Genomic DNA, 72089 nt, shown 5'->3' with positions numbered 1-72089 from the left:
TAGAGGCGGATAGTGGATGGACAACAAAAACATGGAGAGTCTTGATAGAAGGAGGTTTCGGCAGAGGCCGGACTCCCGGGAGGAGGATACTAAACAGAGTCCAGGGTGGTGATGACGGAGGTAGGAGCCAAGGAGGAGACAGGAAGGATCCAGAGCAGGATGAGCCAGGCGAGACCAGGCCGCAGCCATAATGGTAGCCCCAACGGAGCTGACATAGGGAAGTGCCATGGTGGAGGAAAGGCTGATGACTCCTGGGGACCGGCCGACAGAGTCAGAGAAGATGGAGGTGGATGTGAGGCAAGATGGTTCTGTCCATTCAGAGGGGCTGATGAAAGAACTGGATTCTTTAGAACATGGAACAGCATTCCTGGCTGACTAGGGAACTGGATTCTTTAGTTCATGGAATGGCGCTCCCTGCTGTGACGAGGGAACTGGACTTTTTAGGATATGGAACGCCGCTCCCAGCTGTGACGAGGGAACTGGACTTTTCAGGACATGGAACGGCGCTTCTGGCTGTGATTTGGGAATTGGATTCTTTCAGACATGGAACAGTGTTCCCGGCCATGACAAGGGAACTGGATTCTTTAGCACATGCAACAGCGCTCCGTCCGTGATGAAGGAACTAGATTCTTTCTGACATGGAATCGCTTTTCAGGACATGGAACTGCACTCTTGGCTATGACTAGGGAACTGGACTTTTCAGGACATGGAACTGCGCTCTTGGCTATGACTAGGGAACTGGACTTTTCAGGACATGGAACGGCGCTCCTGGCTATGACTAGGGAACTGGACTTTTCAGGACATGGAACTGCGCTCTTGGCTATGACTAGGGAACTGGACTTTTCAGGACATGGAACTGCGCTCTTGGCTATGACTAGGGAACTGGACTTTTCAGGACATGGAACGGCGCTCTTGGCTATGACTAGGGAACTGGACTTTTCAGGACATGGAACGGCGCTCCTGGCTATGACTAGGGAACTGGACTTTTCAGGACATGGAACTGCGCTCTTGGCTATGACTAGGGAACTGGACTTTTCAGGACATGGAACTGCGCTCTTGGCTATGACTAGGGAACTGGACTTTTCAGGACATGGAACGGCGCTCCTGGCTATGACTAGGGAACTGGACTTTTCAGGACATGGAACTGCGCTCTTGGCTATGACTAGGGAACTGGACTTTTCAGGACATGGAACTGCGCTCTTGGCTATGACTAGTGTTACGACCCGCTCGTTTGAAGTCGAAACATAAAAGAGGGATGCAACAACAAAATATAATCAATATAGATTTATTGATTATAACTAATACAACAGTGAATAATAATAATAAACATACGTCTAGGGATAATAACGAAAATAATTAGATAACCACAAAAAAAACTACATGTTATAAGAAATGCAAGAGAAAGAAAACAAATGTTAGAGAATTAACAAAACCCGGCCACTCTCTCCCACAGAGCGCCCCCTCCACTTAGCAAACACACACTTATATATGCTTTCAATTAACAATTAACATAGGATGGGGCCAATCAGGAACTGCCACACTCCGCCCATTAGGTTCTCAAGAAAACTCAGAGTCGTCACACTAGGGAACTGGACTTTTCAGGACATGGAACGGCGCTCCTGGCTATGACTAGGGAACTGGACTTTTCAGGACATGGAACGGCGCTCTTGGCTATGACTAGGGAACTGGACTTTCCAGGACATGGAACTGCGCTCTTGGCTATGACTAGGGAACTGGACTTTCCAGGACATGGAACTGCGCTCTTGGCTATGACTAGGGAACTGGACTTTCCAGGACATGGAACTGCGCTCTTGGCTATGACTAGGGAACTGGACTTTCCAGGACATGGAACGGCGCTCTTGGCTATGACTAGGGAACTGGACTTTTCAGGACATGGAACTGCGCTCCTGGCTATGACTAGGGAACTGGACTTTCCAGGACATGGAACGGCGCTCTTGGCTATGACTAGGGAACTGGACTTTTCAGGACATGGAACTGCGCTCCTGGCTATGACTAGGGAACTGGACTTTCCAGGACATGGAACTGCGCTCCTGGCTATGACTAGGGAACTGGACTTTCCAGGACATGGAACTGCGCTCTTGGCTATGACTAGGGAACTGGACTTTCCAGGACATGGAACTGCGCTCTTGGCTATGACTAGGGAACTGGACTTTTCAGGACATGGAACGGCGCTCTTGGCTATGACTAGGGAACTGGACTTTTCAGGACATGGAACTGCGCTCTTGGCTATGACTAGGGAACTGGACTTTTCAGGACATGGAACTGGGCTCTTGGCTATGACTAGGGAACTGGACTTTTCAGGACATGGAACTGCGCTCTTGGCTATGACTAGGGAACTGGACTTTTCAGGACATGGAACTGCGCTCCTGGCTATGACTAGGGAACTGGACTTTTCAGGACATGGAACGGCGCTCTTGGCTATGACTAGGGAACTGGACTTTTCAGGACATGGAACTGCGCTCTTGGCTATGACTAGGGAACTGGACTTTTCAGGACATGGAACTGGGCTCTTGGCTATGACTAGGGAACTGGACTTTTCAGGACATGGAACTGCGCTCTTGGCTATGACTAGGGAACTGGACTTTTCAGGACATGGAACTGCGCTCCTGGCTATGACTAGGGAACTGGACTTTTCAGGACATGGAACGGCGCTCTTGGCTATGACTAGGGAACTGGACTTTTCAGGACATGGAACTGCGCTCTTGGCTATGACTAGGGAACTGGACTTTTCAGGACATGGAACTGCGCTCCTGGCTATGACTAGGGAACTGGACTTTTCAGGACATGGAACTGCGCTCTTGGCTATGACTAGGGAACTGGACTTTTCAGGACATGGAACTGCGCTCCTGGCTATGACTAGGGAACTGGACTTTTTAGGACATGGAACGGCGCTCTTGGCTATGACTAGGGAACTGGACTTTTCAGGACATGGAACTGCGCTCCTGGCTATGACTAGGGAACTGGACTTTTCAGGACATGGAACTGCGCTCTTGGCTATGACTAGGGAACTGGACTTTTCAGGACATGGAACGGCGCTCCTGGCTGTGACAGGGGAACTGGATTCTTTCTGACATGTCAGTTTCTGCGTCAGAGGCAGTGGAGATCTCTGGCTATTCCACCAGGAGTTGCTTGACATAGTAAATTTATTAAAACATGGAGATACTCTTGAATCTCAGAGTGTGAAAACTTTATTGATAAAGTTGGACAAACAGAAAAAAGACACATTAAGTAATCCTGTGTGAGCAAAGCAATCTTGGTTAATCTGCAGTTGCCTATTTATCATTTATAATCACAAACTTATCAAAAATCATTTTAAAATCCACTGACAAAACAACACATACAATTATATTTGAAACAGTAATAGAGTCTAAAAGCCAAATGCAGTTATTGTGATTATCAGTACATGATTTGTGAAAATCACAGAGAGTTTGATCATTGTTCTGTGGTGAAACACGTGTAAATCACCTCCGTCAATTCAGATTCCTGTAACACAAATAAATACAATTGTTCATATTAAATAAATTACAGAAATGTGCTGCAAATTGATCATAAGGATTGATAATGCACTGGACCGCAGCAGTATTATGGGATGGAATGAGTGAATATTATGGATATGAGTCAGTGTGTTTTGAACTGAATTACCAATTTGTATTTTTGAAGGACTTATGATAGAAAAAAAAAACCAAGCAACATGATGAACTGTTGAAACTACAAAGCACATTCAACACATAATATACCACTCGCTGCCATAAATGTGCAATGTGTTTGTGAAGTAGTTTGCAGTATGCAGTGGTAGACATTTTAAACTGGAATATACTATTGCTATGTGCCATGCAATTATTTTAAACGGTAACAATAAATGTAAATATCATTGAAATGACACAGGGACTCTTACCGTCATTAGTCCAGTGTGTTTGTATAGTCTTGCAGCAGCTTGTGTCTCGTCTTTATAAACTGTAATGACAGAGATATTCAATCAAAACATGGAGAATAGTGTTGATTCACAAATAAGACTCATTGTTTTTATTGATGAGTGAGCTGTAGATTCACTTGACCTGCGTTTCTGTGTTTCCTGCAGATACAAATAATCACAATTCCAGCCACAATCACTAGAAATCCAGCAGCAGCAGCAGCATAAATCAGCACTATTAGAGATTCTAAGCCTGAAGAACCTGAAGGAGAAAAGGATGGAGACTGTGATGGAGGATGTGGAGGAGTCTGTGGTTCTGGTGTTGTAGTGGCTGAAAAATAAACACATATCTCAGTGTTGTTTTATCTGAACATGTCTGACAGAGTTGATGGTTAATGCTGGTACTGTTAGTCCACATCTTCATTTGTTTCTCAAGCTTTAGAACAGATTCATTTAAAAAGATTTATCTCTGACTGTAAATAAAAGTCATAAAAATGACCAAATGAAGGAACAAGGTCAAATAAAATGCCTTAATAATAATGTGTGTGGTTTGCTTGTTTTATAAATAGTTATCAAGTAATTATTTGTGCAAAAATACAATTATTCATAAATCATATGAAGACTGGCAGCACAAATGAAACCCTAATGGTGACTCACCATAGCCATAGATAGTAACATTAAATCTGTGTCTATCCTCTGAGCTGCTGCGACTGATACCAACTTCATAAAGTCCAGAGTCTGTGGTCTTGGTGTTCATGATGGTCAGAGATCCAGTCTGATGATCTAGCTTCAGTCGGTCTCTAAATCTCCCATCAGGACCATCAAGGATCTTACTGGTCTTTCCATCAATTTTAGCTATAAGAGGCCCGTTAGTTCCGAATTTCCACTTTATCACATCATCTGTCTGTATTTCAGTATCATTAATATGCAGAGTGACCGAATCTTCCTCCATCACTGACACTGACTTCATATCAACACCAAACGCACCTAAAGAACAAAGAACAATGTTGAGTTTTATTTGTGTGTCAAACCTGCCTACAAATGTTTTCACAAACATATCAGAATTCAGTCTTTCGGAAAAACACACATTTACTAACATTGGCCTGTCCAAAATAGCACACTTGTCATTTTGGCTACTTGAGAGTGCGTGCAACAGGAAGTGCATGCTCAAGATTGTGCTAGGTCTAAAAAAAAGGCCAAAGTGCAGTGCTTAGCGCAAACTAAATCCACACCAAGTGTATCCCATCATGCATCATGTTCTTGAAATAAACTGTGGGTTTTTTTGGCAGATATCTTGCCAAATTTTGTGGGAACCTTTACACTGGAAGATAATATGAAGAATAATTACATATTTCATCTAATTTGTTTATAAAATACAAAGAGTTGCACATTTTATTGGTGCCAAGATGTGTATGTTTACTGTGTACTGACTTATATTACTTAAGTAAAAGTACAATTACTGTTATAGTCATCTGTTAAATAGACTACTAAACAGACATTAAAAAGTTTATTTTAAAATGCAAAGTATTAAAAATCAAAATAAACCCTTTTGCAGTTTTTACAACACTTTAAGTGTTTCCCATTGGGTAATAAATGGCTTCACACACACACACTAAAACACTTGATGCAAATACAGGAAACATGTCACATAAGAAGACAAGTGGTCAAGTGCAATGACCTTTCGAACAAGCCCATTAGAACAAGGTTAAGAACAATTTCATGTGCATACTCTCGAGTTGTGAATTAGACAGAGGTTTTTCATGAACACAACTAACTCACTCCCTTTTTCCCGTTTGTCAGGACAGTAAACTTTCAGTGTGATGTGCTGAATGACGATCGCATGCAAGAATCGAAGTAAAAATGCGTTTGAAACTCACCAACCAGATACCAAAAAAGCAAACAAAACTGAAATCTGTGACACATTTTCAGTGCTGTCAGTCCACAAATATCAAAAGACTAACTCTCCAAAACTGGTTCAGTGATAAAATGACAGACGAGCTGATCTAAAGCTGCTCTGTAGTCATATGAAAAATCTATGTGAACATCTATGTCTTTTTTTTGCTCATTTCACACGATGCTAGTTTGACTGCTTTTAGTGCTAGTTAGCCACAGCTTCCTCTTTTGTTCAGTGATGTCGTTTTCAACAGAAATAATAAAACTGTTTGTACATGTAAGTAGCTTACGACACACACACACTTTGTCCAAATAGCCAGATTTGCGGTCTTGGCCACTTGAGAGCGCAATAGGAAGTAATTGCGCAAGACGTGCCTTAAACATCCCAGTGCAGTGCTCTTAATGCACACTAAATCCACACCATCTTGAATAGCGCTCTGGAGCGGTACAGGAATAAATCTGTCACGTTTGAGTAAGGAGATCTGGGTCCAAATGCAGGTAAGTATTTTTTAATTAAATAAACACAAATAAACAGAACAGAACAAAACAAAACCAAAAGGCCAACACGGCACAACACGACATAAACTGAAATACTAAATAAACAAAACCAAGAACACGATCAAAGGCCATACTTCAGAAACACAGAAATACACACAAGACATAAGACAATGCAGCCAGAAGGAGTAGTGGGAAATGAGTGTTCTTATAGACCAGATGTGATTGTGAACAGGTGTGCGTGTAATCAGTGATAACGACAAGACAAGAGTGTACAATTAGGGATGTGTGTGCAGGGAAGGGAAAACAGCGACCTCAGGTGGCTGAGGGGAGCCCCACAGCCCAGATCATGACAGTACCCCCTCCCCACGGAACGGCTCCCAGACGTTCCCTAAGTCTGGAGGGAGGAGGCACGGAGGAAGGCAAGTCAGGGGGAGGGATGGCGGGCCAGGCCCGTGTAACGGCGCGTCAGGCCCAATAGCGGACACCGCCGCGTCAGGCACGGAGATAGCGGACGTCGCCGCGTTGGGCAGGGAGATAGCGGACGACGCCGCGTCAGGCACGGAGATAGCGGTCACAGCCGCGTCCGTACCAGAGAGAGCGGTCACCGCCGCGTCCGTACCAGAGAGAGCGGTCACAGCCGCGTCCGTGCCAGAGAGAGCGGTCACCGCCGCGTCCGGAAAAGAGAGAGCGGTCACCACCGCGTCCGGAACAGAGAGAGCGGTCATCGCTGCGTCCGAAACAGAGAGCGCGGTCACCGCCGCGTCCGAAACAGAGAGAGCGGTCACCGCCGCGTCCGGAAAAGAGAGAGCGGTCACCGCCGCGTCCGGAAAAGAGAGAGCGGTCACCGCCGCGTCCGGAGCAGAGAGAGCGGTCACCGCCGCGTCCGAAACAGAGAGAGCGGTCACCGCCGCGTCCGGAGCAGAGAGAGCGGTCACCGCCGCGTCAGGAGCAGAGAGAGCGGTCACCGCCGCGTCAGGAGCAGAGAGAGCGGTCACCGCCGCGTCCGGAACAGAGAGAGCGGTCACCGCCGCGTCCGGAACAGAGAGAGCGGTCACCGCCGCGTCCGGAAAAGAGAGAGCGGTCACCGCCGCGTCCGGAAAAGAGAGAGCGGTCACCGCCGCGTCCGGAGCAGAGAGAGCGGTCACCGCCGCGTCAGGAGCAGAGAGAGCGGTCACCGCCGCGTCAGGAGCAGAGAGAGCGGTCACCGCCGCGTCAGGAGCAGAGAGAGCGGTCACCGCCGCGTCAGGAGCAGAGAGAGCGGTCACCGCCGCGTCAGGAGCAGAGAGAGCGGTCACCGCCGCGTCCGAAACAGAGAGAGCGGTCACCGCCGCGTCCGGAGCAGAGAGAGCGGTCACCGCCGCGTCCGGAGCAGAGAGAGCGGTCACCGCCGCATCCAGAGCAGAGAGAGCGGTCACCGCCGCGTCCGGAGGAGAGAGAGCGGTCACTGCCGCGTCAGGAGCAGAGAGAGCGGTCACCGCCGCGTCCGGAGCAGAGAGAGCGGTCACCGCCGCGTCAGGAGCAGAGAGAGCGGTCACCGCCGCGTCCGGAGCAGAGAGAGCGGTCACCGCCGCGTCCGGAACAGAGAGAGCGGTCACCGCCGCGTCCGGAGGAGAGAGAGCGGTCACTGCCGCGTCAGGAGCAGAGAGAGCGGTCACCGCCGCGTCCGGAGCAGAGAGAGCGGTCACCGCCGCGTCAGGAGCAGAGAGAGCGGTCACCGCCGCGTCCGAAACAGAGAGCGTGGTCACCGCCGCGTCCGAAACAGAGAGAGCGGCCACCGCCGCGTCAGGAGCAGAGAGAGCGGTCACCGCCGCGTCCGAAACAGAGAGCGCGGTCACCGCCGCGTCAGGAGCAGAGAGAGCGGTCACCGCCGCGTCAGGAGCAGAGAGAGCGGTCACCGCCGCGTCCGAAACAGAGAGCGCGGTCACCGCCGCGTCCGAAACAGAGAGAGCGGCCACCGCCGCGTCCGGAGCAGAGAGAGCGGTCACCGCCGCGTCCGGAACAGAGAGAGCGGCCACCGCCGCGTCCGGAACAGAGAGAGTGGTCACTTCCGCCTTCCCACGGAAGAGCCACTCCACCCCCACTGCAAATCGGGAACGCCGACTCGGCCCTACAGGCCTCCATCTCGGCCAGTTGGAGGTAAATGACCTCCTCGAACCGAGCGGCCGACGCCGCCTCAAAAGATGCCGCCTCCTCCGAAAGAGAAAAAAAAAAATTACTCCCCGCTGGACCCATCGTTGCTGGCTGCATTCTGTCACGTTTGAGTAAGGAGATCTGGGTCCAAATGCAGGTAAGTATTTTTTAATTAAATAAACACAAATAAACAGAACAGAACAAAACAAAACCAAAAGGCCAACACGGCACAACACGACATAAACTGAAATACTAAATAAACAAAACCAAGAACACGATCAAAGGCCAGGCTTCAGAAACACAGAAATACACACAAGACATAAGACAATGCAGCCAGAAGGAGTAGTGGGAAATGAGTGTTCTTATAGACCAGATGTGATTGTGAACAGGTGTGCGTGTAATCAGTGATAACGACAAGACAAGAGTGTACAATTAGGGATGTGTGTGCAGGGAAGGGAAAACAGCGACCTCAGGTGGCTGAGGGGAGCCCCACAGCCCAGATCATGACAAAAACAGGCAATTTGTTATAAAAGTCAAATAATATCAAGTGGTCAAGTGCAAAGACTCTTTGGTTTTTCGTAACGTGTTTTATATTAAAAGAAAAAGAAAACATCAAACAAATGTTTTATAACACTTTCTCTGTTTGTGTCAATACATTTCAGTTACAATACATATTTTTAAAGGCCGTTTTCTCAAAATTATTATTATTATTATTTTTTTTAAACGAGCCATAGCGATTACACACACACACACACACCAAACATTACAGTTGTATTCTTGTCTATATCCTGAAGGTTTTTACAGGGGGTTTGTTCATATATAACTTGCTTGATTTTATACAACATATTACTCCCCCCAAAATGGTTAAAAAGTTATTTTCTGTCTGTTCAAAGTTTTTTTTTCTGAATTATGTTGGGATGAAATGAAATACCCAAAATTCTACATAAACATAAGGAAAACTCATAAAAGTCATAAATCATATGCCTTTCCAAAAAAATCCCTAATATGGATAAAGGCATGCACTATCGCTACAGATGATAACCAGATAAAACATTAAGACAATAAACACACGACTTCAACTAAATGATTTATCTCAGTTCAAGCCATGTTGGGTATTTTTATGTTGATAAACTATATTTGTAATAAAATATCAATATACCCTATATTACTGTATAGAATACTATATGACATAACGATTTTGCCATGTCAGACCACAAAAGGAAGTTGTTTCAAATACTCGAGTGCTGTTTGAATCTGGAGCAAAACCAAGTTTTCTTTGTTTGACAACAGGTTTGTAAACAGGTTCAAGCCTATGCAAAACCCCTGCACGCATGCTACAGTGGCAAATTTATTCATCGCACAGACCATTCTTTTTCCATGTGATTGTGATTGAGTGATTTGAAAGCACAAAGGGTCGTCTGCTCTCTATAGCTCTTGCTGTCCTTTGAATTCATACACCAATCTGTCTGATCGGCTTTGAGTCAAACATACTTAGAAATTCAATTGACAAGCTCGCCGCCACAGGATCCTAGGAGACCGTTTGTACCGCCTGTTTGACGGGCAGGCTCTGAGTCGAACACACCTCTTGTTCAGCTCTTCTGGATCTGATATCATAAACCAAAACAATGACAGTAGCCACGCCCACCAGAGCAGAGAGGACCAATCGGATGACAGCTTCAGTAGGACCACAACAGAGGACGGAGTCTGAGGAATAAGAACATCAAACTGAGATCAGATCCGTCATTAAACATTAATATAAGTGCTGACATCCACTGATATCAACCTGAACATGTGTGACAGAGTTTGCTGATGTCCAGAGTCTGGTTGTTGATGGGATTGAGAAGAGATCCTGATGATGGACAGTTTGTGCTGATGACAGAAACAGGCAGACGAGCTGAAAACATGAGAAAATAAATATAAAAGAGGATTATATTTAAAGCTGGAATAAATATAACAGGTAAAACGGAAATTTAACTCACCGTAGATAGTGAAAATATAACTTGCTCTCACGTTTTTGGTCCGTAGCTCAAAAACTCCAGTGTGATCAGTTCTCATGTTGGTGATGGTCAGAGATCCAGTTTGATTGTCCAGCTTCAGTCTGTCTCTGAATCTCCCATCAAGAACACCATCATATACAGTGACGCTGTTGGTCTGTTTATTGATTTCAGCTAGTAAAGCGTTTGAAGGTACAAACCTCCACTGAATCACATTATTACCCATCATTTCAGTTTGAGCAAGGTTAAAAATGAACTGATATCCCTCCATCAGTGATATTTCATTTACATCACTAATCATGCATGAAGAACAATCTGAAACAGGTCACAAATGAAAACTTGGTTGAATGGTTCACTACGGCAAATAGCTTGACATTTACATTTAAAGAGTTACATCAAAAGTAGTGTGGATTAAGAATTTGATCTTTGTTTTGAATAAAATATGTTGGGAAGAAATAAAGAGTTAACTCACATTGTACAGTGAGACTGAAACTCTTTCTCAAACAGTAGGTCTGTAGTTCATAAACTCCAGCGTGTTCAGGTCTGCTGTTTGTGATGGTCAGAGATCCGGTTTGATTGTCCAGTTTCAGTTGGCCGCTGAATCTCCCATTAGGAACAAAATTGACAGTGATTCTTCCATCTGTTGCACAAACTTTAGCTATGGTTTTATATCCGAACATCCACTGAATCACATCATCATCCATCATTTTATGAAGACCAGCGTGTAGAGTGACTGAATCTCCCTCTATCACTGAGATTGACTCACCAAACACCCCTGAAGAACACACAGAAAAAGTTTAAGACAAAACTCGGTTTGCTAGAGAAAATAGTTTGGAATTTAAATTTGTAAATGAATGATATTCCAAATCACAAGTTGATTTGAGCTCTTTGAGAAAACCCGTTTACTTCAGATGAGAATCACGTCGTGACTGAAACTAAAGCTGCTGCTGTTTGAGCTTCAGTGTTTTTAGGACATTCAGAAAATAAATAAATCAAATAAAAAATATGTTTCAAGCTCACCAGTCAGATGCCACAAACACAAACAGAAGCAAAATATGTGAAACATCTTGAACGGTTTCAGTCCACAAATGTGAAAAGACAAACTCTTCAAAACTGGTTCAGTAATAAAATGACCGATGCATTGATGTGAAGCTGATCTGCAGTAAAGTCAGTCAGAATAATTGCCTATTTATTGTGTGTTGATGTGCATGACCATCAGCACGTTAGAGCTCCTGTTGGACACAACTTCCTGTTATTGTTCACTTTTAAAATTTTGTTTTCTGTGACATATAGTCACGAAATTCAATCTATAGATTCATGTTCATGGAAACAAATTTCCCTTTTTTGTGTCACTCAGCACGACATTCAAACTAATATATTTTAATAATAGGAAGTATCTTTTGTGCCTGAAGCATGCTTTTCTTCTGGCACTCGGGAGCACAAACGCTGTATTGTTTATTATTCTCATTTGTAATTCATGTTTTTTAAACGCACATTACTCAACTTGAAATCTGGAGATTCAATACTTGTTTTTATTGCTTTATGTTCTGTAGGCTACTCACTTACCATTTCAAACCATCATCAGTTGTTCCTTTTAGTCTATACATAGTAAATATTTGTTTAATTAACAAGACCAGCCATTGTTTCAAGTGTGCTATTAGTATACTTCTTTTAAACTAAAACTAGGGAAGTGTACGTTCAGTCTACTTTTTATGTACTTCTCAGAAATATACTTTAAATGACATTTAGGTCCATGTATGTGCCAAAAAATTTGAATATCGAGGGAAAGTCCATTTATTTCAATAAGTAGTTTCAAACAGTGTTATATTAGTATATTATGTTATACTAGTTCACTACACACAAAGTGAAATATTTCAAGTCTTTATTTGTTTAAATGTTGATGATTATGGATTAAAGATAAAAAAAAACAAATCCAGTATTTCACAAAATTAGAATATTTCATGCGACCAATAAAAAAAGGATCTTAAACACATGTTGGTCTTCTGAAAAGTGTTAATATACTGTATTATGTCCTCAGTACTTTGTTGGGCCTCCTTTTGCACTAATTACAGCATAAAGGCGGCGTGGCACGGAGGCAGTCAGCCTTTGTCACAGTTGCTGGCTGCATTCGAAATCGCATACTTCCATACTATTGAGTAGGCAAAAAGCAGTAGGCGAAGAAAAAGTATGCATGAAATCTCAAAATCCACAAAAGAGCACTATTTCTCGTGAGATTCGGGCGTACGTGTACCTAAGTATTGTTCAAATATGCCTACTTACACTGTAAAAAAAAAAACCCTGGCAGCTGTGGTTACCAGAGTTTTACTGTAAAAAATACGGTAGCAATGTTTTACATTTTACAGTTTTCACTTAGATATACAGGTAAATACCGTAATTTCTGATTTTTTTTTTTTTACTGATATAATGGTTATGTACCAACCTTTTGAAATACTGAAATCTGTTTTGTACCTTTGCAATACACTGATAACCACCAAAAGCAGGTGGTGATGACAACATCACATGATCAACCAAAGCCCATTACAAGAATATTTTAAATAATAGCATATATAATAATAATTCGTTACATTTATATAGCGCTTTTCTAGACACTCAAAGCGCTTTACAATGTCAGGGGTATCTCCTCATCCACCACCAGTGTGCAGCATCCACCTGGATGATGCGACGGCAGCCATAGTGCGCCAGAATGCCCACCACACACCAGCTTACTGGTGGAGAGGAGACAGAGTGATGAAGCCAATTGGAATATGGGGATGATTCAGAGGCCATGATGGTCAGAGGCCAATGGGCAAATTTGGCCAGGATGCCGAGGTCACACCTCTACTCTTTTCGAAAGACATCCTGGGATTTTTTATGACCACAGAGAGTCAGGACCTCGGTTTAACGTCTCATCCGAAGGACGGTGCTTTTTGGCAGTATAGTGTCCCCGTCACTATACTGGGGTGCTAGGACCCACACAGACCTCAGGGTGAGCACCCCCTGCTGGCCTCACTAGCACCTCTTCCAGCAGCAACCTAGTTTTCCCCAGGAGGTCTCCCATCCAGGTACTGACCAAGCTCAACCCTGCTTAGCTTCAGTGGGCGACCAGTCTTGGGCTACAGGGTGATATGGCTCCTAGAAGGTGCACAGTGTAATTCACACAAACACTAAACACCATCATGGTTACACACATAAAACTGATTTAATGCAAAAAACATTAATTTAACAGCATTATAACATATAACCCTAATGTACAAAACTGCTAATGAAAAATCTAAGAAGAAAAAGTTATTTCCACAAAAAACATCGAATAAAAAAAATGAAACGCAGGGAATTCTGGGAATGTCAGTTTACGGTTATTCACTGTAAATTTTACCTTCTTTTTCACTTCAAAAAACGGTATACTGCCGTAAAATTACATGCAATGTCCAACACAGTTTTTCACCGTATATAGAAGGGGAACTTACCGTTAACCATATCACAGGTTTTTACCGTAGCATTTTTACAGCTTTTTTTACCGTTAAATTCACGGTAATTTTTTACAGTGTACCTACTATATAGTAGGCGAAATGGGTACGTGAGAAGAGTAACCACAAAAGAGTAAGGGAGAGATCCCCGGATGCCTACTGCGTCCCGCCCAGATTTCGAAGTACCGATCGAGGGATGCTTTTCTACTTTTCTATCCCAGAAGCCCACGGGAGATCAATACATCATCATCGAACGTGATGGAGAACAACAATGAGAGTGTTTCCAAATGCGAGTAACGTTACACTGTTCCTAGTGTTACAATCGCGTAGAGCGAACTGTTAAATCGTTTCAGGTGTAACACAGTATAGTATATTTGTGATTGTTCTGTAAAAACATGTTTTATTATGTATAGCAAACATGGGAGATCTAGTAAACACATGTATATCTCCAAAGTGAATGTACATAAACCATATGCATCTTAAAGATGATTGTTAAATGTCTATTTAATATGTGACAGGAAAAGGTTTGCAAAGAATTGCAGATGAGCACATAATAGACATCTGTGTGATGTGTGCTGTTACAGTAGAATTCACTGTTGTCAACACCGTTTACTTTATATGAATGGAATGTAAATAAACGCATGTACAGAAAGTAACTAAACATAAGATGTCTTTTTTATTTGTCCATTCATATTGTTGATAAATTGAGGAGTTGGATAAAATGCGAATGTAAATGCAATATTGAGCACATGAATCACAGAGGTGACTTGAATCTTTTCTGGAGGTTACAGGGACGTGATGGACGGCAGAGAACAATTACTTTGAATAAAGCTTTGTTTTATGTATCTTTGACTTGTATTTATTTAACGTCAAGGTTACTTTTATTTATTCTTTTACCGATTTATTCATGTTTCCTGTTGTTGTCAGTTAATAAAATATAGCATTAATTCATTACTTGACTGAGAATTGAGATGTATTCACATTGACCGCATAGTCATGAATATGTCATGCATACAGGGCCAGATTAACACTTTGTTGTACCCTGGGCAACAATATTCAAGGGCCCCATCATCACGATCCCAGGATCACCATAATATGGTCATATATAGAATATATTACTGTAATATACTGTACAGTAAATATACTCAATACTTCAAATCCTAACTGTCATCATATTTTGATTTACAAATATTTAAATGCTCATAGAACTACAAATGCACTACTATGTCCCCTATTAAAGACATTCACTCACAAATGGTGCTTTGAAAAAAAAAAAACACATCAGCATCTGTATAATCTGGTAAAATTGACCCACTACATTGAGAGGCAGGGAAGTGTCCTCCATTTTCATAAAAAAAAATAAAATAAAACAAATGAAGAGATAAGCAACCACTTTCAAACCATCGTTTATTTAACAACACTTATTCCCAATAGAAATGTATAGAATTGATAGAGCTATCACAGAAGACAAGGCAATCAAGTTATTAGTCCAACACAAACAATCTGAAGAAGTCCCGAAATGAATCAAATGATTTGCATAGTGAATCGAAATGATTCGCGAAGTGAATCAAATGATTCGAATGATTCGCGACATGAATCAAATGATTGGAATGATTCGCGAAGTGAATCAAATGATTTGCGAATTGCACAGAATGTCCCGATACTTCGCGAATTATTTTAATCACTTCGCATATCATTTGATTCATTTCGGCCTTTTGTGCAATTCACGAATCATTTGATTCACTTCGCAAATCATTCGAATCACTTCGCGAATCATTATATTCATTTCGGGACCTTCTGTGCAATCATTTGATTCACTTTGCGAATCATTCGAATCATTTGATTCACTTCGCAAATCATTTCATTCATTTCGGGACCTTCTGTGCAATTTGTGAATCATTTGATTCACTTCGCATATCATTTGATTCATTTCGGGCCTTTTGTACAATTAACGAATCATTTGATTCACTTCGCAAATCATTGGAATCACTTCGCGAATCATTATATTCATTTCGGGACCTTCTGTGCAATTAGCGAATCATTTGATTCACTTCGCGAATCATTTAATCACTTTGCAAAGTTTTTGATTAATTTCGGGACCTTCTGTGCAATTTGCGAATCATTTGATTCACTTTGCGAATCATTCGAATCGTTTGATTCACTTCGCAAATCATTTCATTCATTTCGGGACCTTCTGCGCAATTCGCGAATCATTTGATTCACTTCGGGGATCATTCGAACCATTTGATTCACTTCGCGAATCATTACTTACTCATTAAGTATGCCATTTCGAATGCAGCCAAGGTGTTATGGTAGCCCAAGTCGCTTTGATATTGGCCTTCAGCTCATCTGCATTTCGGGGTCTCTGTTCCCTCATCTTCCTTTTGACAATACCCCATAGATTTTCAATGGGGTTTAAGTCAGGTGAGTTTGCTGGCAAATCAAGTACAGTTCTTCCATGGCTATTACTGGTAGTTTTGGTTTTGTGGGCAGGTTCCAAATCCTGCTGGAAAATAAAATCATCATCTCCAAAAAGCTTGTAGGCAGCAGGAAGCATGAAGTGCTCTAAAATTTCCTGGTAGACAGTTGCGTTGACTGTGGACTTGATAAAAGACAATGGAGCCACACCAGCAGATGACATGGCTCCCCAAACCACCACTGACTGTGGAAACGTCACACTGGACTTTAAGCAGCTTGACTTTTGTGCCTCTCCGGTCTTCCTCCAGACTCTGGGAACTTGATTTCCAAATGAAATGCAAAATTTGCTTTCATCGGAAAACAGGACTTGGGACCACTGGGCAACAGACCAGTACTTTTTCTCCTTAGCCCAGCACAGGACAACTCACGTTGTTTTTGGTTCAGGAGTGGCTTGATGTGGTATGTGGTGGTTCTTGATGCACTGACACCAGCCTCAGTCCACTCCTTATGAAGGTCCCCCAGATTTCTGAACCGCCCTTGCTTGACAATCCTCTCAAGGCTATGGTCATCCCTGTCACTTGTGCACCTTTTTCCAGCCACATTTTTCCCTTCCTCTTAACACTCTAGTAATACACTTCGATACTGCGCACTGTGAGCATCCAGCTTCTTTTGCAATTGCCTTTTGAGACTTTTCCTCCTTATTGAGGGTGTCAATGATGGTCCACAACCGTCAAGTCAGCAGTCTTCCCCATGATTCCGAAGCCCACTAAGCCAGACTGAGACAACTTAAAGGATTAGGAAATCTTTTTTTGGCACATACCTGTATACTTGACTTATATTTAGAAAAAGTCTTATTTGAGCTATACTTACTCTGAGAGTGAGAATCCGTGTTTTCATTGTTATACTCTAGGGGAGCTATTGGACATTGTCTGTGCAGAACTTCCAAAACACAAGTAAAGAAGAAACTGACACAACAAATGCTTCCACGTGTAATCTAACAGCATCAAAACCATAGATGTGTAAAACTGGGTAACATTATGGAATAAAATGTCTACACATAAAGAGGTAATAATGACTGTCAAGCTTTAGGGTTATTCTTTAGCTTTTTGTTCTAAATGTTATTTATTTATATTTATGAAACTTACCGACAAGTGTTTATAAAAAAGAATGCATGGAGTAAGAATAAAATGTTTTTGTTTTGTTATTTCTTTTGATGTTTCGTGTTCAGATATTGTGTAAACTAGTTGAGTACTCACAGTTTACTAGTGTTACTTAAAAGTATACTTTTATATATTAGAATTTGGCAGTGGTGGACAGTAACGAAGTATAGTTGTACTTTGTTACTGTACTTAAGGACATTTTTCAAGTATCTGTACTTTACTGGAGTAGTTTTATTTTGAGTAACTTTTACTTTTACTTCACTACATTCCAAAGCACTACATTTCATAAAACATGTCATTACTCTTTATAATATATCACATGCTGCGAGACGCAGTAACAGTGTCTGAATCATGAACAAACTGATTCTTTTCAATGAACTTCGCAAATCACACCAAATGATGTATTTACCATTGGACTGATCCGATTGCAGTTGTTCTCGAGTCGACAACACACTGATTCAAATGAGCTGCTTAAAGCGAGTCTCCAGTGAACTAAATTCACAAGTAAGAACCGGGAGATCTTATGAGCGCGCACGCGGCTGATGCAGCGAAAAGGAAGTTACTATGTCAAATTGTTGTATTAATTATTGTAACTGTCTTTAGAGTAGTTGCTCTAAAGGGTGATCTTTTTTAAGATAACAGGCTTGAATGCAGACAGATCACCATCAGTGTCTCTATGTTTTAGGTAAAAAAAAAAAAAAAAAAAAACACGTCGAAATAACAAAGATTAAATAAAATAACTCATGCATGTTCATATTCTCCGCTGTTGTAACCTTAGCAGTTTTACTAAAATGCTACGCATTTGGCCCTATTTTTCTATTGTTTATCAACTGTATAAATTTTTATATTGTTTGGATCAATTAGCTGAGTAGACAGATATGAATGTTTATTCGAAACCATACTGAAAATATGTACATATTGTTAGCTGACACTCACGGTCTAGCTAACAAGCTTGCTGGTGCAAGTTGAGGTAATTTTTAGAAATAAAGTCCAAATATTTTTATTCAACCACCTAGACAGATTACATCTGATGGAAAAAGGAAGGATGTGATGTTTAGAACATGGTAATTACAGTAATTATCAAAGTGGGAAGTGATGCACTCTGGGGGCATTTGAACCTGGCCCTTTATCATTGCCTGTCGGAGGAAATTGAACGCTGATATGTTGTGTTCACATATGTCACGGTCTTCTCAAAGGATATTATAATGTCTCACAGATCAGCATTTTATCAGGTTAAAAGAAATTCTGGGGAAATTGTTATTGCAGGTAGAAAAAACGGAAATAAAAACTAATGAGCTAATAGTGATATAAACAAGCTTTCTGTGGCACACTGCTGAACTCTTTAAAATGTACATGTAGTTTGTATTCCTCCGGGAGGTGCTCAACATAATAAATGTAATGAAACGTGTAGAGACTTAGTGATGTGACATTTGACACCGAAGCTTCGAAGCTTGTATCAAAAAAGCGAAACATCTCACAGTGAAGCACTGTACCGGAGCTTGATTCGTTTTGTCCATAACCACGTGACCTGTGACGTCCGAAGCTTCGTTTTCGCGCACAACCACGTGACTGCTTCATATTCTGATTCAAATAACGTGAACCCCTTGTGCAAGTATCAAGTGTCATACACTTTTTGTCAAGAATAAATCATAATACGAATAAATGTGTACATGTGTAGTTTTGTGCATATCCATGTTGTAGTTATCCTTGCTTCACAAGCACTTCTAATTAATACTAATATTAGTCAAAATTATTCTTAATTTACTTTGGACATACATGCCTACATGAGCCATGCTTATACTTGTATAATTTTATTAAAATGTTTATTTACAGATCAATTCGAGTAAAATTACTGTTTTTCTGACACAGCACAAATTGATGCGTTTGATGAAACTGTTAAAAATCGCTTTAAGATCTGTGACGCGAAAGCAACTTTTTCCACCTTTGTCCACAAGATGTCATTAGTGTGCAACATGTTGAAAAGCTTCGAGCAACGAACCTTTTTATGATACAGTTGATGGGAAAGCCTCGGTGCTTCGAAAAGCTTCATTTTCCCATCACTATAGAGACTTATGAAGCTCAGACTGAGAATTCAAGACACAAACACTGAACTATAAACAAGACTTAAACTACACTAAGGAAATACTTGGCTATGGCTCCAGTTCCGTATAACACTTTAGAAGCGTTAAACGCAAAGCAGTCTGAAAGAGGAAGTGCCTCCTGTTTATACCGAGTCTGATCGGATACACCTGTGAAAGTAATAAGTGAGGAGGAGCATAGGAAATGTGGTCCAGGGTGTAGTGTAACAGTCTGTGTAGTGTGAATGTCAATATAATAGAAGAGCGACATCTGGTGGCGAGCCAACGGAAGGCTATGGACCAGATTCGTGACATTAGTAAAGTGATATCGGTCTTTATACTATTTTTTTTTTTTGTATCTGAGAAATATAAACAAAACATTACAAATATTGTAAAAGTCAGACACTGAAATAGAGATTGCAAACTCAAATAATCATCAGTATTTATTATGAGAACTAGAAGAAAAAAAAATGATTCCTGAGAAACATTTCTCACGAATTTCAATATAAACAGCTCAGATTGATGTGTGAATGTGTGCTTGATCTCGTTCAGCTCTTCTGGATCTGATGTCATAAACCAGAAGAATGACAGTAGCCACGCCCACCAGAGCAGAGAGGACCAATCGGATCACAGCTTCAGTAGGACCACAACAGTGGACAGAGTCTGAGAAACAAAATCATCAAACTGAGATCAGCTCAGTCAATAAACATTAATATCAGCACCAACATCAATATCAGCAGTGCTGCCGTACCTGAACATGTGTGACAGAGTTTGCTGATGTCCAGATGTTGAGTCTGGTTGCTGATGGGATTGTTGAGCACACAGCTGTAGGTGTTTTTATCCTGATATTCCACCTCCAGAGGTAGAGAGAGACTGATGCTGAGATCAGACGCACTGATGCTGGACAATAAAATGCTTTCGTTGTACCAGGAGAGAGTCACATGACTCACATTCACCACTGAACACACCAATGAACAATTCTGCTGTGATGATGATGAAGAACAATCTCTGCTGATGACAGGAACAGACGGATGAGCTGCAAAACATGAGAGAATATACGGAATATACAGGGAGTTTAAACGTTTTGTCATTTCAAACTAGGAAATGATTCAACAATTCAATATGGAATAAGTTAATAAAGATGATTAGAAAAAGGGTATTTGATGAACAGGACAAACGATCTCTACTCACCGTAGACCGAGACTCTGAATACCTTATATGACTCAAGTCTATTAATTATATGTCGTTTATAACGTCCAGCATGTTTCAGTGTGATGTTTGTGATGGTCAGAGATCCAGTTCGATTGTCCAGCTTCAGTCTGTCTCTGAATCTCTCATCGGGAACTTGATCATATACAGTCATGCTGTCAACTTGTTGAATTTTAGCTATTAAAGTGCTTTGATTTCCATACCAACTAACCTCATCATCATCCATCATTTCAATGTCAGAGTTTAGAGTGACTGAATCTCCCTCCATCACTGATATTTCAACTGCATCACCAAACACACAGAGAACACACAGAGCACTGTTTGTGACAGATTTAGACTTTAAAATAACTTTATAATGATTTACAAAATTAAATAGTTTACATTTTTGAAGTATGCAATATCATGCAACAACAAAAATAAGTTTTGCTCAGTTGTAATTTCTTAACTCACCATACACAAGAAGTCTGAAACGAATTAACACACTGTTGTTCAGTAGTACATAATATCCATTAAGTTCAATTGAGAAATTTGCGATGGTCAGAGATCCAGTTTGATTGTCCAGCTTCAGTCTGTCTCTGAATCTCCCATCAAGAACATCATCATTTACAGTCATTCTGTCAGCCTGTTTATTGATTTCAGCTATTAAATCATTTTTAAACCACCACTGAATTTTATAATCATCCATTATTTCAGTAAGACCAGACGGTACAGTGACTGAATCTCCCTCCTTCACTGGCAAATAATACCAATTATAACCAAAGACATCTGAAAAACATTTTTTTTTTCATAGATTAAAGGTTTAAAGTCACTCGCTGTTGGTTTGATGAAGCTTCACTAAAATACTTATCAACTCGTTTAATAAATGAAAAGAGGAATAGATTTTTATATGAAAAAGAAAAAGCAAGAAAATGCAAATGAGCTGCTTCCACCATTTATAATTTGCATGTGTTTTAAAGCTGTATCAGTTTAAACTTTGATATTTTCTGAGCGCACACATCTGAAACTAAGGCACAGGAACATTGCTGTCAGATTGCGTGTCACATAAGCATTTACTTTTACGTGGCATTTGAACATATATGTGACCCTGGACCTCAAAACCAGTCTTAAGTCGCTGGGGTATATTTGTAGCAATAGCCAAAAATACATTGCATGGGTCAAAATTTCAGATTTTTCTTTTATACCAAAAATCATTAGGAAATTAAGTAAAGATCATGTCTATGAAGATTTTTTTGTAAAATTCCTACTGTAAATATATCAAAATGTCATTTTTGATTAGTAATATGCATTGTTAAGAACTTAATTTGGACAACTTTAAAGGTGATTTTCTCAGTATTTTGATTTTTTTTGCACCCTCAGATTCCTAATTTTCAAATAAATGTATCTCAGCCAAATATTGTCCTATCCTAACAAACCATACATCAATAGAAAGCTTATTGATTGAGCTTTCAAATGATGCATGCATCTCAGTTTAAAATTTTTTTAAATTTAACCTTATAACTGGTTTTGTGGCCAAGGGTCACAAATGTGTTGGTAGTGTGTGTACACAATCATCCTATAAGGACAAAAATCCACCCAAGAATGTACAGTCTGCCATAATTTGTAGCGACAAGCATGTTTTGCAGTGGGATATAAGTGTGAGGAAACCGTATTTTCTAATGAGCAAATGTAATCCTCTCTGACTAATTTAACTAGTAATTTATAACATGGGATAAAAACAAAACTGAAGTAATAAACTCACCAACCAGACGGCAGAAGCACAAACACAACCAAAATCTGTCAAACATCTTTAACAGTTTCAGACGAACTCTTCAAAAGTGGTTCAGTAATGAAATGACGGATGCTCTGAAGTGAGGCTGATCTCTAAAGTCATGAGAAACTCTACTGTCAGCTAAAATACACATCTTTAACAGTGCTGATGTGTGTGACCAACGGCTGTTTGTTTGTTTGTTTTTGCTGATTATTTTACACTCTAAAGTGTCACTTTCCACTCCAGACTGTAGCTTTCTGAAGATCTTGTTATTCTCTAAAGTTCTCATATTTTAGAGATGCTTAAAAATGTTTCTTTATTGAGTCTTAAACTAACAGTTCAATCTTGTCATGAGATCCTGTGAGATTCAAACCAGTGTTCATATAATAGAGATGCTATTCTAAGTACTAGACTATTTCTATTAATATTTTGAAACACTTTTTGTTTTTATATTCTTCTTCATTTTAGTTTACGTTGTTGTAGTTTGGTTGTTTTTGTGATGTTCAGCAGTTTAACTTAGGACCTGTGTCATTTTTATTTATTTTCAGTTTTAGTTCATCAACTTAAACTAAAATAAATGAGAAGTGTTCCCTTGTCAACATTTAAATTTCATTCTCAGTTCAAACTGACTCTATTCAGCGCTGATGGCGTTTCAGAATTCAGTCGTTAAGGAAGAGGAATACAGAAAGATATTAAAAAAATAAGTCATTAAAAATCTTGTTCAGCTCTTCTGGATCTGATGTCATAAACCAGAAGAATGACAGTAGCCACGCCCACCAGAGCAGAGAGGACCAATCGGATCACAGCTTCAGTAGGACCACAACAGTGGACAGAGTCTGAGGAATAACAACATCAAACTGAGATCAGCTCAGTCAATAAATAATAATATCAGTGCCGACATCAACTAATATCAGCAGTGCTGCCGTACCTGAACATGTGTGACAGAGTTCACTGATGTCCAGATGTTGAGTCTGGTTGCTGATGGGATTGTTGATCACACAGCTGTAGGTGTTTTTATCCTGATATTCCACCTCCAGAGGTAGAGAGAGACTGATGTTGAGATCAGACACACTGATGCTGGACAATACACTGTTTCCTTTGTACCAGGAGAGAGTCACATGACTCACATTCACCACTGAACACAACAATGAACAATTTTGTTGTGATGATGATGATGATGATGAAGAACATTGTGAAGAGTTACTGCTGATGACAGGAACAGGCAGATGAGCTGGAAGCATAAGAGAATAAAGCGAAAATGAGGATGAATGAACAAAATCTAAGCAGACAAGAAAAGCCAAGACTGATCCAAAGTAGAGCTTTTAAAATTAATCTAATAAGTAGAATATTAATATAAATCTGGATTCTATGAAGAATTGTTTGGTCATTTTAAGAATTAAACCGATTAAATGATTATATACTTCTTCAGATCGACTTTGATGCTCTAATAAGGAAAAATGAAATAAATAATATCATTAAACAACAGGTGAAGTCAATATTTAACTTACCATAGACAGTGAGCATGTAATCAATCCTTATATAGTAGATCTGTAGTATATAATCTCCAGCATGTTCAGTTGTGATGTTTGTGATGGTCAGAGATCCAGTCTGATTGTCCAGCTTCAGTCTGTGTCTGAATCTCCCATCAAGAACATCATCATATACAGTCATGCTGTTGTTCTGTTTATTGATTTCAGCTATTAAAGCGTTGAAAACACTCCACTGAATCCGATCATCATCAAGGATTTTAATAAAATTTGCATTTAGAGTGACTGAATCTCCAGCCGTCGCTGACACTGCCTTTCTTGCTTGTCTAAAAGCAAACCATGCTGAAGGACAAACAGAAAAATAAGTTAATCGCAGAAAGATTTTAAGAAAAAGTAAAATGTTAAAAACATCAATTCCACACGAGTAACATCATAAAACAACAAAATAAACACGAAAAAAAAGAATAGTTGAAACTAAAATGAACTCACAATGGACAGTGAGATTGAAACTCTTCCTCACACCGTTGATCTGTAGTTCATATCGTCCGGCGAGTGCAGTTATGGTGTTTGTGATGATCAGAGATCCAGTTTGATTGTCCAGCTTCAGTCTGTTCCAAAATCTCCCATCAAGAACATCATACAATACTGTGATTCTCTCACCCTGTTTATTGATTTCAGCTATTAAACTGTTAAAAAACCTCCACTGAATCAGATCGCCATCCATTATTTCAGTGAGACCAGAGTTTAGAGTGACTGAACGCCCCTCCCGCACTTCGTCGCCAAACACACCTGAAGAACAGAGTTTCAACTTTCAAATCGCTTGATGTTGTTTGATGAATCTTCACCTAAATGCTTTTATTCTTTTGAATGTGAAAACATTCAGAAGCAGCACAAAGACAAAAGCCATAAATACTCACCAACCAGACGCCACAGACAGAACAAAACTAATCTGAGAAACATTTTCCTCATCGCTTCACTAAAAAGCCCAAGACAGCTTAAAATGTCTGAAAACACTTACATTTATCTGGCTGTGATAATTATCTGGTCGTGACCGCATTCACAGTTTCCGCTCACACGTCCATCTCCTTTAACATCGTGAGAATCAACGAGCTTTTGCTGATCTTACATTTTCAAATGAAAACTAGTGGCACAAGAGTAAAATATAGGACTAGATGTCCGTATCTAGTGGTCTTTTGTGTTGTTTAGTGTTGTGAACTCTGTCTATGCTGTGCAATATTTTAAAAATATAATATCTCAACATTTGTTTGGATCTTGCATTGACAAAATCCTTCTTTGCACATCAGAAGTGGCAGAAGGCATTTAGATGTGTTTATACAGACGGATGTAACTCAGTGTTAACTTGTTTGATGAACTGTGTAAAACAATTGCTATTTGGGAAAAACGGCAGTCTTGCTCAAGTGTTCTTGCTTAACTCAGTCATATGATACAAGTACAATTTTCCCCAACTGTCAAAGACATCCATCGAATGCATATTTACTAAAAAAGTGTGGAGTAATCGCGTCATCTCCATTAGAACTTTATGATTTTATGAAAGCTGGAAAGCGTTCGGACTTCTTAATTTCTTTGTTCACACAGTATCATACCGCTAACTTAACCCTTATGCAGTCTTCATTTTGGAATCACACTCATGGTCTTTGGGGTCTCTAGAGACCCCAGGCAACAAAACTTAAATTTTGTAACAAAATAATAGTTTAAAAAAATATATAATAATTTTTTCCTGTTTATTAATGTTTTTGCTCCACATTTGTGCAGTTTTCGTAGGATTTATGCTATTTTTTAAATATATATAAATTATTAAATAAATATTTATTTTTAATAGTTTTATATGCAAAAACAGCTTTTTATGTAAAATTCACTTTACAAAATACCCACATTTTAAACTTTCATTCGTGGGGATAACATGGATAATTTGATATGGTTTAGTGTAAGATTTTTGCCCATTTTTCGGAAAATGCCGTTTTAAAAGTAAAAAAATACAAGTTTTACCACTAGATGGCTGCAGAGCACTACTATTGACTAATTGCTATTTGACCAACAATAAGATATTTTTTCACAAGTTTTTTTCAGTTGAGTACATATCTACATATTATGAAATCACAATTATAACAATAAAAAATGCTTTTTGTCAAAGTTAAGCATTTTTTGTACTGAAACAAAACCAGTTCTGTTACATATTGAGTAGCAGTACACAACATGATTATAAGAATGCAACAACAACATCTTTTTTTTTTTTTTTGACAAATTATAAGAGAGCAGTTTTTATGGTCACCAAATGTAGTCCTGTGTGTTTCATGATATATAGATATGAACTCAACTGAAAAAAACTTGTCAAAATATATCTTTCAGGTGGTCAAATAGCAAAAAGCATATAGTGGAGCTCTGCAGCCACCTACTGGTAAAAGTATTTTTTTTTTTTTACATTTAAAACTGGATTTTCCAAAAGATGGGCAAAAATCTTACACTAAACCATGTGAAATTATCCATTTTTATCCCCATGAATGAAATTTAGACATGTGGGTTTTTTATGAAAGGGAATTTTACAAAAAAAGCTGTTTTTGTATAAAAACCTATAAAAAATATTAATTTATTAATTTATATATATTTAAAAAATATCCTTAATCCTCCAAAAACTGCACACTTGAGGAGTAAAAACATTAATAAACAGGAAAATAACATTGTTTTGTTTTTTTAACTATTATTTTATACGTAAATTGCATTTTGTTGCCTAAGACCACGAACGAGAGTATTTTTTTCACACTAACATAAAATCAAGCTATCATTCCAATTTAATTTTTTATTTGTAGATCAAGATAGTGTTGACTGATTTACAAAGTCTCATACCATTTGGACAAAGGGGACATTTTTTTAAATTTTAGCGAACGCCATTCGGGGTCCAGAAATCCCCCGAAGACCGCATAAGGGTTAAACCAATTTACCAATATTTGTGAAAAGGTCCTGTTCACACATGATCTCCAAACAGCAATTTACCAGACTGAATGTGTGAAAAGGGCTTACGCAATGTCTAAAACATAACTCAATGTAAACTTCTTGTTTGATGAGCTGTTGCATAAAATCAGTATCACATTTGCAATCATACTGATGTTCAGTAAAACAGCATTCCTGCTCTTGAGATGTTGCATTACACAGTCATACCACGTAAGTAGCGTACAGAATTTACACTCATATCTTGACTTTTGTTGACATTCTATCTGCATTAGTAAAAGCAAGTGAAAGCATGCACACCAGGGGGGTGTTCCATAAAACAAGTTTACCAAATAAGTCAGGCTTATTTCAGTTAGTCTGACTTATTTTAAGACAAATCAAGTGACAATAAGTCAGACTAACTAAAATAAGCCTGGCTTATTTGGTAAATTTGTTTTATGGAACACCCCCCAGGAGTTTATCGCCCACCAAATATTGACACACACAGCGACCACAAACATCAAGCAGAAGCTGTTTATCCCCTGACAGATCAAACCATATTTCTGGACAGCTTCTGTACAAAACAAATGAGAAAAAATATTGCAGGGTCCATTCACCCTCCAGAATTATTCATAATGTTTGCAACAAAATGTATCAATCGAAAATGTATGAGATAGCACAGCAACCTGTATCCTAAATGTATTTATTCATTTGCAGATTTTGGTATTTTGGCAAATCTGATCAAAATCATTAAACTCTTTAGTTGAAATACGTGAGCTTACCTTGCTCTTTTCTTCTGGAGAAAGTAAAAACCGCTAGGTCAGAGTTTCCAGAGCCCACACAGTAATCCCCATATACTCTATGTATATAGCAATGTTTAGAAAAAGAAAACTTTCAATGTTAACTCAAAAAATTCAACGTTTTAGTGAATCAACGTCTCCAAAACAAAACAAGTCTGTGAAGCTCTTATTATTTATTTTCAAATGTAGGCTACATAACAATATGCATTCTGTTATAGTACCTTTTTGGGGTTACATTACAAAATAAAAATTTTAAACACTGCTGTGAAGGTGTTTGAGGGAGTGACGCTCAATTCTTTCCTCTGACTGCTGTAACAGATCGCAATTATGTTTTTCCACTTTTGAGAAGTCGTGGAAACGATATCGTGAGTTTTTGCGTTTTGCTGTTTAAGAAAATGAAAACACGAAAAATGATACCTGTAGCCTCCCGTTCATCGCTGTAGAAGTTTACCGATCTATGCCGACGGAGAAAATCGGAAATGGAACAACGAACAAACTCAATGAATTAACAGATTATTTTAAAGAAGATAACATACATATTTAAAAAAAATACATTTAGTACTAGTTTTTAAGAAAATGCAACGAAAAACAGGCCTAGTCAATAAGTTTATAAAAGAAGTAAACAGAGTAAATGACAATTAGTATGATTTTTTTTAAGTTTCAGAGAAAATGAGCTAAACAATAATATTACTGTTACAAATGATTTTTTAATAATGCAAAGCTGTATATGTTGCCTTTTCTGAAAATTAAAACATACTTAAAGTTAGTATTCCTCTAGGTGGAGCTCGACACAATGCAGTGAAGCTGAGTAAACTAGAGCCCTGCGCCGGACTGTTTTCTTCATCGCGCTCCCGTCCGCGCCCGCCGAATTTCTGACCATAGACCTTTTTCACAGAAACCGGAAATACGCAATCGCAGGGTATGCAGACTTCCTGTGTAATGTCAACACAGCAGAAAGCCGGGTAATTTAAAATTAAAATGGAGAGAGTCTACACAACTTCCCTCGCTGGTTTGTCAAAGATAACTTTTGCAGACCCCATAAGAGTCGTGTAGGAAAACTCCGTCACAAAGAGGAACAAATTGGATAAAGGATATACGTTTTTCCACTAAGAGTTTATCCGCGTTTATACACGCTTAACGTACGTAAAAAATGACCAGAAAACCCCAAATTTCTGTCATACCTTACTTGGAACAAACACTAACTACTATCAAAAGAACGAGCCCTTATTCCACAGATAATATCACGTTAAGCGTTTTCTCCCCCATAGAAGCCCATTATAAGGAAACAGCTTGGTTTATTAACTTACCTTAACAGCGACCAGGGAAGACCAAACTTCTGTTAAATTTCACTTAAAATAAACACTTGCTGCTCTCAAAAGAACGAGCTCTCATTCAGCATAAAGTGATCGCGCCCCATAGAAGTCTATTATACAAAAAAAAAAAAAAGCTTAACGTGGCTTAAAATTTTACTTATAATAAACACTTTCTGCTGTCAAAATAATTAGCTCTTATTGAGCATATAAAGTGAATAATATAAAGTGAATAATATCACGCTTTTCTCCCCATAGAACTCCATTAAGGAAAAAGCTTAACATTGTTTGTTATAATGGACTTCTATGGGGCGCGCACTTTATATGCTGAATAAGAGCTCGTTCTTTTGACAGCAGCAAGTATTTATTATAAGTCAAATTTAACATACGTTTGGTTTTCCCTGGTCGCTGTTGAGGTACGTAAACCACGTTAAGCTGTTTCCTTATAATGGGCTTCTATGGGGGAGAAAACGCTTAACGTGATATTATTCACTTTATATGTGGAATAAGGGCTCGTTCTTTTGATAGTAGTTAATGTTTGTTCCACGTAAGGTCTGACAGAAACTTGCGGTTTCCTGGTCGTTTTTTACATACATTAAGCCACGTTAAGCGTTTTTCACGTTGTTTAACTGGTTACCGGCATACCGGGGCGGAAATGGGTTTACACAGCAATTACGTATTTCCGGCGCAAAATACGGAAGTTGTGAGAAGGGTCTATTACCGCCCGCTCCCGCAACGTGTGTGTTACACTCCCGCCCGCTCCCGCAATATGTATGTCCACTCCCGCCCGCACCGCACCTGCAAAACTCTGAGAATTTATTCCCGCACGATAATAGAAATGGACTGATTTTGCCTCTTCTTCCGTCACGCAGGAAAAAACAAACGTATTTCAGTCATTCTTGAGACATGGGACAAAACATGTCCACCAATTATAACTGATATTAGTTTTAAAAATAAAACATATTTTCAATTGTAAATGCTATGGGGATTAATAATAGAATGTATTTAACACAATTATCCCCTTCAATATCATTTGCTCATTATTATGTGAAATCTATGACACTTATTGTCTTCTCACTACATCTAAAACTGTGTGTCCACAGAGAAGGGTTTATTCATTAATATGCTATAAAATGGATTAAACAAAAAAATTATTGATGAAAAAGACCTTGTTTTATCAAAGGCAACACTTAATAATATCTCATATTAAAGCAAGGTTGTTTTTCAGTCAGACATGTGTGTTTAATAAGGTTTCGAAGGTGTGTCCTCACTTTTTGTCAACACCATCAGACATTACTTAAAATGTAATAAAATCAGGGAATATCAGGGGCTATCACTCTAAAAGGACCCCCTTGCCACAGTCCTCTTCTGCAGAGTACATCAATGTCACACAGGCTCTGCTAAGTTTTATAGTTTTAGAATATTTTAATTCTAATGTTAATATTTCGTGTGTCACAACTATGATATGTCAACACCAAACATCCAATTTCTGAGAAAATTATTTGAAATCTTTAAACCATTTTATTCTCCTGAAGCAGGTTCCATTAGCCTCTAGCATCAACAGAAAAAAAAACAAAATGTCTACTACATGAACTCCATTTGTTTTGTGAAAGAAATGGCAAATTTGTCAACACCGTCAGATGTCACCACCGTAAGATTTTGTGTTCCAATAATATATCAAAATACTTAAATGTGACTCTTGAATAGAAGCTTTATGAACAATAACATACTCACTGTTTGTTGTGGTTGTTTTAATACAGTAATTAATTGATTCAAGGTTTTTGATAGTTAAATTGACTACAAATTCAGGTTTTGGTCAACACCGTCAAATGTGTCAACTCCGTCAGTTCTGTCACCTCCGTCAGATGAATAGTTTGATGATATTTCATTATGATATTTTATATTTGTTGTGGAATTGTTGGTCACACATCTACTAACATGAGAATGTGTTTTGAAATGTTAAAAACATCTAGAAAGCTGTTAAAGATAAAGTTGAAATTATATTACACATTCCAAGTTAAAAAACACATTTTTTTTTAAAAAAAGAGAAGAGTTGGGAGGTTGTATCAAAGCATAGCTCAGTAGCTTAGTACATATAAGATACATAAATGTAGTTTTTTTTTGTCTGAGTACAAAGTTTTATTTTTTTAAATTTTGCACCCTGTTTTGTCCCACCTCTCAAGAATGACTGATTTGTATTGCTGTTATTAAAGAGATTCATGTTTGTTTCTTTCCCTGGCCTGCATGTATTCTGACACACTGGTAGGGAATAGTAGCCTGGGCTATCGGGGACATCTAAAACGCTTAGGCTACCGCCTTCAAGTACTTTTTTTCACGTAATCGCCGTATGCAGCCAGAGGAGGGAGCGCCGCGCCACTCATTACAACCATAGATTACAACACACAGACTAATCCAGCGCGTTGTGCCGCAGACAGGCCGTTAGAAGTACAGAACGGATTTGCATCGGGCGAGGGAAGAGGGAGGGCACTGCGGGGCAGCCCAAACAACGGGAAAAAGGCGAGTGGACGGAAGAAAACTGGACAGGTTTTCCCGAAACCCCCTTTCGAAATCCCCCTGCAAAACAAGTTAAGCTGTCCAATGAATGGAGTTGCACTTTAACTTATTGGAATACCTCCGTATCCTGAAAACGAAGTAAGTGCAAGACTTTTTTCCTCACTAACGCAAAGCGCGCTGAGCATCCCGATCCCGCAGTGCTTTTTTTTTAGCCGCCCATTCCCGCCCGCGGCAAAGTTCAAACCGCCCGCTCCCAGCGGGTCCCAATCACAATGCAGCCCTCTAGTAGGGCTGTTCGATTCCGAAAATTTTGGAATCGATTCCGATTCCGATTCCTGGTTCTGGAATCGATTGGATCGATTCCTCACTGTTGTTTCGATTCTTTTTCGATTCTTGTTTCTTAGATTGGAGGAAGCTAATTTCGCAATAAATGCAGGATGTAAAGGTCGTATAAAGTTACCTTCTCATAATATGAAGCTTCAAAAAAAAAAAAAAAAAAAAGAATATATATATATATATATATATATATATATATATATATATATATATATATATATATACTATTTTTCTGTAGCTCTGGCTGATTTCAAATTGTAATTCATTGCCCAGGAAATTAGTCATAACCCACAGCTTAGCAGTGGACATGCATTTATTGCATTAATAAAACAAGACGTGACGTGTATAAAATGACAAAATTAGCAAACTATACACTGAAACAAAATAAACAGAACTTTAACAACAACACTGATATAAGAGCTATAATTTCGCAATAAATGCAGGAGGATATAAGAGCTGGTGGCGAAGCTGTCAATCAGATGCGCTCTCAGCCACTGATACGTGCTCTCTGCGTTATCATTGGCTGATAGAAAGATAAAAAATATCATTTATTTAAGATGTAAATAAGATCAAGACACGTCATGATCTATTCTGTCGTGCAGCGCTCAAAATTGTGGACATCATGAGCCAACTCTCCCATAAAATAACATCTGAATCGTTTTTTGAACTGGTTCATTTAAATGATCTATCCGAACGAATCTTTTCGTGGAAATGTATCAGAATATAATAACTATTAACAAGCAAGAGGCAAATTAATGGGTGCTTCTCAAACTGAAGGCTGCATCCTTAAACTCAGACGAGTTTAGTAATGAGTCGTTTTTATTACGTTTATTTTCGTCAATCGACGTTTGATGACTTGCAGCCGAAATATGCAGCATTCATGGAATGCAGCCTTCCGTTTAAGAGGTAAGTTTTGTTGAACTGAAAACGGCTCTGAATGAGGAGTCGATTCCCCTTGAGAGGATCGATTCCAAACGTTGGAATCGACTCTCGATTCCCAATGCCTCGGAATCGAGGAATCGATTCTTTTTGGAATCGATTCCCAGCCCTACCCTCTAGAGTAAACCATTCATGAGGGCAGGAGGATACATAAAGAGAGAGAAAAAAGCATGTTTATACTAAATAATTAAAGCGTTATTTGATCATCTAGACGTATTTATCATTCAAAATCACAATCAACTCATTAGAGAAAGAAGATATATATATATATAGCCTATATGATAACATATGATAAAATCACATTATATTTGAAAAAGAGTGTAAAGGCAGATGCAGTTGTTGTGGTCAGAGCATAATTTGTGAGGAAGCAGAATCACAGATACTTGTTTGATCATTGTTGAGCTGAAACACATGTATGGTAGGCTACCGCCATCATCTTAGATTCCTGTCAGACAAACAAACAGTAAAGGCCTGATAAATAACAATTAGTGAAAGAAATGTGCAGCAAATTCATCATGAGAATTGAAAATGTATTAGACCTGAACATCAATCAGAAACAATGAGTATTATGGGATTTAAATCATTGAGTAGGCTATTATTGGGTATAATCAGTCATTAGAGTAAATGTGTCTGATCTACACCAAAAGACAGAGATCAGCTCAATAAACATTTAACAAGATTACAATGTCCGAGAGGAGAGAGTCACTCAAAAATGGTGGTTTGTTTTATAAATACCTATTTAATAATTATTAGTATAAAATTTTTAAGAATACTACTATTACTATTATTGTGTAACTGTGACTCACCAGAGATAGTAACGTGAAATCTGTATGTGATGTCTCTGTTTCCTATGATGGTCACGTCATAAAGTCCAGAGTCTGTGGTTCTGGTCTTTGTGATGGTCAGAGATCCAGTCTGAAGATCCACCTTCAGTCTGTCTTTGAATCTCCCATCAGGACCATCATATGTTGACATCTTACTGAACTCTCTACTGAGTTTAGCTATGATTAAGTTGTTTGGTCCAAACGTCCACAGTATCAGGTCACCTGTCTGTGTTTCAGTAAGACCAGAGTTTAGAGTGACTGACTCTCCCTCCATCACTGACACTGACTTCACTTCATCTGAATTACCAGAAACACCTGAAGAACAAGATAAAGACCATTAAATCACTAAGAGTGAACAGTCTGAAATTCAAAATGAAAATCATCTCCAGTGAAGTCTTGTTTACTGAAATCGCATGACTCAATTTATCCATAAAATAGCCACATAATAAACACCTGTTCCACTGCTGCCGTACCTGAACATGGTTGACAGAGTTTGCTGATGTCCAGATGTTGAGTCTGGTTAGTGAATGAGTTGTTGAGCACACAGCTGTAGGTGTTTTTATCCTCATATTCCACCTCCAGAGGTAGAGAGAGACTGATGCTGAGATCAGACACACTGATGCTGGACAATAAACTGTTTTCTTTGTACCAGGAGAGAGTCACATGACTCACATTCACCACTGAACACACCAATGAACATGATGATGATAATGATGAAGACGATGATGAAGAACAGTCTCTACTGATGACAGGAACATGCAGACGAGCTGAAAAAATTAGTGAATATATGAACAGTAGGTAACAGTTATAAAGGTTTTATTTTCATGAGAGTTTAATGCTGAGACTGTTTATGCATCCTAATTCATTTCTCAACATTTATAATAGATTCATATTTAACAAACACTGTCAAAGAGGGAGATGACATACGCAATGACAAAAAGACTATTTAAAAACATTAAGATAAAGTACATAAATGAAAGTGCATTTCACATGCTGTTGTGCAAATTGAATATACGACAGGTGGAAATTATAGGCAATTGGCAAGACACCCCCAATCAGAGGTGTAAAAAGTACTCAAAAAAATTTTACTCAAGTGAAAATACAAATACTCAGTGAAAATTTTACTCAATTTAAAGTACAAGTATCTGGCCAAAAACATACTTGAGTAAAAGTAAAAAAAAGTACCAACTTAAAATTGTACTCAAGTATTAAAAATGTCAAAGTACTGACAGACATACAGAAGTAGTGTTAATTTCGTCACCTATTTTTAATTTAGTCTTAGTCTTAGTCTTGTGCCAAATGTCCTAGTTAGTTTTAGTCATATTTAGTCATTCACATATCTTTTTTTGTTAGTCAAGTTTTAGTCGACGAAAAGTCTCGTCATTTTAGTCTAGTTTTAGTCAAAATCAAACTCAAGGTATCTTAGTCAAGTTTTAGTCGACTAAAAGTCTTTTAATTTTAGTCTAGTTTTAGTCAAAAAAGAAGTCAATATATTTTAGTCTAGGTTTAGTCAAAAAATCGTAGTCTTTTTTTAAAATAACACATTATTACTGAGATTATTACTGATAGACATTTCAGTAAAAAAAAGTGTTTCACATATCTCAAACATTGGTTAAATGTCATAATTACCTGACAAAATACACTTGTTGAATGATTTTTGTTGAATGCAAATGTTAAACGTGTCTGGTTTTCAATTTCTGATTTAGGAGACACATTCACAAATGATTAACCCTTTCAGTGGTGAGTTTAAAATATTCTAGCGGACCCCTGAGAGTGATTTTTTTTTAAGCGACCGTTATTTTAGAACGTTCGTCCTTATTGTTTCCATGGCGACGCATCAAGCTTGTCACGTGTCACAACACAGACACAATAACACTGTATGACAGATAGATCGCTTTTATTTAGTTTTTCCTTTTTTTCCAGAATACTCACACACTTGCTTACCATGTCATGAACTATCTAATATTCCGATTCACAAATATGTGTGAATTAGTATGTTTCGTCGTTTAAAATCCTATATAAATGATCTGGATCGTAATCTGTAACGTGAGATGGGCGCGGCCATGTTTGTTCGCGCTGCCGTTCAGACTCAGAGAGTCCTGTCAGCCGTATTTACAGCACATATACATTCATCCGTTTCTCCCGAAATACATGCAAGTAAGTGGCTGGTGAACTAGAAGAGGAATAGAGTGAACTTTTTAGTTAATAAGCCTATGTGTATGTGACATGAATAAAACACATCGGCAAATTATATTTGAATAGATTGTTATTTTCTGCTTCCATAGACCTATGTGTGTATTTTACAAACTCTAAATGTCTCCTTTTACTAGTACTTATGTGTATTTAAATGTCTGAAACCTAAAATAAGCGTTATGTGGTTAAAAACACTGCATAGTTGTGATTATATGTCAAGCGCAGAGCTCGTCCGTCTCTGGCTCAGCGCCAGCCAGCGCGCCAAAGCGCAGTTTGAATATTTTAAAGCCGTAACAGCTGATGAAAAAGCAGAGACGATTGTAGACGAAAATGAAGAGAGATTTTATCTTAGTTTTTATTTTATACAAAACATTTTCGTCTCGTCTTTTTTCGTCAACAATAATGCATGTTAATTTAGTCTTAGTCAGCGTTTTTGGACAGTGGTGCAGTCTTGTCATCGTCCCGTCTTAGTCATGAAAAAAAAGGTCGTTGACGAACATATTTCGTCTCGTCTCGTCTGACGAAATTAACACTATACAGAAGTATGGTTAAAAGATGAGAAAGATGCAGTAGCACATGTCAAACACGTGTATCTAGTGCCACAACAATAATTAAAATGCGGTACAGTGGAACAACGAAAAAAAAAACAACACCAGGGAAAGGTATTAAAACTCCATCCTTTCCACTCTCATGCCATCCCATATGACTTTCATTTACCAGATGAAACACAAACAAACAAACAAACAAAAAACATCTCCATATGACGCAAGTGTATGGGACATATAAAATGACACTTCAAAAACTATGCGCAAGTGAATATGACTAACGCATGCAACCCCTGTGAAATGATGTAAGATATGTAAGAAGAATACAAAGAATAATAGTTTTGAATGCAACTCCCTTACCAGTGCCCTGAAGATTATTGAGACACATGTATCTTTTATCCACATAATAAATATCAATTCCACTGCTGCCGTACCTGAACATGGTTGACAGAGTTTGCTGATGTCCAGATGTTGAGTCTGGTTAGTGAATGAGTTGGTGAGCACACAGCTGTAGGTGTTTTTATCCTCATATTCCACCTCCAGAGGTAGAGAGAGACTGATGTGGAGATCAGACACACTGACGCTGGACACTAAACTGTTTCCTTCGTACCAGGAGAGAGTCACATCACTCACATTCACCACTGAACACACCACTGAACAATATGACGACGATGATGATGTTGAAGAAGATGAACAGTCTCTGCTGATGACAGGAACAGGCAGATGATGAGCTGAAAACATGACAGAATAAATGAACATTAAGTAACAGTATTCAAGAGGTTGTTTTATTTTTTTGTGAGTGTTTAATGCTGAGACTGTTTATGCATCCTAATTAATTTCTCAAAAATTATAATACTGTCAAAAACGGTCAAAGAGGAAGATGTCTTACAAAAATGACGAAAAGACTATTTAAAAACACAAGAAAAAGTACATAAATAAAAGGGGATGCAATCTTAAATGGTTTGTTTTATACATTTTTATTTAATAATCATTTTTAAAAAAAAAAAGTAAATCATGAAGCTGGCACTCACCATAGACAGTGACGTGGAATCTGTATCTGGTCTCACTAATTCCACTGATTGTTATTTGATAAAGTCCAGAGTCTGTGGTTCTGGTGTTTGTGATGGCCAGAGATCCAGTTTGCCTGTCCAGATTCAGTCTGTCTCTGAATCTCCCTCCAAGAACCTCATAATATTTCTTACCAGAGGCTCCACTGAGTTTAGCTATAAGCAAGTTGTTCTGTCCAAACCTCCAGATTATCTGATCATCTGTCTGTGTTTCAGTAAGACCAGAGTTAAGAGTGATTAAATCTCCCTCCATCACAGACACTGACTTCTCTGCATCTGAATGACCAGACACACCTGAAGAAAAAAAGAAAAAGAAAAAAAAAAGATTATTCCGTTTAAATGATAGACTTTTAAATAACTTTATGATGGATTACTGTAAACTGTTAGAAAATTACAATTAAATTAAATGTCTAATCAATTCGGAATGAAACTCATTTACTGATGTGGTTTGAGCTCCACACAACACGAAACACAGAAACCCTTTTACCTCAGATGAGAATCATGCACTGAAACTAAAGCTGCTGCTGTTTGAGCTTCAGTGTTTTTATTGAAGCACAATTTTAGAAAAGCCAACAGTGAATCTGTCAAATAAAGAGCTGAAGCCATAAAAACATATTTTAAACTCACCAACCAGGCGCCACAAACACAAACAGAACAAGACTAATTTGACTGCCATTTTTCTCATCGGTTCACTAAAAAGCTCTCGATAGCAACTCTCAAAATGTCTTAAACATGAGTGAACTGTGATGTTTATCTGGTTGTGTGTGAATCCTCCCCCAACCTTCATCACAGTTTATTTTCAGACGTCCATCCTCTTTAACATCACAAAAAATCAACAAGCTTTTGCTGATCTCACATTTTCAAACTGAAAACCAGGAACAGGCAAAGTTCAGATGATCAGCAAACAGGCTGTCTGAAGCCATTTAAGTCAAAGTTTACGTCAAAACCAGTGGAAATGAAGCTAAAATAAACAGGCTTGGTAATGTGTCTTTATCCACACTAGCGTTTTCAAGTTTTTTCCAAAAGCCTGAAAAATATTAAATCATGTGCACATGCAACATTTAATAAAAGCATGCAGAGACTATCTGGTACCCAGGGCACTATGTATTGTCCTATGCAAATATACAAAAAACATGTTTTGCTACAGGACCCTTTTGGGTGTTTTTTTCACAATTTTTCTTATTTGCTCCTCTAGCCGACTTTAGGATCTTCTAAATATTATTCAATATAAATATCTTTAATGTAATATCATCTATGACAGCATTTCTTGTCCAAATTCACAATCTCTATGCATTTCTCTGTTTTCCTGATGATAGTTAGATGAGCTAGAAAACATGAGCGAATAGAGACAAATGGAGATATTCAAGCAGAAGAGGAAGAAACATGAAGAGGAACCATGATTGATCAAAAGTGGAGCGTGCAAACGAAATTTTAATTAATGACTTAATTATTAACTTTCCTTTGCCTTCTATTATATTTATATGCTTTCAAAACCTAAATGTCCCCAACACTTGGGCCAAAGCCAGTGTGTTGTAATACTAAAGAGGAATCAGAACTAGACAGCTGTCTAGGTTTGTAGATATTTAAATATAAACACAAACCTAGACAGCTAGACAGTTCTGCTATCTATTTTGGATGACGAGCCGAGAGACAAGGGAACAGTTTAACAAGTGTCTCTTTACTTAAGTGCAGGAGTTATTTAACACACATGAGACTTTCTACAATAACATCTAGAGGCGCGTTTAGGAACTGAGAATTTAAAGCAACAGAACACATATATTCTACAATCTAGTTCTGTCAGGGTCCTCATGACATGAGTAGCAAGCTGAAGTATCTTTTACCTAGTAACTGAGGAGGGTGGCACAGATTGAGTTAGGCAGGTCATTCCACCAGCCAGCCGCATTCTGGATCAGTTGCAGAGGCTTGACAGTCATGTCACTTTGTTTCACTTCGTTTTCGTAAGATTGAGTTTAAGGTGATCTTTCCGCTAACAAGCAAGCCTTGATGCGAGCAACTATTGTTGGATCATCTAGCTGGAATGAGAGGTAAAGTCTCATCAGCATAGCAGTGATCAAGAAAAAATGTGTATCTGAGGGTTGAATCCTAGTAATGCCATGTAGATTGAAAAGAGAAGTGGTCCAAGTACTGAGCCCTGAGGAACCCCAGTAGCTAAATGTTGTGGCGTAGACACTTCAACCCTCCAAGGACCTACCTGAGCGGTAAGACTTGAACCACTGGAGTGTCAAAAGCAGCAAGATGACTACTGAGGATTTGAATGTTCCTGTCAGATCGGGCAATAAGTGAAGTCTTAGTTAAGTGCCCACTTTTAAAACCAGATGTCCAGGAGATTGTTCTGCATGAAAAGGGTAGAGATTGACGGACTATTGTCCTATTTAATTCTGGAAAGGAGGTGACTTGAGGCCAAGTATGGTGACCTATAGTTGGAATTTTTGCTATGCATTTAACCCATCCAGTGGGCTATTGCTGCGCCGCCCAGGGAGCAGTTGGGGCCTTGCTCAAGGGACTCACCTCAGTCGTGGTATTGAGAGTGGAGAAAAGGCTGTCCATTCACTCCCTGAGACTCGAACCTGCGACCTTTGGGTTACAAGTCTGACTCTATAACCATTAGGATTTTATCCCAGTCCCATCAGCAACCAAACCAGACATTTTAACATCACTTAACTTTGTCACACATGTTCAGGTACAAGAGAACTGACATTGCCATTTATTAACTGAGCTGATCTCAATTCTGAGCACTTCAACAGTTGCAAGAAAAAGAGACAGTCAATGAAAAGTGGCAGAAAGTGAAAGAAGTCACAGCCACAGGGAATGGCTATCATCAGAGACAGAAAGATAGAAGAGAGAATATAAAAAAAGACAGCAGTAATTACTGGTAGAACAATAGTAGCAAAAACCAAGTCACAAGAAGAGTACACAGAAGCAAACAAGAATGTACAGACAGATGGAACTACAATGGAGATGCCGGCAACAGAAGCAGACACAACAGACAAGAACTGTACTCCAACAAGAAGAAACTTGGAAGAAAATTCACAAAACTTGAGAGAGCAATACAAAATAAAGATGATAGATTGATACCTGTTGAAGAAGGGCAAAAGAGTAGATGGTGGAGCATTTTGAAGAGCTGCTGAATAGACCACCTCCGACCCTCACTGGACATCCTACCAGCCTCCAGTGACCTACCAATTGACTGCAATGACAAAATTTGATGTGCAGTTTAAGCAGTTAAAGGCTGAAAAGTATACCAGCAGAGGCACTGAATGCTGAGCTAGAAAACTATGTTTAATATCACCTTTCCTGTTTCTTCTGGCAATAGACCGGATCATGAGCCCAGAAGCGAAATGGCATGCAGTGGATATTATGGACACATTTGGATGAGCTTGACTTTGCCAATTACCAGGCCTGTCTCTCTTACACCCAACAACAAATTCAGAAAAATACCAACATCACTGCTGATGCTTTAGCAAGCTTGGGCCTCAACATCAATCAAGAGAGGAGCAAGGTGTTGAAGATTAACGCAGCCAGTAAAACACCCATAATGCTGAGAGACGGTGTTAGAAGAAGTGGACAGTTCCCCCTACCTTGGCAGCATAATTGACCAGCATGGGGGTTGTACCACAAGGCAAGCCCTTACCTGGAACCCCCAAGGGAGGAGGAAAAGGGGCCAGCCAAGAAACACCTGGTGCTGTGAACTGGAGGCAGACTTGAAGAGAATGAACCATACGTGGACACAGACGTCTGGAAAAAAACTGTTGGTGGGCTGCTGGGTTGACTATTTTATTTTAAGAATGAACTGGTTTTTCTGTTTGCAATGAATATATAGTGTGCAAATGAGGCGCAGGTGCAATCACACAGTTGAAACATTAAATACTCCATAATTTTTGGTCATACAGTAAAGGTGTAATTAGCAGTTTGAACATTTAAGAATATAGGCAAAGATCATTAGAATTCTTTGTAAAGCAAACACTGCTCTGTTCTTATTTCACTCTGGAACATAAAATTGTTAAGAATGATCCAAAAAATGTATAAATGTAAATCTGTTTGTATACTGCACAGAGCTAAACTGTTCAAACACATATAGTTAGCTGCCCTTCAGAGGGCGCCCAACATGATAAATATAATAAATCATGGAGAGACTTTGATTTTTAGACTGAGAAAACTTTATTGAGAAAGGCAAGCAAGTGCAGATAACAAATGGACAGCAGTAGTAAAACTGTAAAAAAAAAAAAAAAAATCCATAAAATTTACGGTAAAAAACTGGCAGCTGTGGTTGCCCGTAAAAAATATGGTAGCAATGTTTTACATTTGAAGGTTTTCAATTAAATTTACAGGTACTGTAAATACCGTAATTTCATACTAAAAACCATAACTCATAAAATGGTAATGTACCAACTTTTTGAAGCACTGAAATCTGTTTTGTACCTTTGTAATACAATGATAACCACCAAAAGCAGGTGGTGACAATAACATCACATGATGAACCAAAGCCCATCGCACGGAGGTTATAAATAATAACATATATAGAAGGTGCACAGTGTCATTCACACAAACACTAAACACCATCATGGTAACACACATAAAACTGATTTAATGCAAAAAAAAAAAAAACATTAATTCACAACATTAGATGTAACATACAACCCTAATGTACAAAACATTATTTTTACGTTATTAAAAAAAAAAAAAAAAAAACATCAAATAAAAAAATGAAATTCAGGGAATTCTGGGAATGTCAATTTACGGTTATTCACTGTAAATTTTACTTTCTTTTTCACTTCGGAAAACGGTATACTACCGTAAAATTAAATGCAATGTCCAACACAGTTTTTCACCGTATATAGAAGGAGAACTTACCGTTAACCATTTCACAGGTTTTTACAGTAGCATTTTTACAATTTTTTACCGTTAAATTCACTGTAATTTTTTACAGTGTATGTTTTTTTTTGTATTTGTTTGATGTATCTGAGGAAATATAACAAGAAAACAATAAAGCTTTCAAAGTAGATTTAAAAAAAAGGTCATGTGTTCATATTTAGCCAATTGAAGAGCTTCAGTATTAAAGCCGTCTGATCTGTACAACAATTAAACAACAAGACAGCTACATTTTAAAATGCTTTAAAAACTCATAAAAGCTAACATTGTAACGATTAAGACTAAAAGATTGTAAAATCATAAGGCTCACTTTTGTAAGTTTGAGCATAAATATGTAGGTTACTTTATGCTCTCATGTAGAGGGAAAATGACTTGCAAATAAATGAACATCAAAGCAGTATATTGATGCTGTATATAAAGCCATTACAAAAATATAAAGGTTAATACATGATAAAGTCGTTTTGGAGAAACTACATAATAAGTTATGGAATATGTGCTTGATCTTGTTCAGCTCTTCTGGATCTGATGTCATAAACCAGAAGAATGACAGTAGCCACGCCCACCAGAGCAGAGAGGACCAATCGGATCACAGCTTCAGTAGGACCACAACAGTGGACAGAGTCTGAGGAATAACAACATCAAACTGAGATCAGCTCAGTCAATAAACTTTAATATCAGCGCCGACATCAAATAATATCAGCGGTGCTGCCGTACCTGAACATGTGTGACAGAGTTGAGTGATATTGAGATGTCTGGTCTGGTTGCTGATGGGATTGTTGAGCACACAGCTGTAGGTGTTTTTATCCTGATATTCCACCTCCAGAGGTAGAGAGAGACTGATGCTGAGATCAGACACACTGATGCTGGACAATACACTGTTTCCTTTGTACCAGGAGAGAGTCACATGACTCACATTCACCACTGAACACACCAGGAAACAATATGAAGATGATGAAAAACAGTCTCTGCTGATGACAGGAACAGGCAGACGAGCTGAAAAAGATAAGCGAATAAAGAGAAATGAGGATGAATGAAGATATTTAAGCAGAAGAGGAAACATTGAGCGTAACCAGAACTGATCAAAACAATTTAATAGAAAGTTAAATATAACGCTATAGTTTGTAATTCTAAGTAATACAATATTTCTTTAAATTTAGCGCTGCAATAAATAAATTAAACCAAAAATTTACTCGCCATAGACTGTGAGACTGAAACTCTCAGTCAGTTTGTTAGTCTGTCGTTTATAATGTCCAGCATGTTCAGTTGTGGTGTTTGTGATGGTCAGAGATCCAGTTTGTTTGTCCAGCTTCAGTCTGTCTCTGAATCTCCCATCAAGAACATCATCATATACAGCCATGATGTCAGCCCATAAATTGATTTCAGCTATTAAAACATTTTTGTTTCCAAACATCCACTGAATCAGACTTCCACCCATTATGTTAGTGAGTTTAGAGTTTAGAGTGACTGAATCTCCCTCCATCATCAATACTTCATCTGTAAATCCAAACAGGGTTTGTCAAAGATTAATTCTGTTAAATTACTATGATGGTTTATGAAAAAAGTAAATTATTATTATTTAAATTTGAAATTAATATCATGCAACAAAATGGTGTCTATTAATTATTGCAAAAAAAAAAGAAAAGAATTATTATTTATTTTTTTTTTTGCCAAAATAAGAGAAACTAAAATTTAACTTACTATGGACACTGATGAAGAAAACAAACCCCATATTACTACTATGCAGTTCATAAATTCCAGATTGTGTGATTGTGATGTTTGTGATGGTCAGAGATCCAGTTTGATTGTCCAGTTTCAGTCTGTCTCTGAATCTCCCATCAAGAACGTCATCATATACAGTGATTCTGTTGTCTGCTACGTTGATTTCAGCTATTAAAATGAATTCGTTTAAAAATTTCCACCGAATGACATCAACATTCTTCATATCAGTAAGACCAGAGTTTATAGTGACCGAATCTCCCTTCTTTACTAACACCGACTTCAGTACTGTAACACAAAACAGAAAGAGAACAAAAGAAAACAAGGTTCATCGCGGACAGAATTGGTTATTTGGTGGTTTACTAAAGTAAATAGTTTTAAGTTTAATTTTGAAATTAATTTTGGGTCTCGTCATGAATCAACAGGAGCTTATATATACTCACCACCATAGACAGTTAGATGTATAGACTTGATCACACTGTTGGTCTGTAGTGCATAACTTCCAGTATGTTCAGTTGTGGTGTTTGTGATGGTCAGAGATCCAGTTTGATTGTCCAGCTTAAGTCTGTCTCTGAATCTCCCATCAAGAACATCATCATATACAGTGAAACTGTCAGCTGGTTTATTGATTTCAGCAATTAAAGTCTTCTCAGAATATCCAAACCTCCACTGAATCACATCACCATCCAGTATTTCAGTAAGATCAGAGTTTAGAGTGACCGAATCTCCCTCCAGCACATTAAAACATCCTGAAGAACAGAAATTATCATAGATTAAAACTTCAAAATCACTTTATGTTGGTTTGATTAAGCTTCATTAAAATAATTGTAATAATTTAAATGTGAAGGAAATAATATTCTACAGCAGTACAAAAAAGATGGTAAACGAAAAAAAATTTTTTTTTCAATACAGCCAACTTTAATGCTGATTACTGTTTAATGGTGCAATCACACTTGTAGTTTGGTTCTCTTAAAAAAGAAAGTGATGCATTTGGTCCTAGTCCACTTAGCATTCACGTTAGCTTTTTTGACAGCATAAGGCGTTTTAAAAAGCACCATAAAGTTGTGTTTATATTTTATTCAAACCGCACCAGAGTTCATTTGGAAGTGGACCTAGACGCATTTCTTTAGCGGGTCTTGGTCCGCCTGTTTGGTGCACACCAGAGTTCAGATGGCGTTCCCATTTACTTAAATGAACCACACTTACAGAGCATTTGCAAGTTTGTTTTTAATTGAACCAAACACATGCACGAACACACATTCATATGTAACTGAATCAATCCCAAACTGAATACCCTGAATAACTTGAACTCAGACTTGTTTAGATATGAGAAATCATATAAATTTATACATGAGAATAAGTGAATGTTAATCCTCTCTAACTAATTTAACCAGTAATTTATGACATGCTACCAGAACAGAAGCAACTGAAGCCATAAAAACTCATTTCAAACTCACCAACCAGACGCCCCAAACACAAACAGAACAAAACTAATCTGAGAAACATTTTCTTCATCGGTTCACTGAAAAGTCCACAACAATGATGCTTAAAATGTCTGAAAACACTCAAGCCTGACCTGTGATATTTATCTGGATGACTCCTTCCTCAACCTCAGTTTCCGTTCACACGGATACCTCCTTTAACATCATGAATATCAACAAGTTTGGCTGATCTTACTTTTTCATATGAATTCTGGCCTTAGTGTAAAAAGTAATTAAAGAGTATAATACTGGATTAGAAATCAGTATATCCTTGTGTTTAATTTAGTGTTGTGAGCTGTCAGTCATATTTGACATCTGACTAAGGGTGTGCAATGTTGAAAAAATATGCATGTTTTAATTTTGTAAACAGTAATTTTGCTAGACTACTGAAGATTTTCATATTCTAACTTTAACTCCATAAAGTTTACACTCGAGGGCGGTTACTTATCAAATGAAAGCAGTACTAACAAATTCCATCCTTGCACTGCAGAAGTGGACCAGAAGCTGCATCTGACAAGCTATTTAAATGTTTTTACACTGATATTTTAATGAAGCTTGGATGTGCCAAATGTATGTTAAGTGGAAATGCATAAATTATATTATGCAATTAATGTTGGAATACAACTTGGAGAATATTGACATAATGAGCAAGTCACCGACTTGTTCAAAACATCAGACTACAGATTCACTCAGTGACAAAAATCTGCTTTGTGTTCTTCTGTGGATTTATATTATTTTCAATGTTAAACAGAACAAAAACCAGGCAATATTATGTCTAAAATGTAACGCAGTGTTAAATTTTTGTTTGTTGAACTGTTGCATAAAATTAATATCACATTTGCAATCATGCTGATGTTGAGGGAATAGCAATCTTGCTCTTTAGATATTGCTTAACTTAGTCATATGATGCAAGTATACAAATGAACCACAAAGGTCATACAGAGACCAATCATCCTCATATCTTGATTTTCGTGGTAATTCGAACTTGCATAATTGCATAAGCTACATCACACAGTGAAAACATGCACTATCAATGTGAAAGCTGGGAGTTGATCGTACTAGGCAAGGCAAGGCAAGGCAAGGCAAGGCAAGGCAAGTTTATTTATATAGCACATTTCATACACAATGGTAATTCAAAGTGCTGTACATAAGAGGAATTAAAATCACAATAGCATAAAAATCATAGTCATAAAAATTTTAAATAATAATCACACAAACAGATTTAAGAACATTTTAAATGATTTTAAAATTGATTTAAAAATTAATTAAAACAGTAGAAATGATTATACATAAAATAATGCAATCTGTTCGGACGTAGCACAGTGCTCATTCAATAAATGCACAACTAAACAGATGAGTTTTGAGTCTGCATTTAAATGTGTCTAATGTATTAGCACATCTGATCTCTTCTGGAAGCTGGTTCCAACTGCGGGCGGCATAGTAGCTAAAAGCGGATTCCCCTTGTTTTGTGTGAACCCTTGATATTAAATCTGTGTATGTGGCGCACTGCATAGCTATTCAAATACATATCGTTTTTATTCCTCCAAGAGGTCTCAGACATCATAAATGTAATAAAACATGGAGAGAATCCCAAATCTCAGAGTAAGAAAACTTTATTGATAAATGCATGCAGATGCATGTGGCTAATAGATAGCACTAGTACTAAAGTGATATCTAAAAATACAAAAAGAGAGTGCTTTTGTTTTATTGTATTCTTATTTAGCCAGTAGAAGAGCTTCAGTATTAAAGATGTCCGATCTCTACAATAATATTACCAAGACTACACTACCTTTAAATGTGATTTGAGGTGATTTAAAAATAAAAATCTCCAATCAAACATAAAACATTAGTGTGTAAAAAAAAAAAAACAATAAATAGGAAAGCATCTTATACTAACTAATCTAGCGTAAGCAATGCAATATTTGTTAATCATCAGTATTTATCATGACAAACACTCGCATTTACTTTTAAGTGTTAATGGGAAAATACATTGTTGTTTGTTCTCAAATTTTCTTCTATAGTGGAAATGAGCCTCCTAAAACAATCATATATACCAGAATGTAAATAAAACCATTACAAATAAATTTAGAAGATTAATACATAATAAATGAAAACGTTATATGAGAAATTACATCATCAATCATGTGGTGTGAATATGTCCTTGATCTTGTTCAGCTCTTCTGGATCTGATGTCATAAACCAGAAGAATGACAGTAGCCACGCCCACCAGAGCAGAGAGGACCAATCGGATCACAGCTTCAGTAGGACCACAACAGTGGACAGAGTCTGAGGAATAAAAACACCAAACTGCGATCAGCTCAGTCAATAAATGTTAATATCAGCAGTGCTGCCGTACCTGAACATGTGTGACAGAGCTCAGTGTTGAGATGTGTGGTCTTGTTGGTGAATGAATAAGCCACAACACAGCTGTAGGAATCATCCAGACACTCAATCTCCAGAGGTAGAGAGAGACTGATGTTGAGATCAGACTGGATTCTGGATAATAAACGGTTTCCTTTGTACCAAGAGAGAGTCACATGGCTCACATTCATCACTGAACACACCAGTGAACAATATGGTGAGTTGAGATGATGAGATGAAGAGTTACTTCTAATGACAGGAAGAGGCAGACGAGCTGAAAACATGAAAGCAAAGAGATAAATGAGGATGAATGAAGATATTCAAGAAGACAGAGAAGAAAAATTGAAAGGAAAGACTGATCAAAAGCAGAGCATTCAAAACAATCTGATACAAACTGCTCAAACAGAAAACTTAAATCACACACTGAATCTCAATGAAGTAGGTGGTAAATGTTTTATGAGTCATTCATTCATTCATCCATTCATTCAATCTATTCAAATGACAGATTCATTCAGGAATTAAGTAAATTATTTGCTTTATGAATGGGTCATTGAATCATTGGTTCACCCGATTAGTTCAAAACGTGGAATCATTTAGAAACTGTGTTGATTTAAAGACACATAAAAGTCCTGCCATGACTTTAATAGGTAATACCCCCAATGGCAAAAGTGAGCAAAGGTAGACACTATTGTGCTTAAAATATTACACAATATTAGATTTATATCTCAACTGTTGTAGAAAATAATACCTGCACCCATGTAATATCACTTATCAATCGATATAAATATGAGACAAAACATTTTTTTGCCATAGCATATTGAATTTTAGTGGCATGGGAGTTGCTTCCCTGCAACATGTTTGTCAACAGTCAACATTTAAATGATTAGGTACTTTACATAAAAGCTGAAATGAAAACATTCAAAATAAATCTCACCCTTGACAATGACAATGTAGCTTTTCCTCATACGGTTGTGTCACGGATTGGCCAGGTTCTACTCCCTCACTCACTCAACGATCACAGTCACCTGATTACTAATCAGACGCACCTGAAACCAATCACCAGCACCACATATAAGCACACCACACACCTCACTCAGTGTCCGGGCTCGTTTTCACGAAGCGGACTCATTGTGTTTCTCTGTCGAGTTCACAAACATCAAAGACATACTTACCTCGCTATTTACCTGTTGAAACTTACCTGTTGTCTCATCTATTCCAGTACGAAGTCTGTTCTCTGTTCCAGTCAGCTGTGGTCAGCCATAAGCCTGTTCGTCTATCACCAACGGTGTGTGTGTGTGTGTGTGGGTCGGAGTCCTCCTCCCGTCGTTCCTGGAAAGGAAAAGGATCTGTATTCAGTATTCATCTCTAGTCAACGAATATCATACTTGGACTGTTGATACTTACCTGGTTCTGCACGTCATCTTATCCACAACGCTCTGCTGATAATAAACATTGTTATATTGATCACTTACCTCTCTTGTTTGGTCTGCTTCCGTAACAGTTAGCCCGGACCAACACAGTATCAGCATGAGCAATCGGGACCCGTTTCAAGAGCTGGTGGATTCGCTCAGGAAGGTTTTGTTGGCTAGTCATGCCACCACTCCAACTTCAGCTCATCCCACCGCACCACCGGCACCCAGCACTTCTTCGGCTCCCGTGAACGTCCCTTCCAGTCCCATGGCCCGACCAGCGCCCTACTCTGGCGGGGCGGAGGAGTGCAGCGGATTCCTGTTACAATGTTCATTGATATTCACAATGCAACCTGCTCTCTATCCCACAGATTCTTCAAAAATAGCCTTCATCACATCTCTGCTTACCGGACCAGCTCTCAAATGGGCGGACACGTTGTATCAACAGGCCGGGCCGGCAACCCATTCGATCCAGGCTTTCGTCGCTCATTTTAAAGAGGTTTTCGGACGTTCTGATGCAGAAGTATCCGCAGGAGAGCAATTGTATCATCTAAAGCAGGGAAGTATGACGACACAAGATTACTCCCTGCGTTTCCGCACTTTGGCCGCTGCCAGCGGATGGAATGAGCGATCGTTACTGACCACGTACCGGCTCGGCCTAGAACCCAATCTCCGGATGCAGTTAGCTGCTTTGGACGATTCCATGGGATTGGAGAAGTTCATTCAGCAGTCACTTCGTTGTTCAGATCGTCTAAAATCCTACCAAGACCAGTCCGCCACTACTGCACTCCTCCGACCAGTTACATCCGCCAGCCCTCCAGAACCAGAACCAATGATCCTGGAATCAGGAAAAATCTCTGCAGCTGAGCGACAGAGAAGGCTGACCCGGGGTCTTTGCATGTACTGTGGGGCTGCGGGACACGTGCGACTCAACTGTCCTCTGCGTCCTATACGATCTTTGGTGAGTGTAATACGTTCTGAATTGGATAACATGCATCCTCTGACTACCAATGTTCAGTTAACCACCCACACTTCCTGTGTTACAGTCGCAGCCCTCATCGACTCCGGGTCAGCGGGAAACTTCATCTCTAACACCCTCTGTCGCCAGCTCCAGCTACGCACCCAAGCCTCAACCACCATCTACCAGATTCAACCGATAACTAACCGGATCAGCTCACGGACCCGTATTCACCGGAAAAGTGAACCCATCATCCTACAGATTGGAGTTTTGCACCGTGAGGAGATTCAGTTTCTGGTTCTGGAGGGAGCTACTATGGACGTCATCTTGGGGCGCCCGTGGCTGGTGAAGCATGATCCCATCCTCTCTTGGGGCACAGGAGAGGTGATAAAATGGGGAAAAGAATGTACCAACCAATGTTTCCCAGATCTTCCACGTCCTAGACACAAGATACTACCTGTCAACGTCACCTCCGTCGAAAGTCCTGTTGAGAAGCAGTCAGTCCAGATTCCTGCCATTTACTCGTCGTTTCAAGACGTCTTCTGCCCCAAGAGAGCTTCCCAGCTACCTCCACATCGGCCATGGGACTGTGCCATTGACCTAGTTCCGGATGCTCCAATGCCCAGAGGTAAGATCTACCCGCTGTCGCTTCCGGAGACCAAGGCAATGGAGGAGTACATACAGGAGGCTCTCGATCAGGGTTACATCCGACCATCAACATCACCCGCAGCATCCAGTTTTTTCTTCGTGGCAAAGAAGGATGGAGGGCTGCGGCCATGCATCGATTACCGCATACTCAATCAAGGCACCATCAAGTTCCGGTATCCCCTTCCTCTCGTCCCTGCGGCCCTCTAACAACTACGCACTGCCAGGGTGTTTACGAAGTTGGACCTCCGCAGCGCGTACAACCTCGTGAGGATACGTGAGGGGGACGAGTGGAAGACTGCCTTCGTGACCCCTACTGGCCACTACGAGTATTTGGTCATGCCCTATGGTTTGGTCAACGCCCCCTCCGTATTTCAGAACTTCATTCACGAGGTACTCCGGGAGTTTCTGCACCACTTTGTCGTTGTCTACATAGACGATATCCTGATTTACTCCCGGAGTGAGGCCGAACATCGCCTCCACGTTGCGGAGGTCCTTCAAAGATTACGGGATCATCACCTGTATCTCAAGGCGGAAAAATGTTCATTTCACCTACCAGCAGTACACTTCCTTGGATACGTCATCGACCAGAAGGGGGTCCGTATGGACGAGAGGAAGGTATCTGCAGTTGTATCCTGGCCAGAACCCACCACTATCAAAGAGCTTCAACGATTCTTAGGTTTCGCCAATTTCTACCGCCGGTTTATCAAGAACTACAGCATCATCACTGCTCCACTTACCAGTCTACTCAAAGGAAAACCACGAACCCTACTCTGGAACCCTGACTCGGCCGCAGCCTTCCATAACCTCAAGGAAGCATTTACACAGGCACCTCTTCTAACCCATCCTGACCCTGATCTCCCTTTCGTGGTAGAGGTGGACGCATCTACTACCGGCGTGGGAGGGATTCTGTCACAACATCACGGTACTCCTCCATTGCTTCATCCCTGTGCCTACTATTCCCGGAAGCTCAGCCCTGCGGAGAGGAACTATGACATCGGCAACCGCGAGCTCCTTGCCATCAAGCTCGCTCTGGAGGAGTGGCGACATTGGCTAGAGGGATCCAACCACACGTTCCAGGTGATAACAGATCACAAGAACCTACAGTACCTCCGAGACGCCAAACGGCTCTGTCCCCGTCAGGCAAGATGGTCCCTGTTCTTTTCCCGATTCAACTTCACCATAACCTACCGGCCAGGATCCAAGAATACCCGAGCTGATGCTCTGTCTCGCATCCATGATTCTCACGACTTGCCTGACACACCCACGACCATAATCCCCGAAAACATCATCGTTCAACCCATTGAATGGACCAACCCGCCAGCTGTCGCCACTCCGGAACCCAGATCTCCGCCGGGCTGTCCACCTGGTCGCAGATTCATCCCTAGGACCCAGCGGGTAGATCTAATCCATTCTACACATACCTCTCTGGGCACTGGACATCCAGGGGCCAACAACACTCTCTCGCTGCTGACGGACCGCTTCTGGTGGCCGCACATGGCAAGGGATGTGAGGAGGTATGTCCAGGGATGTAAGGAGTGTGCAATGTCCAAGAGTCCACGTCATCTGCCTGCTGGGAAACTCCATCCCTTGCCTGTGCCGAACCGCCCCTGGTCACACCTGGGAGTTGACTTCATGACAGATCTCCCCTCATCTGACGGTAACACCTGCATCTTTGTTATAGTTGATCGATTTTCAAAATTCTGCCGTCTGATACCTCTGAAAGGTCTTCCCACAGCCCTAGAGTCTGCCGAACTGCTCTTCAACAAAGTCTTTAGGTACTATGGCATTCCGGAAGACATCGTCTCAGACAGGGGTCCACAGTTTATTTCACGGGTGTGGAAGTCTTTTCTCAAACTCCTAGGTGTGACCGTTAGCCTCTCCTCTGGATACCACCCTGAGACCAACGGGCAGACGGAGAGGAAAATCCAGGAGGTGGGGCGGTTCCTCCGGACATTCTGTCATGGTCACCAGGACTCCTGGAACCAGTTCCTGGGTTGGGCAGAATACGCCCAAAATTCACTGCGGCAACCCACCACAGGACTCACGCCATTCCAGTGTGTGCTCGGCTTCCAACCACCTCTCTTCCCCTGGAATGGCGAACCATCACAGGTGCCCGCAGTGGATTACTGGTTCCGGGAGAGCGAGAGAGTCTGGGACGAGGCTCACCATCATCTTCAAAGGGCAGTGCGCAGAACCAAGTCCACTGCAGATAAGAAGAGGATTCCTGGTCCCACATACACTCCTGGGCAGAAAGTCTGGCTCTCCACAAGAGACATCCGTCTGCGCCTGCCCTCGAAGAAATTGAGTCCCAGGTTTGTTGGCCCCTTCACCATCGTGGAACAGGTCAACCCCGTCACCTACAGACTCCAATTACCACCACAGTACCGTATCCACCCCACATTTCACGTCTCTTTACTGAAACCCTTTCACCCACCTGTGATTCCCTCCACAGAACCTGGTCAGGAAGAGGAACCCCCTCCCCCCTTGGTGCTGGAAGAGGGATCCATCTACTCGGTCCGAGAAATCCTTCTGTCCCGACGTCGTGGTGGTAGTCTTGAGTATCTCGTCGACTGGGAAGGCTACGGACCAGAGGAGAGGTCGTGGGTACCCAGAGTTGACATTCTAGATCCAGCCCTCATGGAGGAATTCCATCGTAACCATCCTGAATGTCCAGCCCCTCGAGGACGAGGTAGACCACCACGACGTCGGAGGCCTCGGCCCTCAGGAGCGGGCCCTGGGGAGGGGGGTAATGTCACGGATTGGCCAGGTTCTACTCCCTCACTCACTCAACGATCACAGTCACCTGATTACTAATCAGACGCACCTGAAACCAATCACCAGCACCACATATAAGCACACCACACACCTCACTCAGTGTCCGGGCTCGTTTTCACGAAGCGGACTCATTGTGTTTCTCTGTCGAGTTCACAAACATCAAAGACATACTTACCTCGCTATTTACCTGTTGAAACTTACCTGTTGTCTCATCTATTCCAGTACGAAGTCTGTTCTCTGTTCCAGTCAGCTGTGGTCAGCCATAAGCCTGTTCGTCTATCACCAACGGTGTGTGTGTGTGTGTGTGGGTCGGAGTCCTCCTCCCGTTGTTCCTGGAAAGGAAAAGGATCTGTATTCAGTATTCATCTCTAGTCAACGAATATCATACTTGGACTGTTGATACTTACCTGGTTCTGCACGTCATCTTATCCACAACGCTCTGCTGATAATAAACATTGTTATATTGATCACTTACCTCTCTTGTTTGGTCTGCTTCCGTAACAGGTTGGACTGTACTCCATAGTGTCCAGCATCTTCAGTTGTGATGTTTTTGATGGTTAGACACCCCGATTGACGATTCACCTTCAGTCTGCCCCTGAATCTCCCATCAAAATTATTTTTTATAGTGACTCTGCTAGCTGTTACGTTGACTTGAGCAATTAAGGTGCTTTTATTTCCAAACCACCACAGAATCTGATCATTATCCATCATTTCATTATGACGAGCGTGTAGAGTGACTGAAACTCCCTCTATCACTGATATCGCTGCATCTGCATCATCTTGAAATCAAACAGAAACATTATAGAGATAAATAGAGTCAACCGTTATGATGTTTCGGCACTACTGACTGTTGCTCCAAGATACATTAGGGGAGTTAAACTTTTATGGGATAAAAGCCAATCTGTTTAACCCAACATACTCATTATTTCTTACACTAGTGAGAAATTTAAATTTGATATGAATAATCAACAGAAGCAAACTCATGTGTGCATTAATAATTGCATCTTTGTGATGATTTTAAATAAAACTCTGATTTCCTGAAGCAGCAACTAAAGTTGATTTGAGCTCCACACAACATCATACACCAGAAAAAAACGTTTACTTCAGATGAGAATCATGTCACAACTGAAACCAAAGCCGCTGTGGTTTGAACTTAAGTGTTTTAGATTAAAAAAAAAACAATTAGAAAAAAAAAAAAAAACCTAACAAACACTGCATCTTAAGAAAGAACTAAAGTCGCACACATTTCAAACTCACCAACCAGACGCCACAAACACAAACAGAGCCAAAATCTGTAATACATCTTCAACGGTTTCAGTCCACAAATATGAAGTCAAAATCTTTAAAACTGGTTCAGTGATAAAATGACAGATGGTTTGATGTGAGGTTGACCTGTTGTAAAGTCATAAGAAACTGCGCTGTCGGCTAAAATAACCACACACTTTTAAGTGTTAAAGTGTCACAACACCCCCCTGTTTCAGAGGTGCTTTTTCACACCTCTGGTTTGAAAAACTTTCCGAAAAGGGGCGTTGTTCACTGGGGGTAAGGGGTGGGGATAGAATGTGGAGAGGAGGCGGAGACTGCATTAAAGGAGGAGAGACAATAAGTGAATACATTCTGCTAATTTGCACACCGACAATGTAAACACACACACGTTGGCAAGATGGACAGCAATGCCAAGAGCAGCAGCTACAACGGTTCTGAGAGCAGTGTGGAAGTGGAGGACTTCTCCCCACCAGAATCCCCACAATAAATAAAATTATGTATTTGCAACGAATGGTAGTTTCTCTGCTTCCTAAACTTGTACATAAACCTAAATACATTAATTTGCTGTCATATAATCACGATAAACTTAAAACAGACATATTGGGGTTTCATGAAGACACACATGATACAAAATATTTTACCTTTATTGATTTAATGACATTTGGATGATAAGTAAAATATAACATAACATTAGCATTTACAGTCCTCTGTGGAAGCTCGTCACAATACTTTAACGAAAAACTTTGATCATGCCCGATCATTAAACTTAAGGGATGTTGTTCAAGATAACATCATATAATATACATTCAAATAAGATGTGCAAATCAAACATGTACCATATTTGTGCAGATAGCAGAATCGAAAGAAACTGGGCTGGCATCTTTGTTCAAAAGAAGACGATCCGCAAATCCGGATTCCACAAGTCCCCAATTCAAAAAACCGGTACGAAAAGTTCCTTACAGACAAATTTGCTGTGTGTTTTCGTAGGACTGTGCAACCCAGCAGCGCGCGCAATAGCTCATGCAAAGCACGGTGCAGAGATTGGATTAGACGAGTCTGTATATCTGTAAACAACTCAAAAAATGTGTTTTAGGGTTTTGTGACCCTTTAATGCATGTGAACATCCAGCTGTCTCTTAGTCATGCTGTCATTGTCAATTTCAGTTACACTGGGCCTTTCCTTCCTGTAGATAAAATCAATCAGTTTCAACAAAAATAAACTGACTAATAAGATGATCAGTGATATATAGATAAAAGTATCTTTAAGCAGCCGTTTGATCTGCTCATGAGATCATGAGAGTGTTTGGCTCTGCTCTCTCTTGAAACTGTCTTCAGCTTGTTTGTTCTTCATTTCTTATCAAATGTCTGAATTGTTTCTCCTCTCAGACTGATCTCAGAGTTTCTCTAATTGGCTTTATGGAGCAGGAACATCTCAGGGCTGAGATTCAAAACAACAACCTTCAGTCTCAGTTGAAACTGACTACATTCAGCACTGATAAAGCTTCAGATTTCACTCTTTGAGGAAGAGGCATATAAATATGAGATAATGTTCAGAAGCTAATATCTTGGTTACGTAACCCTCATTCCCTGATGGAGGGAACGGAGACGTTTTGTCGAATGATACAACACTAGGGGTCACTCTTGAGATCCCGAACACCTCTGATACTTTGAGAAATGCCAATGAAATTAGGTGTGCAGATTTGCCTAGCTGGCACGATTCCGAATATCCAGGTATAAATAGGCCAGCGTGTGATCTGCTCATTTGTCCTGTTCTGAGGAGCCGACATGATCTTATGTTTGAGAGTTAGCATCCTGAACGGGAGCTTGTGCGGGGCCCAATTCAGGACTCTCAAATCTAGGGTTGGTCGAAGTCCACCAACTTTCTTTGGTACAATGAAGTAGGAGCTGTAAAACCCTTTCTTTATTTCAGTTCAGGGGACCAGCTATATCGTGCCCTTCGCAAGAAGGGTTGCAACTTCCGCCCGAAGAACCACAGCATTCTTGCCCTGAACCGTGGTGAATAGATTGTCGTTAAACTTGGGTGGCTGCCTTGCAAATTGTATTGCATAACTGAGGCGGATGATTTTGAGAAGCCAACGTGAGGGATTGAGCAGCATGAGCCAACCCTCTATTTCACGAGGTCCCACTTACTGATTATAAACAGAGTAAAAGGATAAGCGTATTTGGCGTGCTGTCCGGGAAAGGGATCCGAGCTCGAAATTCGTTCCCGAGCGCGGGGCACTCCCCCTGCCCGGGGAGAGGGTCCGAGCTCGGCAATCGGCCTGAACCGAAGAGCCCTCCCCTGTAGAGAGGAGACGGGGTGGTGGAGGGATGTTGAAAAACGTGAGATAGGAAAGGTAAGGCTGCTTTGTTTATTTATAGGGATTCCTTTTAACACCAATTGGATAAGGCGTGATTACTGATGATGCATCGGCCGTGTTAATAATCTGTGAGTGCTCCTCCCGAAATTTGTTAATAAAACATCACTTCACGAGTTCCCACTTACTGATAATAAACAGAGTAAAACGATAAGCGGGAGAGGGCTCCGAGCTCGAAATTCGTTCCTGAGCCCAGGGCACTCCCCCTGCCCGGGGAGAGGGTCCGAGCTCGGCAATCGGCCCGAACCCAAGAGAACACAACAATGAATATGATGATAATCATGATGATGAAGATGAACAGTCTCTGCTGATGATGGGAATAGGCAGACGAGCTGAAAACATGAGAGAACAAAGATAAATGAGTAAGAATGAAGATATTCAAGCAGACAAGGAAGAAACATTGAGAGGAACTAAGACTGATCAAAAGTAGAGCTTTTAAAAGCAATCTGATATACAGAGTTGAATATAAATCTGGCTTTTAATGTAAAAACTTAAGGTTATTAGTTATTTTAAATCATTGATCATAATAAGATAATTCATTAGATCCAGCTGTAATTAATAAAACAACTGAAACTGATTTTTAACTCACCGAAGACAGTGAGAGCAAAAGGAAAGCTGCTTAAAAACTTGTTCTGTAGTTGATAAACTCCGTCATCTTCAGTTGTGATGTTTGTGATGGTCAGAGATCCAGTTTGATTGTCCAGCTTCAGTCTGTCTCTGAATCTCCCATAAGGAATATTTAGTAGTGAGAAGAAGTGGGAGGCTGAAAAATCATTAAGGAACAAAAGTAAGTCTGCTGTGTGTATATATACCTCTTATCTTGTTAATTGAGTTGATTACTGAATGTGCTCATTTTAAATCTTGTGTTAATTGGGTTATTTATCTGAACGTGCTACCCCTGAACTTTGTTAATAAAGCATTTAAAATCACTTTGATGAAAAAATACTAAAATACTTTTATTAATTTAAATGTGAAGTTAATATTCTAAAGGCAGTTCAAAGACAAATGTTAAATGAGAAGAACAATAGATTCATGTGTGGAACAATAACTACATTAAAAAGACTTACTTCAATGTTTAACGTCACACTAAAACTAATGCTGTTGAGTATCTGAGCTTCATATTTATTTTATTTAATCAATACCTGCATTCAAACCTGATCTAACATTTCTTTATGAGAATAGCAGTGAATGTTAATTCTCTCTAACTAATTTAACCAGTAATGTGTTACCTGAACAGAAACAAATGAAGCCATAAAACCACATTTCAAACTCAGCACAAAACTAATTTGAGAAACATTTTCTTCATCGGTTCACTGAAAGTCCAAGATAGTGATGCTTAAAAAGTCTGAAAACACTGAACTGTGATATTTATCTGCTGAATCTTCTCTCATCAGGATTTAAACTCGGTCTCAGTTTCCTTTGCCAGAGGAAGTCATGAAAACCATCAAGCTTTTTGATCTTACTTTTTAAATAAACGTACGCCCGGCATGAGTGAAATGTTCCTTGGGTGTTAAATTAGATCTATCTATCTATCTAGTGTGTGACACTGATGTGTGTACAGATAAAACATAAGAGAAAAAACCTTGCACGCTCCATTTTGACTCAAAACCCAGTAAATTACACAAATCTGTAAATGTAATTGTTAATGTAGCCTCTAAGATTTGGTCTTCGGAAAATGTGATGAGCCATGATTGAGCTGATAATCTGATCTCAGCGGAATTTGGTATTTTATCTGTGCTTGTGTCTTATTTTTGGTATTAAATCTGTGCACAATTACTTTTAAAAGTTTGCTTTGGTCTTTTCTTCTGGAGAAGCTGAGAGACCTGACTCAGTGATTTCTAAAATGATGATGAGCTAACACCTTACATAACAACTTTCCTATTTTTTACTGCAAACGTAACAAGGACTAGAAAATTACACTCAAAACTGCCGGCCCTGCCAGTAATTTTAACAAAGGTCGGAAAAAATACACTCAACATTTTATTGTAAAGACGTCTCCAACAAAACAAAACAAACGTCCTTTAAAGCGCCTCCTGCTGGATGAACCGTCGAGAGGAAAAACATTCACAGACTGACACGCTTTCGCTGTTATTAACGTCCTACATCTAAGTTCTTTGTTATCTTGATATTAAATTACAAGTAAACACCGCTGTGAATATGTTTGTAATACAGCTACTAACTGTCTAACTCTTTCTCTTTACTTGAGCACATAGAATCGCACAAATCCCATTCATCTATCGGTGTTTACCCATCTATGAGGATCACAGATTATTTTAAAGATGATGATGCACACTTTTTTTTAATTATATTTATTTGTTATATTTGTATTATTTTTGAATGTTATGACGCTATTAAGAAAAAATAACATTAACAGGAATCGCAATTATGTTTTAGCCGTTGTGGTATCCTGAGAACTATTGTCATGTAAAACACTTCTTGGAGTGACCACTAAGTGTCAAAACTTTGTTAATGTGATCTTACCTGTTTCTGAGTCAGAAGCAGCTAGTGGAGTTTTCTGGCTATTCCACCAGGAGGCGCTCAACATAGTAAATTTAATAAAACATGAGATACTTTTGACGCTCAGAGTGAGAAAACTTTATTGATCAAGTCAGACAAACAGAGAGAAAAAAAACATGATATTAAGTAATTCAGTGTGAGCAAAGCAATCTTTGTTAATCTGTAGTATTTATCATTCAGGATCACAAACTTATCAAAAATCAATTGAAAATACACCGACAAAACAACAAATATCTACAATTATACTCGAAACCGTAATAGAGTCAGAAGCAGTTATTGTGATCATTAGTACATGATTTGCGAGGAAACAGAATCTAAGAGTTTGATCATTGTTCTGTGGGGAAACACGTGTAAATCACCTCCGTCAGATCAGATTGCTGTAACACAAATGCAAACACAAATGAATGAAGTCATTCATATTAAATAAATAACTTTTGCTGCAGATTCATCATGAGGATTGATAATGCATTGGACCGGAGCATCGAGTGGAGTATTGTGGGATATAATGAGTGAATATTATGGCATATGAGTCAGAGTTGCTTGCACTGAATGTTGGTTTTGTGTCTTTAAGGACTTTTAATATGACATTTTCCAGCACAAGAGCAAAAAATAAAACCAAGCAACATGATTGACTGTTGAAACCACAAAACACAATCAACACATAATATACCACACTCTTATATATGTCTGATGAGTTTGTGAAGTAGTTTGCAGTGATACACATTTTATCTCAATATAGCCAACTATTGCAATGCGCTATCTATGCAGTTATTTTGAACTGTAAGAATAAATGTAAACATCATTGAAACAGCACAGAAACTCTTACCATTATTAGTCCAGTGTGTTTGTAGATTTTTTCAGCCGTTTGAGTCTTGTCTTCATGAACTGTAATGACAGACATATTCAATCAAAACATGAAGAATATTGTTGATTCACAATAAGGACTTTTTTTTTTTTTACAGATGTGTGTGCTGTAGATTCACTTGACCTGTGTCTCTGTGTTTCCTGCAGATACAAAACATCACAATTACAGCCACAATCACCAGAGATCCAGCAGCAAAGGTCAGCACTAATATCGGAAATATTGTGCCTGCAGAAGCTGAAGGAGAAAGTGAAGTAAGATATAACATAGGAGGTGTTGGAGACTCTGATAGAGGCTATAATGGAGTATGTGGGTCTGGTGCTGTAACTGCTGAGACAGTCATTAGTGTCTGATCTACAGCGAAAGACAGACATCAGCTCAGTAAATAAACATATAATTGTGCTGACATACCTGAACATGGTTGACAGAATCCACTGATGTCCAGATGTCTTGTCTGGTTGCTGATGGGATTGTTGAGCACACAGTTGTAGGTGTTTCTATCCTGATATTCCACCTCCAGAGGTAGAGAGAGACTGATGCTGAGATCAGACACACTGGTGCTGGACAATAAACTGTTTTCTTTGTACCAGGAGAGAGTCACATCACTCACATTCACCACTGAACACACCAATGAACAATATGATGATGATGGTAATGATGATGATGATGATGATGATGATAAAGATGAACAGTCTCTGCTGATGACAGGAACAGGCAGATGAGCTAAAAAGTGAAAATAAAGGAATAGTAAGTAACAGGAAACTTTGTTTTTGTTCCAGCTCTGCTTCTCTGCGTAGATTATTGTGAATCGAGGTGCTGGATTACACGTGGATACAGGTCATTTTATCACATAAATTATACATTAACATTTAGTCATTTAGCAGATGCTTATATAAAAAAGCAACTTACGAGGAACAATGGAAGCAATCAAAATCAACAAAAAAGCAGTGATATGCAAGTGCTATGATAAGTCTCAGTTAGCCTAACGCAGTACACATAGCAAGGTTTTTTTTTAATGATTCATGAAATTACTACATTTATTAATTTAATTTATTTATAATTAGGACTCTCAGCACAAATAGCAGTGTGATATGACTCACCATGGACAGTAACACTGAATCTGTTTGTAGTCAGTTTTGTGCCTTTGATGATTATTTGATAAAGTCCAGAATCTGTGGTTCTGGTGTTTGTGATTGTCAGAGATCCAGTCTGATGATCCAGCTTCAGTCTGTCTCTGAATATCCCATCAGGACCATCAAATGTGTTGAAGCTTCCAGCGTCTTTATTGATTCGAGCTATAGTAGTCAGCGATTGTCCAAATGACCATATTATCAGTTCACGTGTCTGTATTTCAGTAACACCAGATTCTAGTGTGACTGAATCTGCCTCCATCATCATCTTCTCAGCATCTGTATCAGCAAACACACCTGAAGAACAAACATAAAAAAGATTAAGACTTTTAAATAAGGTTGATTTACTAAAGTAAACAGTTTGAAATTGAAAATGAATAATATCCAAATATCAAACTATTAACTCTACGTTGCTGTGGTTTTGAATAAAACTCTGATTTGATGCAGAGACATAATTTGATACATAAAAAACAACTTTAACTTCAGATAAGAATCACATCACGACTGAGCTGCTGCTGTTTGAGCTTCGGTGTTTTATATAAGGAACATTTTATGTAACACTGAATCTAAAAAAATAACTGAAGTCATGCACATTTCAAACTCACCAACCAGACGCCACAAACACAAACAGAGCCAACATCTGTGAAACATCTTCAACGGTTTCAGTCCACAAATATGAAAAGACAGTCTCTTTAAAACTGGTTTAGTAATAAATAACAGACAAGCTGATGTGAGGCTGATCTGTAGTAAAGTCATGAGGAAATCTACTGTCAGCTAAAATAACCGCACATCTACAAGTGTTCATGCGTTTGAACATTCAGCTCTTTTTTTTTGTTCATTTCATAATGCTAACTTGACCAATTTGAGATTATTTTGGCCGCAGCTTCCTGTTCTGTTCAGTTGCATCATTTTCAACAATAATAAACCGACCCATAACATGGTCAGTGACTAGAGAAGTTAAAAGTGTCTTAAAACAGCCGTTTGATCTTCTCATGAGATCTTGAGAGTGTTTGGCTCTGCTCTCTCTCCTGTTAACTCGTTTGTTGTTCATTTCTTATCAAATGTCTGAATTGTTTCTTTTCTCAGACTGATTTCAGAGTTTCTCTAATGGCTTTATGGATCAGGAACAGATCACTTGCTAGAACTGTGTGTAGAAAAGTCTTCTATGATATGAAAATATGATTTCATAAGTATGTAATGAGCTCTTTGGTGTTTGACTGCAGACTTTGCTTAGCAAAATCAGAGGACATGAGAATGTGCAATCTGCCTAGAAACACGGCAACAATTTTAAGCCTAAAGTGTGTAAGAATGAGGTGATTTTCAGTACAGACAATAACTGAGACACAAGCTGGCAGCAGCTGTGGTTGTTTGTTTCCAGACGGAGTGTAAGACTAAGGAGTGATTCAAGAAACATAAAAGTAGAGACTGAACTGAACAAACAGTCTTATCTACAGAAAGCCTTGTGATTAACGTTAATGTACCTGGACGGGTGACAGAGTTCAGTGTTCAGATGTGTAGTCTGGCTAATATTGCTGATGGGATTGTTCAGCACACAGCTGTAGGAATCATTCTGCTGAGATCAGACGCACTGATGCTGGACAATAAACTGTTTCCTTTGTACCAGGAGAGAGTCACATCATTCACATTCATCACTGAACACACCAATAAATAATATGATGATGTTGAAGGATCTTGTGAAGAGTCTCTGCTGATGACAGGAACAGGCAAACGAGCTGGAAAGAGAGAATAAAGGAACAGTAAGTAACAGGAAACTTTGTTTTTGTTTCAGCTCTGCTTCTCTGCACAGATTAATGCGAATCGAAGAGCCAGTTTACTCATGGACACATTTTTATCACATAAATAATGTTTTGTTTGTTTTTACAACTGGTGATTCCCTCAGAGGTTTGCTTTCAGTGATTTGTGACATTTTATCTTTGCACTGGGCACTTTTGTCATTTTTATGGCCTCTGAAATAAATATACTTTGCTCAGGGTTTTTTGTTGTTGTTGTTGTTGTTGTTGTTGTTGTTGTTGTTGTTGCTCAAACGTGACCCAGTTTAAAAAGTAGTATAAAAGTATGTTTTTCACAATGTATATGGAGGAAGAATGTTTTTGTTCATGCAGATTATTTAGCCATTGTTTTAATTTTGTTTTCGATATATATAAATATATGTAGTAAATTGTAAAAAAAATTATTAAGATAAGATTTTCATGACTAGGTGACTCGTCACTAGGGGATTTCGGAACTGAAAACACGCCAGAAAAAAGAACAGAAAAGGGGCTGGAAAAGCATGCTAGGTCAAAAGAGCTCATCACATGCATGGTGCTGTTGATGGACAAAGAGCACAGAGTCAAGAAAAGTATGGAGATATCTACACTTTCTAACACAGATCAACTTAAATGAAACCGATATTACACCTCAAGCATAACTGAGTTTCTCTGTGCAAATCAGCTGCTACTTAAAGTTGAGCATACAGGACTGGTGTGATCAGTGACAGACATTGCAGTTATGGTACATAGGAAAGACAAAAGCAACTGAAGATATAAAAACACATTTCAAACTGACCATCTATACGACACACGCAGAACAAAACAGTCCAAAACATCTTTAATGATTTCAGTCCACAAATCATACGAAAAGACAAAATCTTCAAAACTGTACAGAAATAAACTGACGGATAACATGTTAAAAGTGTCTAAAAGCAGTGTCTGGCATTATCATGCATTTTTTGAACCACCAACATTAAAGCATGTTCTATTACACCCCCAAAACAAAATCAAGACTTTGTAAACGAGCATAATAGGACGCCTTTGAACACAAACTTACCAACCAGACGCCACAAACACAGACAGTACAAAACTAATTTAATTGCTAATACCTCATTGGTCCACTGAAAACTTTTTGATATTAATGTAAAATGTCTGAAACACGACAAGGACATATTTATCTGGTTGTGTGTGAATCCTCCCCTAACCTTCATCACAGTTTATTTTCAGATGTCCATCCTCTTTTACATCAAGAAAATCAACAAGCTTTTACTGATCCTACATTTTCAAGCAGGCTGTCTGAAGCAATTTAAGTCAAAGTTAAGCAGAAATAAACAGGCTTGGTAATATGTCTCAGTGTTTTCCAATAGTCTGAAAATACTTCAGTCATCTTATGTGCATGTGTAACACACAATAAAAGCTTGCAGATCATCAATCTGTGTATTTTCAAATAAAATAAGTCTAATGTTTTGCATGCCTTTTGGGCAGTTTTTCACAAGCTTCTAGTGGTTTAGGTAACACTTCAGAATAGGGAAATGTATTAATTTGCTGCTTATTAAAAGGTTAGTAAGGTAGTTGTTAAGTTTAGGTATTGGGCAAAATTAGGGATGTAGAATAGGGTCATGTAGAATAAGGCATTAATTAGTACTCATAAATGGCTAATATTCTAGTAATATGCATGCTAATAAGAATAGTTAAGCTAGTTACGAAACACAAAATAAAGTGTTACCAAGGTTTCTTTCTCATTTGCTCCTCTAGCCAGATTTAGTATCTTCTAAATATTACTCAATATGCATATCTTTAATGTAACATCATCTATCACAGCATTTCTTTTTCAACACTATGCATTTCTGTATTTTCCTGATGTTAGGTAGACAAGCTAGAAAAAATGAGAGAATAGAGATAAATGAGGATGAATAGAGTTATTGAGGCAGAAGAGGAAGAAGCATAAGAGGAATCACGACTGATCAAAAGTAGAGCAGTATCTGTTGTGTACTCTGTACAAAAAAGGAATGCATCGTTCTGTTCACAGAGACTGTTCGTCAATCCTGATGAATGTCAGATTGTGATGTGTGATCGTTTAGTCCTGCCTGGACTAGGGGGAGGGCTTCGAGCTCTGCACTGGCCCGAACCCTATAAGCGCTCCCCCCTATGGGCTGAAGGTGAGGAGACGGGGTGGAGGAGGGGCGTTGACAAGACAAGAGATGATGAAGGTAGGATTGTTGTGTTATTTATAGGGATTTTTCCTGCGCTGATTGGATAGGGAGAGTGATTGCTAATGGTGAATTGGCCGTGTTAATTATCTGTGTGAGCTCCTCCCGAAATTTGTTAATAAAACATCACTTCACGAGTTCCCTCTTACAGATAATAAACTGACCGGAAGGTTGAGCGTATTTGGCGTGCTGTCCGGGAGAGGGCCTTGAGCTTGGTAGTCATTCCCGAGCCCGGGGCTCTCCCCCACCCAGGGGGAGGGGTTCAAGCTCAGCACTGGCCCGAACCCTATAAGCGCTCCCCAAAAGGCTAGTAATTAATCGCAGGACAGCAGCCAAATAGCCCCCCAAAAAGCTTGGACTTAAGGGATGCTGGACGTTCGTTGTAGTTGCGGGCGTTGGTGCATGGATGGAGAGGAGCTCCTGCGGGTACTGCTGGGGAAAAATAGGAAAAAACTCCTATGGAAAAGGGGACTGCTGCGGCAGTGGGGAACTACGAAAGGTGGATGAGGCTCCTGCGGGAGCTGAAGCTGCTGCTGAAGTGCGGGGAAGAGGGCTAGAGGCTTCAGCTGACGCTGCTGCTGCAGTGTGGGAAGAAGGCTAAGAACTCCTGCGGGAGCTGGCACTGCGATGCGGGGAAGAGGGCTAGAGGCTTCTGCGGAAGCGGGCTCTGCTGCGGCAGAGGGTAGTTATAGATAGAGGCTCCGGCGGGAATGCTGCTGCTGCTGTGTGGGTAGACGGTTAGGGGCTCCTGCAGGAGCTGACGGTGCTGAAACAGTGGGGAATTTATTGATAGCGGACGCTTCTGCGGGAGCGGACATTGCTGTTGCGGGATACGAAGGAAAGGTTAGAAGATCAAACTGAAAGGGGATGCTGTGGGATGGCTGGCGAGGGGCTGTGTGGATAGTGCATGTGGATGGGGATGACTGGGATATTTGCTTTAGCTGATTAGGGTCTGGTGGACTTCTTTGATGTGGGAGCGGTCTGATCGAATATAGCTTTTGAAAGCTTCTGACCACCAGCGTCCGAGAGTTTGGATTTGCTGCTGGGAGAGGCCTTTTTGGGCTGCTGTTGTTGCTGCGCCGATTCGAAAGGAACGGCTGGAGAAGTTATCAGCAGGGGTACCAGATAGGAGTATGACAGACTTGAGGTGCTTCTGAAACCAGAAACGGGTGACGGGACGGTTGGAGTCGTCTGTAAAAAGGGGGTCGGATGGGTTTTTTGATTGTGATTTCCTGAGCTGGAGGAAGGCTAGGAGGGTTTGAAATGGTTGGATGGGTGACTGGAGGTTGAAAATGTACACAAAATGGCCTCTCTTTGACTGGTCTGTTTTGCTTTGTTTAATAAAATAGGAAATGGTTTCGTTACCTGACACTGCTAGGTCGGAGATGGTTGGGTGGATGGCTGGGTTAAGATTAGATGTGATAGCGAGCTCAGAGAATCTGAGGAAGCTGAAGAAAGCCAGGATGAACATGGTGTCTAGCGTACAGGCGGTGTGGAAGGATTGGTAGCCTTTGCGGAGGATGGAGATGCATTTAGTTAACCCTCTGGGGCCGGCTATATCGCCGGCGTGACCAACCTACTTTTTTTAAGATCAGCGCAAAAGACACTAAAAATGCTCTGTCGGTTTAAGTCATACACATTAGAGATATACATCAATGGAAACTGTAAAGCGTGTACTTTTATTTGGGCACACTCAAAAGAACAGCAGAAAGTTGTGTTTTTTTATTTAGAATAAAGAAAACAAACAGGGTGATTTCTGTTTTCTCTGTCTCCGTGAACTGCTTTTAGAAATGCGTCACTTATATCATTCAAACACGGTGAATATTTAGCACACAAACATAAAAGTGGTATCTACTGAAAGCTTGAGATTTATGCTTTTAAACGAAGTAAGTTTTATCAAAAACAAATAATCTGTGATAAATTAATCTATATGAAACCAAGGAGATGTCTAGTCTATCCAGTTCCAACTAATTATCTCTAATGTGACCGCGCCCACTATCGCGAAATCTTTTGCCATGCAAATTAGCCATGTGCTGCAAGCGCGGCAAGGACCGCAGTATCTGTACGCGAGGAAACTCCCACATCACCGCAACAAAGCAACATGACTTCAAGTTCATCTTGGTTACAGTTTGTTACTGAATGAAGATATGCTGTGAGGAATAAGACTTATATTTACCTCAACCCTAAGAAGGACGCGATGCGACGCAAACCCAGCAGGAGGAGACATTTACATGAGTAAGTCTTACTTTCATTTTCCTACTAGCTTTCGCTGATATTTACTTTGACAAAACATGTACACATTTTACTAGTTAGACTTATTCCAAACTAAAATTCCTGACTTTATCAAATGAAACATTATGAAGTATGTTTGATTGCATTGCATCTCTTACAATGGCAGGATATTTATAATGTTCTAGAAAAACGATGTGATTATGACTGTGAGATGCATTTATGACGATATCTTTATGAATGTAGAATCATACTTTATTTATTTATTTTATTGTATAACAGTGTAAAAGTAATATGAGTGCTTACACTGAATGTGTGTTTACATCACGTTTATTAGTAATATAGTGCTACACGATAATTATTAGTTTCTTAGATATTACATGTCCTTTTTTTTACATTAGTACAAATTCTAGAGTATAGACTGTATTCTGACAGATGATCCTGATATGATTTTTGGTTTGTTTTGTTTTTGTAGTGATCTCAAACCTGCTCAAAAGATGAATCCTGCCCTCTTTCCCATGAGTCCCTTCAAACTGTTTTCCTCTGAGAGCACTATAAACTTGAGATGTTCAACTACACTGATATTCTAGTGTAAAACAAGTTTTTGACTTTTTTTGTATTTTTTTAAGGGCACACAAAATAGCAGGTAAGATTTGTTTCATTTGTTGAACAGAATTCAGAAGAAGTTTTCAGAAATGCCACAAAGTCTGTGCACATCTGTGTGGTTAGATGAGGGAGCTCAATAATGTGTCTTGGACCTTCATTATGTATGTTTTGTTTATACAGTGATAGTAAATAAAATAAAAATAATCTAAAACTCCATTCTCTGAATCTTGTCACATTGTTTCCTTACCTGCTATAGTCAAGTCAGGCATTGATGGGGCCATTAGGGAGGGCCCTTTTGTCTTTCAGGTGTGAATTGCTAAATATTCATGGGCCATTGCCACACCTATGAATAATCCCTTTCGATCACAAAACATGTTTTATAAAATTTAAATCAATATATTGTTTTCTCTGAACGAGTGAACGAGATGATTTTCACATCATTTGGTTGAAAAAATTCTAGCCTACGACATCCAATTATCTAAAGTCTTGTAAAGAAATGTCCTGTATGTGCTTCATGGCCTTATTTCAGTGACTTCAAAACTTTAGATTTTCAATAACCACGCATAAACATAGTTTTCTCAAAAACACAAACATGCACATTAATGTTGCTTGCATATTATTGTAGCCCAATATGTGCTGATTACAATGTAATCTGACTTTAACCATTCATATGTTTTTAAGATACTGAAAAAAGCACAAATGTCAGGGCATGTCAAAACTTCTTCAGGGCCCCAAAACACCTCAGGCCCCAGAGGGTTAATATTTTTAGCGTTATATGTTGGCGGGTGTCTGGGTGGGTGGGGTGGTTTTTATGTATACCTTTAATGAGTAGGGCAGTCTGGGAATTGGTAATTTGGGCCGAAGGTGAGCCGTATGAAAGTTTATGAAAAAATTGGATCCCGCTAAGGTATCATTTAATGAAGCCGACTTGGAGGTTTTTGATGGTGTTGAGATAGGAGATGAAAAAGGTAATGGCTAGCAGGGAGAAGTCAGGAAATGATAGCTTGTAAGCTGTGTGAAATGTCTTAAAACACTTTTATGCTGTTAAATAAGACTGGAGGGTTTTGGGGAAAACGGCTTGGAGAATGGAATTGAGGGAGGCTTTGAGTAGAGGTCTCAGGGGGTGGTTCATGGGAATATCAGCTCTGAATAGGGAGGTACTGGGGTCGGGAGTGGGTCCGCCTCTGGTGCCAAGGATCTGAATTTCTGGAAGGAAAAACGAGAAAGAGAGTCAGCTATTTGATTTTTAGACCCAGGAATGTGTTTTGCAGTGATAATGAATTGGTTACAAGCCGAAATCCAAATCAGGCGTCTTAACAAAGGCATTAGAGTGGGAGAATGGGAGCGGCCTTTGTTGACGCAATGCACAGTAGCTTCGTTGTCTCAATGGATGAGGATGCTAGTGGCGGACCATTCTTTACCCCATAGAAAAGCTGCAACGACTAGAGGATATAGCTCGAATAGCGCTGAGGATGATAGCTGATGCGGCAGATCAGCCAGCTGGGAGGGCCATGTGGATGCGAACCAGCGGCCTTGGAAAAAACCTCCAATGCCGATGGAGGGGGCGGCGTCTGTAAACAGTTGAATATCAATTGGGGAAGAAATCAGGTTGTTATAGAAGAAAGATAATCCATTCCATTGTTTAAGGAAGGATATCCATAGACTGAGTTCGTTGCGGCATGGGTCAGTTAGGGATATTTGGTCCTCTAGGGCGTGGGCGGAGGACACGAGCGAGAGAAGACGGGAGATGAAGGGCCGGCCTTGCGGAATGATGTGCATTGCGAAATTTAGATGGCCTAAAATGGATAACAGTTTGTGTTTGGAACAGCTAGTATTAGTTAAGAGAGGAAGTCACCAGAATTGTTCTATCGATTCTATCGGCCTGGAATTTTTGGGAATCCAAGTTGATGCCCAAAAATTCGATAGAAGTGCTAGGGCCTAAGGTTTTGTCTTGGTCGAGGGGAATTCTGAGCTCTGCAAAAAGCTTTTGGGTAGTCGAAAGATGTGCGGCTGGGGGGAGTCAGGGGGCGAGATGATCAGAAAGTCATCTAGGAGATGAACTAGAAATGGTATGTCATGATTGTTTGAGAGGATCCAGCAAATTGCCCCTGTCAAAAATTTTAGGGCTGCTTCTGCAGCCGAAGGTGAGGTGGATGGCAAAGTAATATTTATCCTGCCAGCGGACGCCGAATAGGTGCCAAAAATCTGGGTGGATGGGCATGACTTTAAAGGCGGAGGTGATGCCAAGCACCGCAACCTGCTTTTTTAATCAAGGTAATGGCTTGGTCGATGTCGTGGTAGTGAAGAGAAAATTCGTAGAGCGGGATGGGACTGTTAATGCTCGGAAACGGGGAATTATGTGGGGACGACAGATCGATTATTAACCATTTTTTACCTGAACATTTTCTGGTAGCTATACCGATGGGGCTGACCCGAAAAACGCTAAAGGGAGGGGCCAATCATGAAGTTCGCCTCTAATTCTTTTTTAATTAGGAGGTCGACTGATTCAGGTTCGGCTAAAGCAGACTGGAGATTGGGACAGATAAGGCTTTCGGAAGGGAGACTTTCAACGCCAAGGTTCGGGGCAGGGGGAGATGGATGGGTTGACGAAAGGGCAAGTGACGATGGAGTGAGAAAAGGAGCGACAGACTGCGCATGTAATGTTGCGACAGCCTAAAAATACCCTGCTTTGGAGTTCGGGATCTAGAGCCCCCCAATAAGGACACTGGTTCCACTTGGCGACCCAGATGGCACATTTGGCTGCAAAAAAGCTTGTGGTAGGTGTAGAAGTGGGACCCCCCGTATGATAATGCGAGCTCAGCGATTATAGTGAGGTAGTCGCTGAACTCGCGTCTTCTGTGAGGAAAGACGGTGCAGATTACTTCTGAGTAATGGGAGTGCAAAAACATACCACAAACAACAAAAAACAATACCAACAACAAAAACAGCAATGATAATAAATGAAAATGAGCAAAAATGACAATCTGAATAATAGTAATGTTATAAGTAGTATTAGCATGTTTAGAAATAATAGAAATAACCATAATTTGAAATAGTCGAGGATGATAACGATGATATTTTGTGATGACAGTAACAGTAATATCAATAATAACAGTAATAATAATAGTAATAATAATAATAATAATAATAACAGCAACAATAATACTGAAGATGGTGATGACAATAATATGTTGTGATGATGGTAACAGTGATATCAATAATATTAACAGTAAAAATAATAATAATAATAATAATAATAATAATAATAACAACAACAATAATAGAGACAGTGATGTAACGGTAATATTTTGTGATGATATTTTGTAATGACGGCAACAGTAATACTTTAATAATACACTATTAATAATAATAATAATAATAATAATAATAATAATAATAATGATA

At 39.5% G+C, this 72089-nt stretch overlaps 3 protein-coding genes and 1 pseudogene across 3 annotated transcripts; all 4 read right to left on the bottom strand.

Annotated features, from left to right (window-relative positions):
• Positions 1-20323: 20323 nt before the first annotated feature.
• LOC141338461 (SLAM family member 9-like) lies at positions 20324-24820 on the bottom strand (the record flags this gene model as incomplete). The annotated part of the gene is made up of 3 exons (XM_073844010.1): positions 20324-23358; positions 23451-23753; positions 24499-24820. Coding segments are annotated over 3 exons (753 nt in total), but the record flags the coding sequence as incomplete, so codon positions are not given.
• Positions 24821-32947: 8127 nt separating this feature from the next.
• LOC141338456 (uncharacterized) lies at positions 32948-38216 on the bottom strand. The gene is made up of 6 exons (XM_073844004.1): positions 38108-38216; positions 37445-37774; positions 36848-37144; positions 34149-34442; positions 33658-33990; positions 32948-33296 (listed from the first exon to the last, which is right to left on the bottom strand). Exons 1-6 carry the CDS (start codon positions 38163-38165, stop codon positions 33289-33291), a joined length of 1320 nt encoding a protein of 439 aa, XP_073700105.1. The 5' UTR covers positions 38166-38216; the 3' UTR covers positions 32948-33288.
• A 4636-nt stretch (positions 38217-42852) lies between these two features.
• LOC141338939 (uncharacterized) lies at positions 42853-45208 on the bottom strand (annotated as a pseudogene).
• Positions 45209-47707: 2499 nt separating this feature from the next.
• LOC141338938 (uncharacterized) lies at positions 47708-67320 on the bottom strand. The gene is made up of 4 exons (XM_073844553.1): positions 67215-67320; positions 61841-62167; positions 61152-61463; positions 47708-47853 (listed from the first exon to the last, which is right to left on the bottom strand). The coding sequence occupies exons 1-4, from the start codon at positions 67318-67320 to the stop codon at positions 47708-47710; spliced, it is 891 nt and encodes a 296-aa protein (XP_073700654.1).
• Positions 67321-72089: the final 4769 nt, after the last annotated feature.

Source organism: Garra rufa, chromosome 7 (assembly GCF_049309525.1).
Source record: "Garra rufa chromosome 7, GarRuf1.0, whole genome shotgun sequence".
NCBI lineage: Eukaryota > Metazoa > Chordata > Actinopteri > Cypriniformes > Cyprinidae > Garra > Garra rufa.
The sequence above is the reverse complement of the archived record's forward strand: the minus strand, read 5'-3'. Positions and strand labels throughout refer to the sequence as shown.

Bases quoted from the DNA above. Each gene is read 5' to 3' on its own strand.
- LOC141338456 (XM_073844004.1), bottom strand. From the start codon at position 38,165: ATGAGAAAAATGGCAGTCAAATTAGTCTTGTTCTGTTTGTGTTTGTGG. The intron at 37,775-38,107 runs GTGAGTTTAAAA...TTTTTTCTTCAG, and splicing joins GTGTTTGTGGCGCCTGGTTG to GTGTGTCTGGTCATTCAGAT. The intron at 37,145-37,444 runs GTGAGTGCCAGC...TCATGTTTTCAG, and splicing joins ATTCCACGTCACTGTCTATG to CTCATCATCTGCCTGTTCCT.
- LOC141338938 (XM_073844553.1), bottom strand. From the start codon at position 67,320: ATGTTCATCCTGGCTTTCTTCAGCTTCCTCAGATTCTCTGAGCTCGCT. The intron at 61,464-61,840 runs GTGAGTCATATC...TTCACTTTTTAG, and splicing joins ATTCAGTGTTACTGTCCATG to CTCATCTGCCTGTTCCTGTC. The intron at 47,854-61,151 runs GTATGTCAGCAC...TTTATTCCTCAG, and splicing joins ATTCTGTCAACCATGTTCAG to ACTCTGTCCACTGTTGTGGT.